Source organism: Theobroma cacao, chromosome 2 (genome assembly GCF_053813885.1).
Source record: "Theobroma cacao isolate CCN51 chromosome 2, ASM5381388v1, whole genome shotgun sequence".
Classification (NCBI taxonomy): Eukaryota; Viridiplantae; Streptophyta; class Magnoliopsida; order Malvales; family Malvaceae; genus Theobroma; species Theobroma cacao.
In genome coordinates this window covers 34,819,883-34,891,971 of record NC_142640.1, presented here as the reverse complement: position 1 = coordinate 34,891,971, position 72,089 = coordinate 34,819,883, and the positions used below count along the sequence as shown (strand labels likewise).

The 72,089-nt window shown below is 32.9% G+C and overlaps 2 protein-coding genes and 2 non-coding genes across 5 annotated transcripts; 2 read left to right on the top strand and 2 right to left on the bottom strand.

The window, feature by feature from the left end:
- Positions 1–22,205: 22,205 nt before the first annotated feature.
- On the bottom strand, positions 22,206–22,312 carry LOC148764199 (small nucleolar RNA R71). The gene has a single exon (XR_016024925.1). It is a non-coding gene; the product is annotated as a small nucleolar RNA R71 (small nucleolar RNA).
- An 8,065-nt stretch (positions 22,313–30,377) lies between these two features.
- Positions 30,378–30,470, top strand: LOC148764198 (small nucleolar RNA snoR8a). Its single transcript, XR_016024962.1, has one exon. It is a non-coding gene; the product is annotated as a small nucleolar RNA snoR8a (small nucleolar RNA).
- Positions 30,471–34,377: 3,907 nt separating this feature from the next.
- ENDO2 (endonuclease 2) lies at positions 34,378–37,027 on the top strand. Its single transcript, XM_007044234.3, has 9 exons — positions 34,378–34,566; positions 34,668–34,839; positions 35,516–35,623; positions 35,760–35,815; positions 35,908–35,991; positions 36,066–36,158; positions 36,264–36,331; positions 36,562–36,635; positions 36,725–37,027. Exons 1-9 carry the CDS (start codon positions 34,453–34,455, stop codon positions 36,817–36,819), a joined length of 864 nt encoding a protein of 287 aa, XP_007044296.3. The 5' UTR covers positions 34,378–34,452; the 3' UTR covers positions 36,820–37,027.
- A 14,386-nt stretch (positions 37,028–51,413) lies between these two features.
- Positions 51,414–56,760, bottom strand: LOC18609211 (universal stress protein A-like protein). Of its 2 annotated transcripts, none has more exons than XM_088803870.1 (4): positions 55,881–56,760; positions 55,284–55,375; positions 55,070–55,188; positions 51,414–51,859 (listed from the first exon to the last, which is right to left on the bottom strand). In XM_088803870.1, exons 1-4 carry the CDS (start codon positions 56,098–56,100, stop codon positions 51,838–51,840), a joined length of 453 nt encoding a protein of 150 aa, XP_088659996.1. In that variant the 5' UTR covers positions 56,101–56,760; the 3' UTR covers positions 51,414–51,837. The 2 variants fall into 2 exon arrangements, with proteins under 2 accessions (XP_088659996.1, XP_007044294.1); XM_007044232.3 differs by lacking the exon at positions 51,414–51,859 and adding an exon at positions 54,698–54,896 and having other exon boundaries at positions 55,881–56,754.
- Positions 56,761–72,089: the final 15,329 nt, after the last annotated feature.

Here is a 72,089-nt window from a genome sequence, read left to right as displayed (position 1 = left end):
AATGAAGGAAAAATCTAGAGAGTGTCGACCAAAGAAAGAAAAAGAAAAGAAAGAAGAAGAAGAGAGAAGAAAAAAAAAGAAAAAAAAAAGAAAAAAGAGAAAAAAAGGAGGGTGACGAGTGGTGAGAGAGAGAGAAGAGAAAGAAGTTGGCTATGAGGGAGAGAGAGAGCTGAAAAATTCAACCAAAGGTCGACGAGAGGAGGGAAAGAAGAAAAGAAAGGAAAGGAGAGAGAAGGAAGGTCGACGGGAGGAGAAGGGAAAGAAGAAAAGAAAGGAAAGGAAAGGAGAGAGAAGGAAGGCCGGTGGGAGGAGAAAAAGAAGAAAGAAAAGGAAAGGAAAGAAGGAAGGCCAGTGGGAGGAGAAGGGAGAGAAAGAAGGTCGGCGGGAGGAGAAGAGGAAGAAGAAATAAAAGAAAAGAAAAAAAAAAGAGTGGGCGTGGCCCAATAAGAAAAGAATGGGCATGGCCCAATAGGAAAAAATTGGGGAGTGCCCATAAAAAGGGCCCAATAGCCATAAAGGAAGAAAAGCCCAAGAGAGAATGAAGGTGAAAAAATTAGACTTGGACTAACCTAGTCCAAATAGGTAAAGAAAAATTTTCTTTGCTTTTATTTGGCCTATTATGAAGTTGGATTATTCTAAGCTAGACACTTATTTAATTAAATTTTGGTTATTAGTGATACGAATTAAATTTAAATTACTTTGATACAATATTTAAAAATTATATTAGGAGGTGTCATAGGACTAAAGTAAAAAAGAAAATATGAAATTTACGAATAATGCTCAAATGAAGTTAAGAAATTTTAAATGATTCGTCGTGAAGAATTATTGTTGTCGGAGGAATTTTTATGCATAATTTGGTTGAGAGTGTTAAGTTGAATGGTAAAATATTTGGAAGAAATGAGAAGAAATAATGTGGATTTATGATAGAATGAGAGAGAGAAGTGGAATTGATGCACTAAGTGTATTGGGTTTAAATTGTTGCTAGGAAAGTTTGTTGTGGAAGCGTGCCGAACAAAGTATGTGACTAGCAAATAGAAATAATTATACACACGTACGAATCAATAGCGACGTAGTAATCCCACTATTATGAGGTGAGTAGGGGGTGCCAATTTTAAAATTTTCATATTATATATATATATCTATAAGTATGATTTATTTTAAATGCGAAAATTTGTGGATATCATGTGCTGGTGGACATTTGAGAGAATTGTGAATGCAAATGATTTCAAAAATTGTTTTGAATATATCTATGTATAAATTATATGTAAAGTGTTTTAAAAATCGGGAAACAAGCCCTTCACACTGTTTTATATTAAAATTCGTGCCTTGTATTTGTGCAATGTGCATTCACAGTTATATTGCTTATTCACCATACAAATTAATGTTTTGAAATCCATGCATAAAAATATTTTGAGAAAATGATAGATTTTATCATACCCTGTGTTGAATGCTTTAGAAATAATTTTGAGACGAGCTTTTAAAGACATAAACGATTGCAAAATGGTTTTACAAACTGAGAGCATCGAGAGTAGGCCAGATGTCACATCGGTTAAATGTAACCCTCGTGCACGAGAGAACTCTAGCTAGAGAACCATTGGGTCACCGACGGGTGGTTAGGCGTGGTTGGGGCCACGACCTGTGATATATGTATGTGTGGCTAGGCCACCAGTGATACGCGGTTGTGACCGCTTGATTCTTCGATGTCGGCCAACATCGTGAGACTGCCATGGCACATGGGAATCTGGTGGAAGCGATGCTCTCGAATGTTATTAAGTGGTAGCGGGACCACGGGTTTATTTTCATTCCCTACTCGAGAATGACATCTCTAGGTTTACAAACTCATATTTCTTTGCATGGTGAAAACGAAATTTAACGATTTTTCTGCAGCTCTCCTTATTTTTACGGTGAAATGAGTTTTAACTCTTCGAGTGCGAGGTGATTTGTGATTTACGTATGAGTTTGATTAACATTCGATTTCATGGGAGCTTGTCGAATATATTGATTTGATTTGAGTAAAATGTCAATTGATATTGACGGCGGAATTTTCTTTATGTAAAATTGTTTTAGTTCAATATTTAAAATGATTGTCTTGAATAAGGTTATTGATCTATTTTGTAGCAAAAATTTTTATTTGCCTTGGTTGATTTACCAATTAAAGTGTTTACAATGCGTAAGAAATCCTTGAGTTTTTTCATATAAGGCACAAACTTCTGTTTGAAATAAATTATTTTTATAATCCTGCATTTTAATATTCAACTGATCTACTATTTGCTTATTTCCCATCTACGCCCCACTCATGGAGTCGATGATCACTAAGTCTGTGAGACTCACACCCCTCTTTTTCCCTTTTTTACAGACAAGGATCGGTTTAGCGTGTAATCGTCAGCACGTACGGTCCATTGTAAATAGGTAAAGGCATCTCATAGCATTTTATCCTGAGTCGCTCCGCTGTTAGAGGTTGAGTTGTAGTACTTGGTTTTACTATATAAACAAATACTAGTTTTGATCTAAACGAAAATTTGGGATTTTTGAACTCAATGTATTTAATTGTGATATCATGACTTAAAGTCAAATTTTAATGGCTATGCTTGTGGTTGAATTCACATTATGAACATATATGGTTCAAACATTAATATGGTTTAGTAAAAGTGTAAAATGAGTTATTGAGAAATTTCATTAAGGCTTGTTCGGGACTTGACGGGATATTCTGGAGGTCTCGGACGTCGGTAGCGACCGAGGAAGGGTCGTTACACTTTCAATACTTTGTTTCTCAATCCTCCATCCACAATATTCCTTTTTTATTTCTTTCAAACAACATGCCATACAATCTTAACAATTTTCAACTAGCTTAGGCAAATAAATCCTTTCAACAACCATAATTCCTCACAATATTCAACTAACCGTAGGCTTTAAAACATAGTGTTAAGCTTACCGTTTTCCTTTTCCACTTTGAGTCCTTCATGTACCCATGGGTTTATTGGCTTATATGTTACTAATTTTTCTCCAATCAAGCCAATCTTTGTTGCCACAAGACATTTCTCTAAGTCACTAACTCATTTCCAAAGACTACTCAAGCCAAAAACAAAAATTCTTACCGTTCCTTGCTTGAATCACCAAAACCAAGCTTTTTCTTCCTTTCTCTCTTTTTCTTTCTTCTCCTCCTAGGGTTTATATGTGCTAAAAATTGGGTTTAAAAGCTGTAAATTTAGTGCCCAAGAAGTTTGGAGAAGAAAGGAAAAGAAAACATGGAAAGGAAAGTAAAGAAAACTTGATTTCATGGTGGATAAAGAGAAAATAGCATGGAAGCTTCAAGAATGGCGTGGAGAATGGATGAGGAAGAAGAAAAATCTGCTGGGGGAAAGGATAAGGTCGATCTTGGCCTAAAAAAATCAGAGTCAAAGCTTCCTTTGGAAGCTTTGACCAAACTTCACATAAAATTATCGTTTTACCCTTTTTGTTTCCTTCCATTTTAATTTAGTCCTCCTAACACTCATTTAACTCCAATTTCCTTCTATTACCTTCTCCTACACATGCACAAACAAAGTATGAAGTTTTTACTCCAACGAAGTGTCCCCATAATATTTAAAATATTTATTTACCCGCGTTATCTTTACTTAATAAAGACATGCGGCCCCATTAACGTCATTTTTCTCCAAAAATCCTCTCATTCTTCTTCTTCCCCACTTAGATTGACCATATACTCCTTCTTCATGAAAAATTTTGACACTGAATAAAATATTAATATTTTAATATTATTTTATTAATAAAATATTATTTTATTCCATAAATTTCCTCTTGTCTCCTCTTGTCACCTTGGTACCCAAAATACCTTATTATGCCTCAATTGACTTCTGAATCACTTTTTATCTTGCAAATTCTTCTCTGATAAAAATATCATTATTTTATTATTATTTTCTCGTGTGCGAAATATTTTATCCCAAACTATTCTTTTCATCTTTCATCATTTCTAAACATTATAATTAACCTCAATTGGCATCCAATAAGCTTTATTAGTCACCATATCAAAGTACGGGGTATTATAGTATTCATGCTCACACGTCCTAATCTCCTATGCCATAGCCAACTATCATTTTCAACATTTGCAGCAAGACATACTTCACTATTTGCTTCCAGATCTTCAAGAAAAATTACATACATATTCTTCAATCCATTTCCTATAAATGAGATTTTATTTGTACTCATATCTATCATTTCACACTTAGTTGAATCAAAGCACACTCTAAATCCTTTATCACATAATTGACTAATACTTAGTAAGTTATGCTTTAAGCCTTTAACCAACAACACATGACTAATTTGAGTTTGAGAATTCTTACCAACCGTACCTATACCATGAATTCTTCCTTTTGAATCATCTCCAAAGGATACGGTTCCTCTCTTTCTCTTATCCAGTTAAGCAAACAGCATTTCATGTCCTGTCATGTGGCATGAACAACCACTGTCCAAGTACCAAGGCTGTTTCTTATTGAGTTGAGCTCTTGAACATGTCTCCTTTAAGTCCAGCTCAACCTACAAAATAGAATTTTAGTTTTTCTTTATATGTACCCATACTTTGATGGGCCCTTGAGTGTTAGTTGCAACAAAGAATCCCTTAGGAACCCACATTTTCTTAACTTTCTGCACTTTTCTTTTGTTAAAACAGTCATATGATAAATGACCATGTTTACCACAATTATAACATTTAAGTAATGCTTTAGCTGAATTTTTATTATGGTATGCATCTCTTTTTGATGATTCATTTTTTAAACATTTAAGAGCTGTATTTTCATCAAGAGTTATTTGCAAAGCTTCAGACTTGTTTTCCAGCTCTAGTTTTAAAACCTCAAAGTCTGTTTTTGAGTGTTCTAACTCAATTTGCAAAATATTTCTTTGCTCAAAAACAGAAGTAAATTCTTGTTTGATTTGTTCCAAATCATTTTCAAGAAATGCAGCCTTTTTCTTCAATGATTTGTATTTTGAAAAAAGCTTTTCAAATTTATCATAAAGGCAGTCATACTCATCCTATAAATCATCATAAGAATTAATGTAGGGGGATGAGGGTACCTCTGTTTCATCCTCTTGTGCCATTAAACAGATGTTTACTCTTTCCTCAGATTTTTCATCATCAGTTTCAGAGCTTAATGTGTCACTGTCCGGCCATGCAGCAGCTACCATTGCTTTCTTGGATTTCTTATTTTTCTTGGGAGTTTCATTTTTCAGCAATGGACACTTGGACTTGAAGTGACCAAGTTTCTTGCATTCGTAGCAGATCATCTCCTCCTTTTTGTTGGAGTCATTTTTGTTCCTTATTTTCCATGAAGTACCTTGGTCTTTCCTGAAACCTCTTCTAGTTAGCCTTCAATTTTTTCTACTCATTAGCTTTCTAAATTTTCTTTCAACTAGAGCTAATTCTTCATCATCATCACAGAAAAGCTTTTCTAACTCTTATTCAAGGATGTTGGCTTTAAGTGCAATGCTCTCTTTCTTTTCTTTTGCTTCCCTTCGGTCTTCTTCTTCTTCTTCCTTAAGCTCTAGCTCATGAGTAAGAAGAGAACCACAAATCTCATCGAGAGTGATGATGTTCAAATCTTTAGCCTCTCTAATGGTAGTCACTTTTGGCTTCCAAGATTCTGGTAGGCATCTAAGCAGTCTCTTAACTAATTCATGTTCAGGGATAGGCTTGCCTAGCTGACTTAATTTATTTGTGATATTTGTAAACCTATCAAACATGCTGGTGATGTCTTCACCAGGCTCTATTTTGAACATTTCATAACCATGTGTTAAGAGAGCAATTTTTGACTCTTTTACTTGAGAAGTCCCTTCATGGATTATTCTAAGTTTTTTCCACACTTGTTTAGCTGTTGTACAGCTTGATACTTTGTTAAATTCAGTGGGGGTTAATGCACAATGCAATGTGTTGATAGCCTTAAAGTTTATTTGAACTTTCTTAGTTTCAGCCTCAGTCCATTCAGACCTTAGCTTGGGCATCAACTCATTTGTCACTACATTCACGGTTCAGGGCATAAAGGGTCCATCAGTTATGACGTCCCACATTTCATAATCCATAGCCCTAATATAAATTGACATTCTAGTGCTCCAATAAGGGTAATTAGAGCCATCAAACAGAGGTGGTCTGTTTGTTAATTGTCCCTCAGCAACTATGATTTTTTGTTGAGCCATTTGGATCTTCCCAAAGGATGTTAAGCCTTAAAACTAGGGAACTAGCTCTGATACCAATTGTTGGTCCCTATAATATTTGCTAGGGGAGGGGTGAATAGCACATTTTGGCTCTTAACAATATTGGAAACTAATTTCCAAAACTTAAGAAAACAAAAATAGAGTATAAAATGCACAGCAATTTAGAGTGGTTCGGTCCAAGACCTACATCCACTACCTTGATTATCCAACCAAGGATTTTCCCACAAATCCACTATGGACCAATGAAATTCACAAGCTTTCACCAAGCTTTACAATGGCTTTTGCCAGGCTCAGCCACAACCTTTTACACTAGTTTTTCACAGGCTCAACTAAAACCCAATGTGGTTTTCCAAGGCTCAACCACAACCTACAACAATCAAGCTATCCCAAGCTTGAACAACCCCTTAGAGTGACTCCCTCACTCTAAAAATACAAGAAAAGTAGTAAAATAAGGTACCTATGATCACTGGTTAATCTGAGTGGTACAAGATTGAGTGCTAAATACAATTGCAAAGAGTAGGCGTTTAAGTGCAGATAAGTGCAGTGAAGCTTTTCTGGTTTTTCAACTCTCTATAGCTCAAATCTCATTCAAGGCTTCAAAAAACTTGTTTCTCATTGTTGGAAGACCCTTTTATACTTGGAAATGCAATTCTGATGGCAGTTTGGCAGTTTATATCCATTGGAAACAGTTGAGGATGAGTTATAGCCGTTAATCTTCCTTGTAGTGCTCTGGTTCAAATTGTAGACAAAGAGCTCTTAGTCGACTGTCTTGGTCGACTAAGTTGATTCTGTTTTTGGTTTGTAGATCTTGGCAAAGAGCAGTTAGTCGACTGTCTTGGTTGACTAAATTAATTCTATTTCTCAAACTCTTCAGCCCGCTATTTCTCTAATTTATAACTTGGTCAACCAATGTTCTTCCTTGTTTCACCAATAAGCTTCCTCCTTGTTATTTAGTTACATCTTGTTGATTTCATCCCTCTTTTTCTTTCAAAAATACTCTTTGCAAAGTCAATAAATTAATTTCATATATTACTTTCCTGCACACTCAAGTAAAGGTATTAGACACACATAAATGGGAATGTTTCATTATCATCAAAAGCTAATGGAGCCAACAGATTTTAGTGTATGTAAGATAGATAGAAATAGTACTTTGAACACTTGTCTATTTCTAAGAAGAATGATAATCTAATGGTTCTCTAAGAAACTAAAAGTGCATCTCTGTTCATAACTAAAGCTGAATATATAACCACTAGTAATTGTTATGCATAAATTTTATGGATAAAGCAATAATTAGAAAACTATGGAATAACATTTAAAAAGGTTCCCATAAAATGTGATAACACTAGTGCAATAAATCTCACAATGAACCCAATGCATCACTCTATGACTATTCACATAGAGATTAAACAACATTTTATTAGAGATCATGTTAAAAAAGTAGACATAATTCTTGAATATGTGAACACACAAGAACAATTAGTTTATATATTCACTAAGCCATTATGTCAAGCCCGACCTTATAAAGTACTTGCCATGTCCTTCATGTGATTGACAATACGCTTGCATACTTGAAAAGCCCCGAAAAATCGTTAAAAGTTGATATTGTACCAAATGGTACTATTAAGTTGAATTAAGCCTCGAACTAGTCTAAATAGAGATCTTAAGATGAAATAGAAAATTTTAAGACCCTAGAATAACTTAAAATGATGATTTGGAGTTCGAGGGCTGAATTGGAGTTAATTTGGAATTTTCATGTTTTAGGGGTAAAATGGTAATTTTGTCATCCGAGGATAAAATGGAAATTTTTAGAAAAGATTTTGATCACATTTGACTTATTGGAGTATGATTTGAATTTGAGAGGTGAAAAATTTAAATTCTGACATTTTTGGAGTCCTAGGGGTAAAACAGTAATTTTACGAGTTTACGAGGGTAAAGTTTGAATTTTGAAATTTTACACCACCTAACACTTGTCATGCCCATGGATTTCAGCCATTAACATTTTACATTGTGGATAATTCAAACATTTTATGTGGTGGAGAGAGATTGCTTAATGGATAAGTATTACACATGGACCAATGGAAACATGCCATGTGTCAAGCTTGGATTATTCTAGAATTTCCTTGTAAAATCTATTTAAGACTCTCTTAGTCTCACCCATATGGCCGACCAAAGCATGAAGTGAAGAGGAAAGGAAAGAACACAAACCCTAGGTGGGAAAATTGAAGAAAAAGTGTGGAATTTCAAGGGATTAAGCTAATAAAGGTAAAATTTTATGATTTTATCTTGTGATTTACACTACCCATGCTTTCTTTTTCATTTTCCATGCTTAGAACTCAAGTTTGCATGATGAACCCATGCTAGCCGAATTTGAGAGGAGAGGTTTTGAGCATTGATTTTGCTAGATTTCAAGCTAATTAAGTGTTTTTGGTTGTTTGGTAATGGAAAGTATGAAAATCTAGTAAGGAATCAATTTGTTCTTCACAAACCCACAAGAGGCCGAATTTTCTAGGGAGGATATTAAGGCTGAAATTAATGATATTTCATGATATTTTGGTGGTATTTAATGATTGGTGAGGCTAGAAATTTAATGAGAAATTTTGGCATGAAAATCTGAATTTTTACCTAATGTATAGAGGTGTGCGATTTATGGTTCGGACTGATAAATTGAATCATATTCACAGTCATTGAGGTATTTTAAGTATAATTGGAGTGTAAAAAGTGAAAGAAATCGATTTGGAGTTAAATTAGAGGTTTTAGCCAATTACATCGAGAATAGTGCGAATTAGATCGAATACTTATTTAAACGGCTATTCGGACATTTTGCATCACATTTCGTGCATTCATATAGATGTATAGAGCCTGAAATAGTTTATGATAAATTGACACAATTTATTGAAATTCGTGTCACGTATGATGTATAAGTGGTGAGCCTTCTAACAAGAGTAAAGAGATTGTGCCCGAAGACCGAGAATAGGAGTATGTTGAACTCCTAGTACTATGAGTAACCTTACTATCGTCTTAATTATCTAAAGTGGTTTTTATCTGATTTTGTGAATTTCATGAAAAATGAATTAAATGATTAATTTTTCGGTTTTATAAACCAAATGTGATTTAATGAAATGATTTCATAAAATTGTTTTAAAATTGAATAATGGCTTTGAAAATAGAGTAATTGGAGACCATTTGATGTATTGTGAATTTATGGTTCTAATTGGTTGGCTTATGACAATATTGGCATGAATGGCTGAATTAGTATTTGTGTTGAAATGTATAAACTATTGTTTGCCTTGATAGGCTGGAAAATGATAAAATTGCCATATCATGCTGTTGAATTTTTATTATATGGTGGGTTTAGCTTGTTGCAGTGGGCTGGTTCTGTGGACTAGCCTATTAGAGGGGCACGGAACCTGGTCATATATTTGTACCTCGATTGGAGAGGCGCGTAGGGTAACTCCCAAGGTCAAACTTTAGAGTTCACTTCACGTCAAACCACCACGTGAGGGGGAACTCGGCCAACGCCAAGGAACGGCTATGTTTTCAAAATAAAAACATGATTTATGCGTACATAACTTTTTAACAGCCTTGGCGGACTCAGATTGGGAAAGCCCTCGGCCAAGGTATCCCTGATGACCAAAGTTTTAAGAAATTCATAAGCCATGTTAATTACTCGATTTATATGAATTGATTTTATTGGGTTGAAACAAGTTGAAAGGTGATGAATTTCAGTATGTTAAACTGTTTTATGTGTCTCCATTTACTCGACTTTAGATGGTTAAGATGGTATCTGTTTACTCGCTGGGATTTTATAATCTCACCACCCTCATTTTCAACCATTTCAGGCACGAGGTAACTTGTGGATAGCAGATATCGTCCAGGATTATAGTCGGCTTTACTACTCCAAAAACTATAGGTTTACTTCCTTTGTGCACTTTTGTTCCTTGTGGGCCCACGAGTCACTGTAAACTAAATTTCATATCCCGGTTATTTGTATTTATAATACGTATGAATTTATTTAGCTTTTACATTACAAAAATTATTTACCGATGACTCTATAAATATTGTTTTACAAGAAATTAGAATATTTTATTGAATATTTTTATTTTATTCAAATAGTTGCAATATCATTTTTAATAAATGTTTTAGAGACCCAAATTTATTTTAAATCATGAAATATGTGTTTTCCACTCATCTATTGCATTTTTAGTCGGGTTCGAAAAATTTCGAGAAAAAATGATGAAAACACCCTTGTGAGATGAAAATTATTTTTCCACGGTTTTGAAAAGGAAAAAGCTTAAAATTCTTCAAAAACGAGGTTTAGCGATGATTACTTACAGGGGAGATGAAAAAAAATGGTACTAAAGCCTTGCGGGGTTCCGGTTGGCACTCCGAGTAACGAATGTCTACCGGGACATCACGGTGGTTGTCACGGACTCAAGGGGAGTACCGGGTCGTGACAATTCAAGTGGTATCAGAGCATTTGGTTTTAAAGGTCATAACATTTGGTTTTAAAGTTGTTTTAAAAAAAACTACAGTGTCAATGTGACCCCAAGTTAAGTTAAGTTAGATTAGATTTTGTTGGATAGATACATCTGCATGTACAAACCTACCTATCCTTGTGGGATATAAATGATCAAGAAATTACCATTTGGTTACGTATAGGTTGTGGTGCGCGGATTGCACTTACTATGCCTAAGAGAGACAGTGATTTTGATACCTCACATTGTACTAGTGAGGGATCAATAGATTCCACCGCTGAAAGCCGATGTCATTCTGAACCCAATAATCTAGAAAGATATCCATTTAAAGTTCCTATTAATTGGACTCCATCGGATTTGGGAGCGAAGGTTCAAATAAAGGAAAGCACTAGTACTAGTGCGAGTGATGAAAGTGTTGATAGTAACGACGTTAATGAAGGCATAAGAAATTTCATCTTGAAAGAAATTGAGGAATGTAGGAAAATCCAACAGGCTCGGATTGAAGAACCTAAAAAAAGCTCCAAGAGAATCCGAAAGAGGATCAGGGTGATGATGACCCTAAAGATACTTAGTGTTTTGTTGAAGTTGTACTACTATAACTCTAGATAGATGTAGTATAAAGGAAATGGTAACTACCTGTATAAAGGAATTAAGAGTTGACTTTTATTTTATAATGTGAATGAAGTAGTTGTTTAAATGACTGGATATATGTATATGGGAACCTTTTTGGTAGGACAGAAGTGGATTAGTGGTATAATCATTGAGGAAGGGTATTCACCTTAGCGGTGTGATTAGTTGCCTTATATAATTACTGAAAATTGACGTAGAAATTCATCAATGGTACGGGCAACTACAATACCTGATAAGTGACTTCAAAATTTCTTATGGAAAATGTGAAATTTGAAATTTCAGTTGCAGCTACAAATTTGAAAGGATATAAGTGACGCTTATAATGGATTTTTGATTCTATGAGGATTGTGAATATAAGTGTAAAGAAAGATGAAGGTATGGGATATCGATGAGGAATATCAATGTTAAGTGATGAAGTATGAATAACGAATTACAAGTGCGGTATGGTAAATGAGTTAATGTAAAGTGTTGCTATGAGAATTTATAATTCTTGTCTCGACTCAGTTGAATAAAAAGGGGCTAGTAACAACACAAGGTCGATTATGTGGATATAAAGAGAAATTAGTCTGAAGGTATTTGAAAACAGAGACCCGTATACATAATGAGGAATATGGACATTTGAATGTGCGTGTATACATATATGTGGAGATTAATGTTCCGATCGCAAACTTGCGATAAAAAGATAGTTTTGAAAATTGTGGTTTCCATGATCATGAAATATATGGAGATTATCAATATGTAGGCATACACTTGGAGTTACACATCTTGTGATCCCCATGCATCATATGGAAGGAGATATTCCATAGGGGAGCTTACCCTAATTTATGGTTACATGACAATAGGTTTGACATGAAATTGATAGTGCCTTGGCATAAATGTAGAATGTAGTGTGAAAGGTTAAAAAGCCACATATACTTTAACAAAGCCAATAACACGAAGGAGGGGGAGATATGGATGTTGATAGGCTGAGCATAAGGACTTAAGGATAATTAATGCAATTATATTAAGTTAGATGGTATGATCCGAATTAAGAACATGGACGCCTTGGGAGATTTTGAAATAATGTCCAGTGGGGTTAGTGAGCTAAAGTGTTATCGGGCATGCAATGAATGACTAAATTTATGAGTGACTTTGAAGATAAGCCTTGGATTGTTTAAGTTCTCAATGGAACTTTATTAAAGGAAGCGTATGGAAAAGCATAAGAGAATATATTAGTTTGACTTACTATAAGAGATCAAAAGTTGGATGGCCATGAGTGGCTTGTAAGTAACCCAGGAATGTATAGGTAAGTGTGCAAAGGAGCTATGATCGATCGATAAGGATAGAACTTTAATGATGAGACAGTGTTCACTGTGTTAGACCTTGAACTATAAAATATGGATATGCATCCACCTTATGAATACTCTGATCTGATAAATTCGAAAGATTTTTCGCAATGAGAAAACATTAAAGCTTAAGGAGCAAATGGCTATACAGTCAAGTTAGACTCATGACTGACATGTCACATAAGTATGAGGATGGGATACAAGCATAAGTATACTTGGAAATACTGGTTTAAGGCAATGATTATCCTACTATTTTATGGACCCGATGAGGTTCTGGTCTCGACATAATTGTAGACACAAAACATAAATTGTGAAATGTACTTCCCCACAAGTTTCAATTTATTTTTAAGTAATTATCAGGGCAAAGTACTTGATAATGGTAGGCAAAGGTTGAATTGTGTTTCGAATGTTTAGAAAATGAGGGTGATACGGTTTGATTAAATGACACTATTATGTATAAGGGAATAAAAATACGCTACAGGGACTGTAAAGATCTACTTAGAAAAGAAACGATGATTCGAAAATTCAAGTACTCATGTACAAGTAAGGGTTTGGGGATGAGATATGACATAGGGTTGAATTACTCCAATATGAACTTTGACTATAAAAATTTGATTTATATAATACGTGTTGTTTGGGGATGATGCCAACTAGTGGTTAACTCTCATATGAGAATGGAATATGTGCAATCGAATTCATGTAATTGAAAGTGTGAAAATATTCCTTGATTGGCATAAGCCCATGACTCAAAATGGATGATTATGGATTTAATCTTCTAAGGTAAAAAGGGCTGAAGAAAGTTGATACCAGAAATATTTTGATAAATGATACTTTGATTTTAAAGTGTACTTGAGGGGAGATAAATGTTTATTTTCATTTTCAAATTGATAAACTAATAAGGCCATGAGATCTAGTGTTTGGAGTAAAATTTGAGGAATCACAAGTTAGATATGTTTGTATGTGACGTATAACTAACAAGTTGGTTATGACCTAGGAATTATAAGGATTGATTAAGTCCATAAGGATACATCCAAAAGTAGGTTTATTTATTTAAATATATCGTGGTAATAGATGAGATCTACTTAATAAGTACTTGATCATGAAAGTACTGGAGTTTTCTTTTTGAGACTATGGTTACTAATGGTTATCAAATTTGAATTATCTGTGATGTTAAATATATATATATGGATAAATAAAGAGTGTTTGATCCTTATGTATTATGAAATGCTTGAATAGGAATTGTAGTGCACACCCCTTTAGGAGAAAAATTGATTTGGAAGTAGTTGTAATATGGAAAGAGTATTCTGAAGTGGGAATTATTGATTGTTGACAAGTGATAAAGGTAGCGTAACAATAAGAAATCCCATTAGAGGCTGAGTTGCATGGACATAAGAGACTTTGGAAGATAGTAAACATAAATATGAGGATACGTATAGGAATGAATAAGAGCATCCCAATGGTTAAAGTATTGTAGATGAATGCTCGAATGGAATAGATGACATGGGAAGTTGAACATCAGATGAGAAGATAATACCCCACCTTTTCTCTAAGTTCAACAAATGAAATTTTGAGGTCACAATTTTATTTTAAGGGGGGTAGTGCTATCAAGCCTGACCTTATAAAGTACTTGCCATGTCCTTCATGTGATTGACAATATGCTTGCATACTTGGAAAGCCTCGAAAAATCGTCAAAAGTCTATATTGTACCAAATGGTACTATTAAGTTGAATTAAGCCTCGAACTAGTCTAAATAGATATCTTAAGATGAAATTGAGAATTTTAAAACCCAGAATGACTTAAAATGATGATTTGGAGTTCGAGGACTAAATTGGAGTCAATTTGGAATTTTCATGTTTTAGGGGTAAAATGGTAATTTTGTCACCTAAGGATAAAATGGGAACTTTTTGAATAGATTTTGATCACATTTGACTCATTGGAGTATGATTTGAGTTTGAGAGGTGAAAAATTTAAATTCTGACATTTTTGGAGTCCTAGGGGCAAAACGATAATTTTACGAGTTTACGGGGGCAAAGTTAGAATTTTGGAATTTTACACCACCTAACACTTGTCATGCCCATGGATTTCAGCCATTAACATTTTACAATGTGGTTAAATTGAAACATTTTATGTGGTGGAGAGAGATTGCTTAATGGATAAGTATTACACATGGACCAATGGAAACATGCCATGTGTCAAGCTTGGATTATTCTAGAATTTCCTTTTAAAATCTATTTAAAACTCTCTTGGTCTCACCCATATGGCCGGCCAAAGCATGAAGTGACGAGGAAAGGAAAGAACACAAACCCTAGGTGGGAAAATTGAAGAAAAAGTATGGGATTTCAAGGGATTAAGCTAATAAAGGTAAAATTTTGTGATTTTATCTTGTGATTTACACTACCCATGCTTTCTTTTTCATTTTCCATGCTTAGAACTCAAGTTTGCATGATGAACCCATGCTGGTCGAATTTGAAAGGAGAGGTTTTGAGCATTGATTTTGCTAGATTTCAAGCTAATTAAGTGTTTTTGGTTGTTTGGTAATGGAAAGTATGAAAATCTAGCAAGGAATCAATTTGTTCTTCACAAACCCACAAGAGGCCAAATTTTCTGGAGAGGATATTGAGGCTGAAATTGATGATATTTCATGATATTTTGGTGGTATTTAATGATTGGTGAGGCTAAAAATTTAATGGGAAATTTTGGCATGAAAATTTGAATTTTTACCTAATGTATAGACATGTGCGATTTATGGTTCGAACTGATAAATTGAATCATATTGACAGTCATTGAGGTATTTTAAGTATAATTGGAGTGTAAAAAGTGAAAAAAATCGATTTGGAGTTAAATTAGAGGTTTTAGCCAATTACACCGACAATAGTACGAATTAGGTCGAATATAGTATTTACACGGCTATTCGGACATTTTGCATCACATTTCGTACATTCATATAGATTTATAGAGCCTGAAATAGTTTATGATAAATTGATACAATTTATTGAAATTCGTGTCACCTATGATGTATAGGTGGTGAGCCTTCTAACAAGGGTAAAGAGATTGTGCTCGAAGACCAAGAATAGAAGTATATCGAACTCCTAGTACTATGAGTAACCTTACTATCGTCTTAATTATCTAAAGTGTTTTTTATCCGATTTCGTGAATTTCATGAAAAATGAATTAAATGATTAATTTTTCGGTTTTATAAACCAAATGTGATTTAATGAAATAATTTCATAAAATTGTTTTAAAATTGAATAATGGCTTTGAAAATAGAGTAATTGGAGACCATTTGATGTATTGTGAATTTATGGTTCTAATTGATTGGCTTATGACAATATTGGCATGAATGGCTGAATTGGTATTTGTGTTGAAATGTATAAACTGTTGTTTACCTTGATAGGCTGGAAAATTATAAAATTGTCATATCATGCTGTTGAATTTTTATTGTATGGTGGGTTTAGCTTGCTGTAGTGGGCTGGTTCTGTGGACTAACCTATTAGAGGGGCATGGAACCTGGTCATATATATGTACCTCAATTGGAGAGGCATGTAGGGTAACTCCCGAGGTCAAACTTTAGAGTTCACTTCACGTCAAACCACCACATGAGAGGGAACTTGGCCAACGCCAAGGAACGGCTATGTTTTCAAAATAAAAACATGATTTATGCGTACATAACTTTTTAATAGCCTTGGCTGACTCGGTTTGGGATAGCCCTCAGCCAAGGTATCCCTGATGACCAAAGTTTTAAGAAATTCATAAGCCATGTTAATTACTCGATTTATATAAATTGATTTTCTTTAGTTGAAACAAGTTGAAAGGTGATGAATTTTAGTATGTTAAACTGTTTTATCTATCTCCATTTACTCGACTTTAGATGGTTTAGATGGTATCTGTTTACTCACTGAGATTTCATAATCTCACCACCCTCCTTTTCAACCATTTCAGGCCCGAGATAGCCTGTGGATAGCAAATATTGTCAAGGATTATAGTCGACTTTACTACTCCAAAAACTGTAGGTTTACTGCCTTTGTGCACTTTTGTTCCTTGTGGGCCCATGAGTCCCTGTAAAGTAAATTTCATATCTCGGTTATCTGTATTATAGGACGTATGAATTTTTTTAGCTTTTACATTACAAAAATTTTTTACCGATGACTCTATAAATATTATTTTACAAGAAATTAGAATATTTTATTGAATATTTTTATTTTATTCAAATAATTGCAATATCAATTTTAATAAATGTTTTAGACACCCAAATTTATTTTAAATCATGAAATATGTGTTTTACACTCATCTACTACATTTTTAGTTGAGTTCGGAAAATTTTGAGAAAAAATGACGAAAACACCCCTGTGAGGCTAAAATTATTTTTCCACGGTTTTGAAAGGGAAAAAGCTTAAAATTCTTTAAAAACAAGGTTTGACGATGATTACTCACAAGGGAGATGAAAAAAAAATGATACTAAAGCCTTACGGGGTTCCGTTTGGCACTCCAGGTAACGAATGTCTACCGGGACGTCGCGACGGTTGTCACAGGCTCAAGATGAGTACCGGGTCGTGACACATTAAGTAGAGAGCAATATTGTAAGATTAGAGCTGAATTAGGATTGATGAATGTGCCTGAGATATATCTTTCTGCTAGATATTTTGACATATTGATTGTTGTGATGAACGTGAATGCTTAATTGTTGCATTTGCATATCATTTCATTCATAAGCATCACCCAAGCCAAAAAGAGCTATGTCATTGAACTTATTTTTTCTCTCAAAAGGCATTTTGCACTTGTTTTAAAATAAAAACTTTGAATTTTCAAGGCTGTTTAAGTGCAAGAATTGACACCTCAATACAATAGAGTCGATAGAGTTGATCCTTATATAGCAGAAAAGCCAATTTTAACTCCCTTAGCACTCAAGAATTGACCTTTGTAACCAAAGGATCAATTCTCAAACTTTGAGAAGACTCAAAACACAAGTCTGAATCTATAAATCAACCCCAACTTATGCAAAAATTAATCTTACGAGAAACAAAATGTTTTTAATGTTTTCAAAAAAATTAGAATTGACCCTTTTTTTACTTAAGGGTCGATCCAAAGAAACATAGAATGTTTTTAAAGTATTTTTGAAAGCTCAGGAATCGATCCCTTCTCACTTCAGGGTTGATCCAAAAAAATCCAGAATGTTTCCCAGGTTATTCATAAGTTAAAGAATTGAAACTTTATACTTTAAGGGTCGATCCTTAAAGAACCGTAGGGATTTTAAAAAGAGGATTAAGGCACGAGAATCGATCCCTTGATACACCAAAAGTTGATCGCAAACGTTTTAGAAGCAAAAAATGCTCAAATTTTAGACTTAAAATCATGATTCTTCAAATTATAACTCATACTTGTTAGTTAATTCTTCAAAAATTTGCTATTCAAACACTTCAATCTTTGAAAACAACCATTCGACATTGAAGTGTTTGAATCTTTTCAACAAATTCCTTAATTTTCACTTCCATAAATAGGGTTTTTCAGCCGCATTTTCAAAGCTTAAAATATGCAAACCCATTGAGAGAGAATCAGTTAAACACACAAGAAGCTCGATTCCCTACTTTTCAAACCCTCAATCCTTTAGTTCAAAAGCCCTTCCGAGTCAATTCTACCTACTCAAAAATCTATCCATGGCTTCAAAACGATCAAGAGAGGAGAAGGGAAAGGCACCAACTGATAATTCTTATTCTTAAAAGTTAGCTAAGTTCTTAAGTTTAGGTTAGAATTTCATTATTTTTAGTTATTTTTCTAATTAGTTTATTTTTTATTAAGTTATTTAATTTTATGTTTATTTATTTTATTTTAGTTATTATTTATTAGTTTTTATGTTTTTGTAGGATTCTAGAAGAATAAGGCTTAATTAGGTGAAGATAAGTGTTTAAGGAGTTTAGGCCTTGTTCATACATGTCATGGTATTTTGAGCATAACTTTCACTCTAAGACTCCAAATGATGCAATTCTTAGACCATTGGAAAGCTAAGAGATATAGATACAACTTTCATGTGTATCACTTTACCTAGTTCATCTTCAATGATCGAGAAAAGCACATTGGAAGTTGATAGAGTACAGTAGTCTACATGAAGAAGACATGATGAAAAGGGAGCGTCGCAGCTTAGATGGGGTGTGCTGCAAGGTTGAAGAGAAAATTTTGAAAAAATGGTTGCGAGAAAGAAAGTTATGTGAGCCAACTGAAGTCTATTGGGTTCTACACTTATTCTAAACCCATATTAAGAGTTTTTAGGCCAAAGTAGTTTAGTTTAGGGGAAATTAGGTTAAGTTTCAATTATAAATAGTTAGCTTAAGGGGAAGTTAGCAACACACATTAAAGAAAAATCCTGAAAGAGATTGAAAAATCTAGATGTTGAGGTTGAATAATGAAAATCAAGGTTGTCAAAAAATTGTTTATTTTCTTCCTTAGCTTTTGTTATTCTTATCACTCTTGATGACTAAACTTCATATATTTGGATTTATTTTTGCAATTATGAGTAGCTAAATTTATTTTTCTGGGATTGTAATGGAACTCACATGTAGTTTAAATTTTTAATATTTTTCTTGATTATTTTTAAAGGGATTAAATTGTTCATTCCAATTTGTTCTTAATGTTTTTAATTAACTGGCCACCAATTAAGTTGATTTAGAAACCTAAACAAACTTGGGAAAGGGAGTTTAGTATAGACTAAATTTGGAATAGCATATGATCATATTTATGTGCTTAGATGAATAAATTGATTTCTATATAAGATAGGAATATACCCATATACCATATGTAGCCAATATTAAAGTTTGAACTTAATAAGTTTATTTTAATTTCAATTCATATAGGAATACAGTATATTGGTTACAATAGATATTTTTATGAGACTCGGGAGAGCATTATAAATAATTGAGGACTCTAGGTTAGCAATTCAACCCATTGGATTAAGTTAAGAGAGAGGTAAGATTTAGATTAAGTGTGAGGGATACTGTAATCCTAGGCCTTTCCAAATTGATTTTTATTCCATTATATTTTTGCTTTGATTTTTAGTTAACATTAATTAGTTTAGTTTTTGTTGATTAATTTTTAGTTAATTTAATTATCTAAATTTTGATTGTTTGAATAAAACTAAATTGTTTTAATTTTAGTTCATAGTGAATTTTTAAGAACAATTCACCGAAAGATCGATACTCTGCTTATTACTATACTATCTGTTCGATACGTATACTTGTGTAAGTAAAATTTAATTAATAAGTTTTTGACGTCGTTGTCGAGGAGTTGTTTTTTAGAATTTTTACTAATACTAATACCAAGAAAATTTAGACTTAACTCAAACCTTATTTTATTTATTTTTCTTATTTTCAGGCATCTTTGGTCATTATATGCAAAGGAAAAACTTAAAACTTATTCCTTTTGATCCAGAAACGAAAAGAACTTTTAGAAGACTTTGGAAGGAAAATTTGCAAGTTTAAACTGTAAATCAAACAATGGTTGAGGAAAATAATAATCATGGTAACCATGCTGTCAATCAAATTCTCGAAGAAAACAAAGCTCTGTGGGATTATGCTGTCCCTTTTTTTCAAGGCTTGCACCAAAGCATTAGAAGACCTCCTACCAATGCAAACAATTTTGAGATCAAACCTATTTACATTCAGATGATTGATAACTATATTAGAAAGAGTTATTTTGATACATTTTGAAGGCTTAAGTAGATAGATCTTTGAGTTTTTACGTTCAAATTTTGGCTTTTTAGGTGTTTTTCTAGTTTAAGTTAGATTACATGTTGAATAGCTAAATTAAGTTATTTTAATTCAATTTTACTGTATTTTGCTTTAATTTACTTTAAGAAGAGTTAGTGTCAATTTTTCTTATGGTTTTGTGCAGAATATGTGACAAGCAAGGTGCATTTGAGTCAAAATAACACAAGTATGGTGAAAGTTCCATTTGTACATGTTGCAATAATTCAACGATAACTAGAGATACAGAAGTCCAATTGATGTGATTCTTGATATATTGGAAAGATAAGAGAATGGGCTACAACTTTGTCCAGTTCAAACTAGATTGAGGTGAAAATAATGTCAAAAGATGATAAATGGTTGCAGTTCTACACATGGCAACTTGGCGACTAGAAGTCGCGGCTCTAAGTTACTCAAGGCCGCTGCACTGAAGGAGCTACCACCACAGCGCTAGTAGGATTATGGTCGCAATGCTAAGTTGGTGGGGTGAATCATACACATTCCTCATAGTAGACTATCACAGCGCTGGAGAAGTAATGCTGTGGCACCACCCATGTTTGCCATGGCACCGCTGTGCCAAGAAAACATGGCCACGACGCCACCCCAGTTTCCAAAAAGAAAATTTTGATGGAAAATTGGAAAGTAAGGCATCATGCACATATTTAAGGGAATTTTTTCAAGCATTCAGAAATGAGGATGACAGTTGCTTTTATGGAGAATTGGAGATAAAAATCAAGAAATCAAGAGCAATTGAGAGAGATTCAAGATTAACTCGGCTCCAACATTAGTTTATTTCTCTATTTTGTGTTATACTTATTTTCTTGTTTTGAATTCATAGCTAAATTTCTTTGGATATTGTTTTATTTAGATATCATGAACTAATTTGTTTTTCTAAGATTGTGGTGGATTTCAACATGTAGTCTGAATATTTGTTTCTCTTTTATTTATCATGAATGGGTATCGTTTTACTTATTCAAATATGTCCTTAATGCCTTTAATTGACAGATCAATAATTAATTGATTTGTGAATCTAATTGAAACTTGACAAAGAGATTTTAGGTTGGACTAAGATTTCAATAAAGTGTATTCACATCACTTAGGTGATCTAGTTTGCGATTCAGGTAGACATACACCAATTGCCATACATAACCAAATTAGTATACTTGCTTAATGAACTTAATTTAATTGCTTCCTAAGACATATAGTGAACTAATTAAGTTAGGTATTTGTGCAAGCATCTCGAAGGAGACTTGTCCATAGCTTTGGATTCTAGGTTTGTAAAACCACCCAGGAAAGATAAATAATAGAAGCTAGTATCAGATGAAGTGTTGAATGAACCCATAACCCTAGGACTTTAATCTATTGCTTTTCTCAACATATTTAATTTTTTTTGGTTAATTTAGTGTTTATTTTAATTTCATTTTTTATGAGCTTTTCAATTTTTGGATTGCTTAAATAAGATTAATTTGTTATATAATTTTAGTACTTAGTGAAACTTTAGAAACAAATCCCTGTGGCAACGATAATCTGGACTTACTGTCTATATTATTTGCTCAATATTTGTACCTGCGTGTGCAAAATTGACACTAGTACTTTAGTCTTCCATTTAGTTTGGTGGGTCACCTAGTGATGTTCCTAATTCCCATATGGTTAATTTCTTGAAAATCTGTGACCTTTCAAATATAATGGAGTGACTGGTGATGCTATTAGACCTAGACTTTTTCCTTCTTCACTAAGGGATAAGGCAAATAGTTGGCTAAATTCATTGCCAAACTGGATCTATTACTACATGGGAGGACTTGGCTCAAAAATTCTTGGGAAAATTCTTTCCACCTGTAAAAATTGCAAAGTTAAGGAATGATATAATTTCATTCACACAATTTGATGATGAATCATTATATGAGGCTTAGGAATGATTTAAAGATTTACTTATAAGATGTTTACACCATGAGCTTCCTTAATGACTTCAAGTTCAAACATTTTATATTGGGTTGGTCAGTTCAATCAGATCTACAATTGGTGCAACTATTGGTCAGGCATTGATGGGTAAAAATCCTGATAAAGCTTATAATTTGTTAAAATAGATGACATCCAATAATTACCAATGGCCTTCCGAAAGATTTGGTTTTAGAAAAAATGCTAATATTTATGAGATTGATGCATTGAATGCTTTAACAACACAAGTAGCTACATTGACAAAAAAATTTGACACAGCAAGAGTTAATGTTATCTAAAACTCCTTAATAACTTGTGATTTGTATTGAGATAGCCATTCCAATTATCAACGTCCATCTAATTCTAAATCAATTCAATTTGTTGGGAACTTCAACAGGCAGCAAAATAACCCATATTCCAATACCTGTAATTCTAGTTAGAGGAACCAACCAAACTTCTCATGGAATAATAAGCCAAGACCTTCAAATCTAAGACTTCCTATCCCAAAAAAGAAGCCTACTATGGAGAAGATGTTCATGCAATTCATGACAAAGATTGATGCCTACATGACAAAGAAGACGCCATCATTCAAAGTCAAGTAGCATCAATTCATAAACTTGAGAATCAAATGGGACAACTCATTAGCTTCATCAAATAATACACCAAAAGTCTATCCCAGACGTTTTAGAAGCTAAAAATGCTTAAATTTTGGACTTAAAATCATGATTCTTCAAATCATAATTTATACCTGTTAGTTAATTCTTAAAAAAATTGCTCTTCAAACGTTTCAATCTTTCAAAACAACCATTTGACATTGAAGTGGTTGAATCTTTTCAACAAATTCCTCTATTTTCACTTCAATAAATAGGGTTTTTCAGCCATATTTTCAAAGCACAAAATCTACAAACCCATGGAGAGAGAATTAGTTCAACACACAAGAAGATTTATTCCCTACTTTACAAACCCTCAATCTTTTAGTTCAAAAACCCTTTCAAGTCAATTTTACCTACTCAAAAATTGATCCATGGCTCCAAAACAATCAAGAGAGGAGAATGGAAAGGCACCAGCTGATAATTCTTATTCTTAAAAGTTAGCTAAGTTCGTGAGTTTAAGTTAGAATTTTGTTATTATTAGTTATTTTTATAATTACTTTATTTTTATTAAGTTATTTTAATTTTATGTTGATTTATCTTTTTTTAGTTATTATTTATTAGTTTTTATATTTTTGTAGGATTCTAGAAGAATGAGGCTTAGTTGTGAGAAGAAAGGTGTTTAAAGGAGTTCAGGTCTTATTCGTACATATTGCGATATTTTGAGCATACCTTTCACTCTAGAACCCCAAATGATGCGATTCATAGGCCATTGGAAAGCTAAGGAATAGAGCTACAACTTTTAAAACACTTTACCTAGTTCTGCCTCGATGATGGAGAAAATCGCGTAGGAAGTTGACGTAATGCAACAGCCAACATGAAGAAGACCTGAAGAAAATGGAGTGTCGCGACGTCTAAGAGGAAATTTTGAAAAACTAAGTAGGAGAAAAAAAGTTATGTGGGCTAACTTAAGTCTATTTGGCTTTACACTTATTCTAAGCCCATATTAAGATTTTTTAGGCCAAAGTAGTTTAGTTTAGGGAAAATTAGGTTAAGCTTCAGTTATAAATAGTTAGCTTGAGTAGAAGTTAGCCACGCACATTGAGGAGAAATCCTGAAAGAGATTTAAGAAGCTAGAAGTTGAGGCTAAAGATTGAAGATCAAGGTTGTCAAAAATGTGTTTATTTTCTTCCTTAGCTTTTATTATTCTTGTTACTCTTGATGGCTAAACCTCATATGTTTTTATTTATTTTTGCAATTATGAGAATGTAAATTTATTTTTCTAAGATTGCAATTGACTCACAGGTAGTTTAAATTTTTAATCTCTTTCTTACTTATTTTCAATGGGATTGAATTGTTTATTCCAAATTAATTTTAATGCTTTTAATTGACTAGCTACCAATTAAATTGAACTAGAAACCTAAATAAACTTGGGAAAAAGAGTTTAATGTAGACTAAAATTGGAATAGCATATGATCATATTTATTTGCTTAGATGAATAAATTTATTTGTATATAGGATAAGAATATACCTATATGCCATATGTTGCCAATATTAGAGCTTGAACTTAATTATAGTTTAATTTCAATTCACATCGAAATATAGTGTTTTGGTTCAAGTAGATATTTTTATTAAAGACTTAGGGAAAGCATTATAAGTAATTGAATACTCTAGGTTAGCAATTCAACCCATTGAATTAAGTTAAGAGAGAAAGGTAAGATTTAAATGAAGTGTGAGGGATATTGTAATCTTAGGCTTTTCTAAACTGATTTTATTCCATTATGATTTTGCTTTGATTTTTAATTATCACTAACTAGTTTAGTTGTTGTTGATTATTTTTTAGTTAATTTAATTATCCAAATTTTGATTGTTTGATTAAAACTAAATTATTTTAATTTTAGTACTTAATGAATTTTTTAGAACAATTCTCTAAGAGATCGATACTTTGGTTACTAATATACTATTTATTCAATATGTATACTTGCTTAGGTAGAATTTAACTAAAACCAGCAATAGCCACCAAGACTTAAAAAACTCATAAAATTGATCCTTTCAATGTTAACTTCACAACTAAGGTAGAGAAGTGAAAGTATGATGATTTAAATTGATTTGAGAAAGGTAGTTTATGATAGAATGATTTATTTAAATTGGTTTGAAATTGAATTTAACTTTCCATACATTGAGAATATTATGGAGTTAGGATAATATGTTTACTTAAGTATGAAGAGACTAGTATATGAGAATTTGGTTAGAGTCTTTTACTCGAATGGACCCCTTGTTTATCAAGGAGATGATGATGAAGATGTTAGAGATCATGATAATTCATTCTACACTCATGTTTTTGGAAAAGAGTTCATCATCACACCTATATTGCTATAGAAGGTGTTGAAGTTGAAACCTGTTAGTAGAAATGCCATCACTTTCATTAGAGAAGAGAATGCAATATTTGAGGAAAATCTTGATGCTAAGTTCTTGGTTGGTCCTATCACCACACCAAAATTCTCAAACAGTGTTTCGAGACTTAACTTGAATAATAGGATTCTGCATCTTCTAGTGAGCTATATCATCAGACCATTTGGCTCAAAGCATTCCACAGTGACAGTAGAGGATATGTGGTTTATGTACCACATCAAGAGAATGACACTTATTGACCTGGCACACTTCATCTTCAAAGATATGGACTCATTGACCAAACGTGTAAGAAACAATCGAGTACATGGGATGGCAATCTCACAAATGCTAGGTCAGTGGAAGGTTGACATCTCAATTGACAAGCCAATAATGTCCAACGAGGTGAAGTTTTTAGACAAGGGCAACCTTGGAAGAATAGGGTTTAAGTATGATGCTACCAAGAATGGATGGGTGAAGGAAGAAAGAGCTCAAGAGGAAGCACAAGTTAATCAGTCAATGCTTAATGCTCTACCTCCATAGGCTGCAACTCCATGTACATGGGAGAAAGTGCATATCAGTTCTATGTGCTAGAATAGACAATATGGAAAGGTAGTTTGAAGAAAGGTTTAATGTTGTTGAGAAAAAGATTGAAGAAGTAATTGCTTAGTTTGTTCCTCAATATCAGAACATGTTTGATCATTGCTGCTACTCTATCAACAAAATGAATGCAGTAATTGACAAGCTTCAAGAAGGAATGCTGAAGCTTGTAGAAAATCAAAACTAGCTAGTTGAGAACTGCATCTTGAATGATAAACTAGCCAAACAGCTTTCTACATCAACCATCCACACTGATACCGAGAGCTCTAACTCAGACTTAGATTAACCAATCTCATTTTCAACCACCACAAGCATAGCATTTGCATACATTCTCATAATATCTTGTATTACTACTTATGTTGTTATGACTTTTGTATATATCTTACTTTTAATGATCATTGAAATTTCTCTTATAAGTCTTGTATTTTCTTCTCTTCTACTTGTGCTATTAATCTTCTTTTGTCTCTTTGAGCTTTAAAATTGTCTTTATACTCTGATTTTTATCTCTTTTTGATGCAACAAAAATGGGGAGAATATTTAGAGTAAATTTGCATAGCTTTCTACTTTCCTTGATTTTCATGGCTAAATTTGTACTAAAAATGCTTTAATTTTTCTCATATGATTTGAAAGGTCAGCACAAATTTAAAGGGAGTTCTTCATTAAGAAATTTAGCTCTTACTTTTATCATATAAAAAAAGGGGAGATTGTTAGCTTTAAAATTGACCTTGGTTTTGAAATAACAAAATTGAATGATCTAAATATGCTTTAAAACTAAATGAAAATATTTTGAACTTGAAGAACAATCCTAAAACAGTTTTGAAGTTGGTTGTGCAAAGAACAAGCTTTTAAACAACTTAAAATCTGAAGTTCCAACTATAAGGATTGACCTTCTGAAAGTGAAAGATCGATTCCAAGTAAAACAAAAAGTGTTTGGTATTAATATTAGCAAAAGACTAGAAAAATGACTCCTCAGCAATGGCTCCAAAAGGCAAAATTTTCTTTATAAAATAGAAAGAATCGATCCCTTAAAAAGAAAAGGTCGCATCTTGAAGATACACAACCATACTAGAAGAAAGAGAATCAACACCTAAAGATGCAAAGGTTGATTCCCAAGCAAACAAAAGCAATTGGAAAGCCACTCGAAGAATGAGAATCAATACCAAGTGAGGCAAGTGTTGATCCCAAAAAGACAAAAAACAAACAAAAGTATACTCTAAATGAGCAAATCGACCTCTCAAAGAAGCAAGCTTGATTCTAATCAAATGAAAAACTAAAGAAGACAAGTCTAAAGATTTGGATCAACCCCTTAAGCATCAAATGTCAATCCCTAAAGCTGTAAAGAGAAAAATCAAAACCTTGGAGAAAAACAAAGCAATAGGGCAAATGGATAAGGTTGGAGCATCCAAAAGAAAGTTTAAAAGTCAATTTTGGCACCTGATATGGAGTAGGATCGACACTTAAAGGAGTAAGTGTTGATCCTTAGGAAAACAAAAAGCTACTGACTTTGAAGTGGGACAAGGAGAATCGACACCTTAGGAAGCAAAAGTCGATTCACAAGAAAACAGAAAGTTTTTGGATGAAAACCAGAAAAAAAAAAATCAACCCTCCACACATCTACAAATCGATCCCCATAAGCTCCTGATTGAAGCAAGTGTCAACTCACAACTATAAAGGATTGATCCTAGGAGAATGAATGACACAATCTAGTTGGCCCTAACATTCAAAATTTTGATTCCAACTTACCTAAACGGCCAAAACCACAATGGCCTATAAATACCTTATGAAGACGTCATTTGTGAAGAAAAAAGAGCTGAAAAATCATTCCAAAGCCAAACAAAAAGTCAAGAAAATCAAAGGTCATTCCTTCTCTTTTTTCAATAAATCCTCGAAAAGAGTATTCTTTTGCAACCTTCAGTCTCTAAAAAATCTTCATTCCTTTGTATTGAACTTAGCTTATCGACCTTTTGAAGTCTTAAGCTCAGTATTCTAAAGTGAATCCATTATTGTTAAAGGTTATACCTCCATACACGGCAAACCCATGTTCATGAGAGTGGTGTCACATGACACCACTCAATTAAAAAAATTATTTATTATATTATTTTAAAAAAATTTATATATTTAATAATTCTATGAACCCACTAATTTTTCTGCAATTTTGCAGAAAGTGGAGTCAAAAGGTAGATTTTATTAAAAAATTTATATATTAATAATATTTAAATATTTTTAAAAAAATAATATTTAAATTCTACATGGAAAGATAAAAAAATATCGTTCTATAATTTAATATTTTATTAAAAAAAGTCAAAACCTAAACTACTCTTCCTCTTCAAAAATTCAAGTCTTCCTCTTAAAACCTATAGTGATCTTGCTCTTCTCAGTCCTTGCTTGTGTTTTTCACTCTCTCAAAACAACTCAACTAGGCTTCAATTGTAAGTAATTTTCAATCTAAATTAAGTTTTTAAATATTTCATGTCTAAATATTTTTTGATTAACTTGATAGTTTGGATTCATAATTATAAAGTGTAAGTTACGCAATCGAATGACTGACGAGTCGATGAATGATGGCTTGGTGACATATATTGAAAAAGACGTACTTGATAGTGTTTCTACTGATACTATCATACAACGTTTTCAAAATATAAAAAATCATCGTAGACAATTATAATTTTTTTAGATATTTTTACTTTAAAGTATTAAATGAATGTATTGAATTTACATTTTCTTTAATTTAATGTTTAAAACTTCTACTTTATAAATTTTAACATATTTATTTTTTTAATTATTATTTTAATTATGACACCACTCAAAAAAATTTTGCGTCCACCTTTGCCTCCATAGAAAAGGTAGTTCTTGTTGGTTATACCTCCATTGGAAAAGGTAGTGCGGTTAAACCTTAACCCTTAAAAGGTTTGCTATCAAAGGTTATGCCTTAACCTAATTTAAACAGCATTGACTAGTGGATTCAAACTCCTTGGGAATCAAGGGAAAGGATGTAGGCTTTGAGGGTCAAACCTCTATAAAATTTTGCTATGTTGCTTCTTTACTTTTCATCATATTTTTAAGCATTTCATGAATCTCATACTTTGTTATTGTTAGTAATGCCTTTTTGAAAAATTTTTTAACCACCAATTTAGCCCCCTTTTAGTTGCTTTTAATTTAAATTTTTTTAAGAACCAATTTAGCCCCTTCTTGAAGCATTGGTTCCACAATGACAAAACACTACATTACCTTCATAATTGAATTGGTTTTCAAAATTCAATGAATTTTACATTCTTCTTTTCGATAATTAATCAATTTGGGATTTGGCTAAACGAATTTCGAATTTGGCTTTGATAATTTGGAGGTTTAGGGGAATCGTGTTTGTGGGTAACATTTAGGGGAATTAAAGAAGTGGATTTGGGAGAATTGTAGAAGGCAATTTGGGAGAATTGAAGTAGGGGAGTTAGTTTAAGGGTGGGAGATAGGTGGGTTAGCTGTCCACGTGGCATAGAACAACCATCAGGGCAATTGTTTTTACCCAATTGTTTTTTATATTTCACATGTCAGTGCTACATTAGCACTATTTTACATGTAAAGGCCATGTCGATGTCTCTAATGGCCTATTTAGATTGATTTACTCAAAAAGACCAAATTGCACCCAATGTTAAAGACAAGTGATTAAATTAAAAAAAATGGGTTAAAAGGACTAAATTGGTCAAAATACCCACCAAGTCCTTGTACCCATGAATATTGTTCAATTTAGTCCCTGTACTCAAAATCGAAGTAATTTATCCCTTGATTTTAAGAATTGCTTCAATTTTGTCCTTCCCTCTAACGGCATCCAATTTTGTCATTAAAAGGATGATGTCAGTGTTAACATGGTGCATTTTGATGATGTGGCATCCACATAATGACGTGGCATCGACGTGATGACATGGTAGTGCCACTTGGCACTAATATGATGACATGGCAATGTTGATATGGCACTGACATGCGGACATGTCAATGCACGTGGCAGATAAAAAATTTTTGTGTCATGTCATAGGGACTAAATTTAACAAAAATATATAGTACAAGGACTAAATTGAACAAAATTGAGATGTTAAGGGACTAAATTGAAAAAAATATTTGAAAAATACAAATATTTAAGTAGATGATTAAGAAGCCAAATATTTAAGTGTAAAAGATTTATGGTGTTAAAAAAACATATAAATATTTTCTTACTTGATTTTTTGATTCTAAAATATGTATATTAATTTATCTTTTTTACAAAAATTAAGATTGAATTCTCCTTTTATAAAAAAATGTCGAAAAAAATTTTATACCTCAAGTCAAATTTAGAAGAATAACTTGCACTATGTTGAAACAAAATAGAATAAAAAGACTAAATAAAATTTTTTTTCTTTTATTTATAATAGTACAAAAATTTGAAATTTATTTGATTTAGTTTTTAACTTGAGCTGAAGTTAAATTACCAAAATAGGTTGATTTAGTTTTTCTTTTAAAATAATGAAGAAGGGAGATATGAAGTTAGTGATGATTATAAAAATAATTTTTCATTATGACTTGCTTAATTTGGGTATGACTAACCTCTTATTACAACTATAGAATCTGAGCTACTCCACCCCTTCAATTTTTTATTTATTTTTTATATTTTTATTTTGTTTAATATTTTAGGTTATGTTTTTTAGGTTGAAATTTCCTAGATTAAAGACTGCATTTATGGTTGATAGAGTTAAATATAATTGTAAATATTTGTATAATTGTATTTTGTATTTACAAATCTTTTGTAGATCCAAATTAATAATTTAAATTTAAATTTAGTAGAATTTGATTGTGGTATTTGAACTTAAATAAAATCGTTTTATAAGAAATTTTAAGTAAATTTAAATAAAAGAAAAATTGAGTAAGGGTTGAAGAATTCCAAAAGAATAGGCATTTGTAAATTGTGAAAATTGTAACTAAATCAACCTATTTTTTTAATTTGAGTTTAACCCAAGACAAAGATTAAGTCAAATAAATTTTAAATTTTTATACTATTATAAATAAAAGAAAAAGGAATTTATTTAGTCCTTTTATATTATGTTATTCCAACATAATGTAAGTTATTCATCTAAATTTGACTTTAGGTATGAAATTTTTTTCGAAATTGTTTTACAGAAGGAGAATTTAAACTTAATTTTTGCAAAAAGATAAATTAATGTATATATTCTAAAATCAAATAATCAAGTAAGAAAATATTTACATATATTTTTTAACACCATAAATCTTTTACACTTAAATATTTGCCATATTAATAAATATATCTATCATCTATTTAAAGATTTGTATTTTTTACATTTTTTTTCAATTTAGTCTCTCAACATCTCAATTTTGTTCAATTTAATCCCTGTATTATATATTTTCATTCAATTTAGTCCCTATGATGTGGCACAAAAAAATTTTTGGAAAATTTTTGACCTGCCACGTGCACTAACATGTCAGCATGTCATTACCACATCATCATATTAGAGCCACGTGGCATGCCACATCATCATGTGGGTACCATGTTATTAAAATGTACCACATCAACATTGATGTCAGCACTGACGTCATCCTTTTAACGACAAAATTAGATGTTGTTAGAGGGATAGACTAAATTAAAGCAATTCTCAAAACCAATGGACTAAATTGCTTTAATTTTGAGTATAGGAACTTGGTGGGTATTTGGACTAGACTAAACTACACAAAATGCTATAGTATAGGGACTTCCTATGTACTTTAACCATTCTTGTAACTTGTTGAAAAACTCTTCGAATGAAATGTGAGTTTTTCTTTCTCTAATGCATATATTGCATCAGATTCTTGTCTTTAAAAGTCTTCATATTCCTATAACTTTTCAAGAAGCTCCTCAAATGAAATGTGAAATTTTCTTACTCTAACAGCAGCTGTAATTTCTTTGTACTTATTACCAATTCAAGTGTTTTGGTAGTTGAGGTGTGATGAATGCTAGAGGGCAAGGCTTTGATCCATTTATTTATAATTGAAAATACCTAGTGATAGATTTGTTACTTGTAGGTTGGCTTAACTTTTCTCTTAGATTCATCATGTGGGACCTTGATTTGTTTGCAAAAAGATGATTCATTTTTTGCCATGCTTCAAAGGATGTGTTGTAAGAGGCAAACAATGACACGATGGATTCAGTGGTAGAGGCAATAATGGCATGAAGCAAAAATTGATCTTTTTGAGTATAGTCTTGATAGTCTACATTGGAAGCTAGTTCAAGTGGATTGGCAGCTGAGGTTTGATGAATGTTGGAGGGCAAGGCTCTAATCCATCTATTTATCATATAGTTTGTATCATATAAATAAGGAGTTGAATTATGAATGCCAAGAGGGAAAACTTCAACATGTGAGTGTGATAGGAATTAAGCTGCAGCATGGGTTGTTACTAATGGAGTTGTTGATTTGTTAGTGAAGAACTAGAGAACTAAAGGCACCAAGGCCGATAACAAGGGAGGTTAAGAAAGTTTGAGAGGAAGAGGTTGAAGTCATAGAGATTGAAGGTAATTAGAAGAGGAAGGGATCATCATTGAACTCTTTAGAGTTGAGGTACTTTGATGACATAAGGAATTGAAGATCACAGACTTGATTAAAGAGGAAATCATGCATTTTATTATCATTGATGTGAGTGTTTATAATACAAATGTGTCCCTCTTGGGTAAGAGACAAAATATGTACATTTGAGTAAAGATTAAACTTATACATAGATTACATTAATTCAAAGTAAAGGTAGCATTATCAATCTATCTATCTTTGTGTGTTTGTTGCTCATCTTTATCGCTTGGTTTGCTTTGAATTTTAGATCACTTTGAATTCCAGTAACAATTATAAGTCCTATTTCCTGAAAAACATTCCAGAGGTTAGAGTTTAAAACTCTATCTTAAAAGTTTTAGGCTCTAATCCTAAGATGGGGTAGATGGGTTTCATGAGATAAAAGAAGGTTAACTCCTAGTATGTAACACAATATCACACACACACACACACACACACATATATATATATATATATATATATATAAATGGACGATTCCATGTTCATGAAAGTGGTGTCACATGACACCACTCAATTAAAAAAAAATTATTATATTATTTTTAAAAATTTTATATATTTAATAATACTATGAACCCACTAATTTTTTTTCAATTTTGGAGGAAGTGGGGTCAAAAGGTAGATTTTATTAAAAATTTTATATATTAATAATATTTAAATATTCTTTAAAAAATAATATTTATATATTAATAATATTTAAATATTCTTTTAAAAATAATATTTAAATATTATAAAAAAGTAGATTTATCAAAAATTAATTTATATATTAACATTTAAATTCTACATGGAAAGATAAACAAATTTTCTTCTATAATTTAATATTTTATTAAAAAGAGTCAAAACCTAAACTACTCTCCCTCCTAAAAAATTCAAGTCTTGCTCTTAAGGCCTATAGTGACTTTCCTCTTCTCGGTCCTTGCCTGTGTTTTTCACACTTTCAAAACAACCCAACTAGGCTTCAAGTGTAAGTAATTTTCAATTTAAATTAAGTTTTTAAATATTTCATGTCTGAATGTTTTTTGATTAATTTGATAGTTTGGATTCATAATTATAAAGTACAAGCTATACAATCGAATGACTGACGAGTTGATGAATGATGGCTTGGTGACATATACTGAAAAAGACGTACTTGATAATAATTCTACTGATACCATCATACAAAGTTTTCAAAATACGAAAAGTCATCCTTGACAATTATAATTTTTTTAGATATTTTTACTTTGAAGTATTAAATAAAAGTATTGAATTTACATTTTTTTTAATTTAATGTTAAAATTACTACTTTATGAATTTTAACATATTTATTTTTTAATTATTATTTTAATTATGACACTACTCAAAAAAATTTCTATGTCCGCCCTTGTATATATATAAGTTTTATTATTATTGAATGAGAAAACATATTTCATGGATTTTTGTTACTTTTTATTAATTCTTTTAATCTTAAAATTTTTGTGACTTTTTTTTTTGTATTTTACTTACATATATATGAAGATTAGTTATAAAAAATAAAATAAAATATGGATTTGGTTTGGTGCCAAAAGTTATTGTCTAGATTGATAAGTTTTAGAAATCTGCCACCGATATTCAGTAGCTGGACATTATTAACCTTACATAATTGAACTCAGAATCTTTTCATACCATATAAAATGGATTGTTCCTTTTCAAGCAAAAACAATAAACGTATATATTCTTCATTCAAACTGTAACCACCGGATCAGCACTTCATATTTTGTTTCCTTTTAAGTTCCTTTCCCTTACAACCACGTTCCCCAAGCATATTAAACTGTAAGGGTTATATTTATAACCCGAGGTGAAATTAGTCAACAATGAATATGAACAGGTGTGAACCTCTATTCAATAGAGCCACAGCTTTAGTCCAAACCTGACAACTGATTTGTGCCACCAGATTCATACAGCTATTGTTATGTTCCTTTCTTTTTCAGGCCACCTATTGCTAGTTATAAATCAAAGCAGCCAAGCCTCAATACAGTGTTGAGTAAGAGAAGAAAATGGAGGGCCGTAGAATGCAGATATTAGCTTTATTCTCTTTTATGCTTATTACGCTTCCAGCAATACATGGTTGGGGTACTGATGGCCATTCCATAGTTTGTAGAATTGCTCAGGTTTTAACCCATCTGTCTTACAACCCTTTATGTGATAGTGATACCGTTGTGTGTTTTTTTTTTTCTTATTGGACACTAAGAAATCATTTGTTTACTGATAGTCTCGCTTGAGTGAAGCAGCAGCAGATGCTGTGAAGCAACTTTTGCCAAAATTTGCAGAAGATGACCTTGGAAGTGTGTGTTCATGGGCAGATCAAGTTAAGTTCCGTTACCGCTGGTCATCTGCTCTTCATTTCCTTAACACCCCTGATACTTGCACTTACCAGTACCAAAGTAAGTTTCTACGCCCGCTTCCTTTTTCTTTTCATGCTATGGAGTTGTCTATAAAGAAAATTTTATCTCCCATCAACCGTTAGCTAAAAGCCATGAAAACCTGCCGGAAACGCATATAACAGATTCTCTAATTTGTCAAAAAGTAGAAATGCGGTTACTTAAATTTATTCATGAAAACGAGCCCCATAAGGTCAGCCAAGTTGGAGATTACTTGATAATTTTGAATTCTTGGACTCACCAAATACTTGTGTTAAGAATCTGCACACGGTTTCCTCTATTTTGTCTTCTTCTTTTAAAATGAAAAAAAAAAAGAAAGTTAAGGGGATTCTCATTACACAGGCGACACAAGATACTGAATCTAATAGAGCAATGGTCTAATAATTATAAAGTTGGTAAAAACATATATGATATTCCGTTTTTGATTAGTTTTTGTAATCAGACTTTAATCCCCAATGTTAGCTTTAGATTGTTTTTGTTAAAAGATGCTTAGGATCTTTATTTTTCCATTGCAGGGCACTACTATAAAATTACCTTTAGAAATGTGGAATCAAAAAGTTTAGAGAAATTATCTATGTATAGAACACAGTAGCATATTCGTAAAGATAAAGAGATATGATTATAGGCCCAGTGATAAAGATATTGAATGATTGTACTAAATTGCTACTTTTATCTTCAGGGGACTGCAAAGATGAAGAAGGAGAAAAGGGAAGGTGTGTTGCTGGGGCTATTAACAACTACACCTCCCAGCTTCTTAGCTACAACTCTTCTGCAAGTAAAGCTGAATGTATATTCTCCACAGTATCTGTTTTTCTATCCTGTCCTCTTGTTTTTGTTCTTGAATTTCTTCATACTTTTCCCAGTAACTTGCCCGTTTTGCTGACAAAATTCCTTTTTTATGCGATTAAATCAACAACTATAAGATAACCTTACGGAGGCACTTCTCTTCCTTTCTCATTTTATGGGAGACATCCATCAGGTATGGTCCCAATCCAGTTAAAGGGTCCAATTTGAAAACTTGTTAACACCAACGTGAAATTGCAATGTAAACAATATCGATGACCATCGCAGCCTTTACATGTTGGTTTCGCATCAGACAAGGGAGGCAACACAATTGATGTCCACTGGTATACAAGAAAAGAAGTTCTTCACCATGTAAGCCTAATTTTAACTTGTTCATTTGCTTTTTGGTAGTGTAATCTGTTGCGCATTAATGTCAAAGAATACAGGTATGGGATAGCAATATAATTGAGACAGCGGAGGAAAGGTTCTATGATTCAAATGTAGACGCCATGATTGATGCGATTCAACAAAATATTACGGTATCTTTCTAAGGCAGCTTTTCACCAACTCATTCTATTATTAATTCATCAATTCTAATTTATGTTGGATTTCGGTTTTTCTTTTCCTTGATGACTGAAAAACAGACTGAATGGGTAGATCAAGTGAAAAGATGGGAGACCTGCAGTCTCAATAAGACAGCATGCCCTGACATGTATGTTCTGTTAACAATGGTTCAGTAGGATATTAGAAATATGAACAGTTGAAGTCCCATTTCTTTCCACACTTTTAAGACTTATCACCAGACTCATTTGCAAGGCAATAGAATTTGATTTGTGTTTTGATACTAATGCTCCATTGCTCCGTTAGATTAGTAATTGATGGCTGAAAACTTGAAGAAATACAAACGCATTGAAATTTACTTCTTATGTATGTTATTGGTAGATATGCATCTGAAGGTATCAAAGCGGCCTGTGATTGGGCATATAAAGGTGCCACAGAAGGGTCAGTACTTGAAGGTAAACTTGAAATTTTCTTTTGAGATCAGCCACATTGGATGTTTATCCATTTCGAATTAGAGGAGAGATAATATATAAACTGCTCGCAGATGACTATTTTCTCTCCCGATTACCAATTGTTAACTGGAGGTTAGCTCAGGGGGGAGTGCGATTGGCAGCCACTCTCAACCGTATCTTTGGGTGAAAAAGTACCTCATCCTATTTTCATTTAGAGGAATTCATCAGATATGCTTGAAGCTTTAAATATGGAGGAATTACTCTGATGTATTACAGATATGGCTTATTCCGGGCATTGCTTGCAAATGTAGAAATCTATGTTCTATGTATCTTTTTCTCTCTTTTTTTGGAGAAACGGTTTTTATTAATCCCAGAAATCACTCCTGCCATTTCAATTCTTGAGCCTAATTTTGCTAGAGACTTTTCATGACAATGACAAAAGACTTGGCTGGAAAGTTTCTGTACGATTACATCCAAAACGTGCAGCCACCCAAAAGGATATTGGCAGCCGTTCACAACAAAACTAAGTCACTTAACTTCGATAATAATAGCCTATATCAAGAACCAATGTGGCCATACCGAAAAGAGAAAGAAGCTATTATTTCCGTTGCTAATCAGCATCTCAACAACTGTACATCACCCTTGCTTAACACAGCCTACCTTGTCACTTTATCCTAGTGGTCTTAAGCTCTGAAACTTATATCCAATCTTAAAGGCATGGACTTCCTCCCTTATCGACATTTAGTTATGACTGGCTTCAAAAGGAAATGTGTTCCAATTATGCTTACTGCTTTGAGCCTTGTTACCTTTCATCTATTCCTTTCACTGCTGTCACCTCTGTTTCTCAATTCCAAGTTGAGCTAAAAAACAAAAAGAATTAGCTCTCTACCCTCTGCCCCAAAGGAACCCAGAGTTCAACAAAAAGGAAACTCAGATTATGCATCAACTTGTATCCCTCCCCTGCAAAAAACGAGACCTGCTTACATCAAAATTAATGTCGGTCTCTTAGCCTACAATCCCTTACATCAAACTTACAACTGATTACCATGGTAATTCAATCCTAGTCTGCACCAACTTTAGAAAACAAACTTAACAAATTGGAGGTGATTTCACCCAGCCATTTGTCCCCAGAAAACACACGTCATACAAAACAAGCCACAAACACGAAACCTTCCCCTCTCATTCGCACAGACTCAAGTCTACATCAGAACACATTACACAGTATCGACGTGAGTTTCAACAATGACCCTCGCCCAGAGAGATGATTTTGCTCTGAGATAACCCCCTCTACATTGTCAATCACCAACCCAGTAGCCTCTGACCTTCCCTCAATTGCTTTACTGCGATCACAACAACATGTTCATTGAAGTCCTTCCAGAGCCCATGCTATGATGTCACACCAGCAACCACCTCTCAACATCGTCCTTTCGTTCTTCAAACATTCCAAAGCCCCCTTTTAGCTTGAAAACTTGTCCCAAAAACCTTCCCAAAGCTCTGGGTCCAAACCAGCAAGTTCACAAAACATCAAACCGGGAACTTTATGTTAGGAATAAAGCTTGCATCAAATCACCACGTGGACGTGTTTATGTAGAAATTTCTCTAGTAAAAGAGAAATATAAACTACAATGAAAGTGAATCTCAAAAAAGGGAAAATACAGGGGAGCAAAAATAATGAGGAAAACCAGAAATTAGGGAGAGAAGTAAACACCCATTTTTCATATTTCATATATAAAGATAGTAAAAAACAAAACCGACCACACAATTCGGTATTGGAGAATGAAATGCTGAGGAATAACAGCTAAGCACAGGATTCCAGACTTGGAATTCTGTGCCTTGCAATGGACACTACAACGGTTATGAAAAATAGCAAAAATACCAGACAAACAAAAAAAAAAGAAAACGTGGCTTTTTAGCCTTACAAAGACCAAGTAAAATGACACAGCAAAATGGCGTTTAGCCAAATTAAAAGAAACAGTACCTAGAGAATAAAACAACAAGCCTATATACATTTCATTAACTCATTAAACCAATAGCTAAAACGCCACCGTATCTTTCCTCTTCCTTCCTTTAACAAGTTGTTGACTTGGCGCCCAATCTCATCTTCTTCTTCTTTACCAGATGGAATTATAGAAATTTTAACACACCTTCTTAATTCTGGATGAGTAAACACCTAGTTTGTCTCTTAAGTATTCAAATTGTTTTGTATTCAACCCTTTAGTAAAGATGTCTGCTAGTTGCTTCTTAGTAGGACAATATTCCAGCTCAATTTCACCTTCTTTTACTGCTTCCCTTAAGGCATGAAACTTCACTCTGATATGTTTAGTACGACCATGTTGCACTAGATTCTTGGCTATGGCAATAGCAGATTGATTATCTACTTGTAGTAACATTCCCCTGTTCTGTGAGAAACCCAATTCAGCCAAAATCTTTCTTAACCATAGTGCCTCATTTGTAGCTAAGGTAGTGGCTATATATTTTGCTTCTGCAGATGATTGAGCTACTACCTCCTACTTTTTTGAACTCCAAGAAAAAACTCCACTTCCAAATGAAAAGCAGTAGCCACTTGTACTTTTAGAATCATCTAATAAGCTTGCCCAATCACTATAAAAAAATCCCTGAAGTTCCCCATTTTCAGCTTTCATGAATTTAATACCATAATCAACAGTGCCTTTGACAAGCCTCAGAATTCTTTTAATTGCAGTGAAATGTAAAGTAGTTGGAGCTTGCATATACTTGGATAGAAGATTGGTAGCATACATCAGATCAGGTCTAGTTGCAGCAAGGTACAATAAAGATCCAATAATGTTCCTGTATAGTTTCTCATTTGCTCCAGTTGAGCCATCTTCCTTACCAAATTTGTTGCCCGTAGCTAATGGAGTTCTAACAACCTTATAGTGTTCGATATGAAACTTTTTCAACAAGTCTCGAGCATACTTTGATTGATGAATGATTATCGATATTGAAGATTGAATGAATTCCATCCCAAAAAAAATAGGACATCAAACCTAAATCAATCATTGCAAAGTCTTTTTGCATTTGTGTTTTAAACTCAGCTAGACAATATGTCTCAAGACCAGTGACTAGGAAATCATCAACATACAATGCCACTATCAAATGTATAGTAACATTTCCCTTCTTTATGTAGAGAGTTTCTTCAGTAGAACTCTTATGAAGCCTTGGTTCAGTAAGTGAGCATTCATTTTCTCATACCAAGCCTTGGAGCTTGTTTGAGACCATAAAGGGCTTTGACCAATTTACAAACCTTAGCTTTAGAACTCTTATCAAGGAAGCCATCAAGTTGTTCTATATATATATATATATATATATATATATATTCCTTCAAGTAACCATTCAGAAAAGCTAATTTGATATCAAAGCGATAGATTAACCAACCTTCTCTTGCAGACAAAGATGCCAGCAGTCTAATTGTCTCATGTCTGGCCACAAGGGCATATGTCTCCACGTAGTCTACCCCATAGACCTAAGCAAATCCCTTAACTACTAATCTGGTTTTGTACTTATTGACTGATCCATCCAGATTCAATTTAGTTCTGAAAATCCATTTGACACCTATGACATTGTGATCTTTTAATTTATCCACTAGCACCCAAGTCTTGTTCTTCCATATCATCTTCATTTCAACTTCCATTGCCTGTTTCCAATGCTCATCAAAAGCAACTTCAGCATATGAGCTAGGTTTTGAGATTGCTAAATGACATCTAGCATAAACATTTGATAGACTTTTTGTTCCTCTCATTGGTATTTCATCCACATCATCTGAATTCAGCTCAAAATCCTTCTCTAGCAACTGATTTGCTTTAGAAATATAGTTATCTGACCTTTCAACCAACTTAGATTCCCAATTCCACAACTTGTCTTCATCAAACACCACATCTCTGCTAATGAATAACTTCATGTTTTTAATATTCAACTGTGCTGTATCCTTTTGAAACTTCACTGTATCCAAGATGGATAGCTAACAGTGCCTTACTATCCAACTTGGTCCTTTTTGCATCACGAATCTTTGCAAAGCATACATAACCAAAAACCTTCAGATGTTTTACTGATGGCTTAAAGTCATACTGGGCTTCGAAAGGAGTTTTACCTATCAGCACTCTAGTGGTTAACAAATTTAGTAGGTAATTAGTAGTGTTAACTACTTCAGCCTGTAAAGACTTAGGTAGTTCCTTCTTAAATAGCAAGCACCTAGCTATCTCCATCAAGGTTCGATTCTTCCTTTCTACCACCCCATTTTATTGTGAGCTATAAGAAACTGTTAATTGATGTGTAATACCAAACTTACTCAGGTAGTCTTCAAACTCCTTAGTTATATACTCCGTTCCATTGTCACTTTTAAGCTTCTTCACAGTCAAATTTACTTGGTTCTCAACTAATACTTTACACTTAGTAAAACCACTTAAAGCATCAGATTTCATCTTTAAGAAATATATCCAGCAAAATCTTGAACAATCATTAATAAAAAGTATATAGTACTCACTACCATTTAGTGATGAAGTTTTTATAAGACTTCTAAGGTCAATATGTATCAACTATAGTCTTTCTGTTGCCCTCTAGGTACTGGTTTTTGGAAAGGGCATTCTTCTCTGCTTCCCATATTGACACATATTACAGATCTTCTTGACATTTACCATTAAAGGTAACCTTTCTACTAGGTTGTCATAAGCCATCTATTTGAGTGAATCGTAGTTCACATGACCAAATCTCTTATGCCACATCTTAGGATCAAAGAAAGTGCAGTTGTAAACAATATGTTTTATATCCATCCAATTCAATGGAAAACATTTGTTCCTCATTCCCACAGTGAAAAGTTTTGCACCAGCTGAGTCCTTTACTGTGCAAGCTTTGTCTTTAAAGGTTAACTCAAAGCCCTCATCCACTAGTTGACCTACACTAAGTAAGTTTTGACTTACATCAGGAGCAAAATAAACATTTTTCACTGATTTAGTCCTACTAGGTGTCTACACCCTCACTGTACCAGTTCCGAAGATCAAATAACATATCACCATTTCCAATCTCCATTTGAGTTATGAAACTCTCATTTAAACTAATGAAATTTTCTTTGCAACTAGTAATGTGGTTCGAACAGCCACTATCCAGCAAACAAGTGTCTTTCCTCTCCTCAATATCAACCTTCTTGATCATAAACTAGATCTCAAACTGCCTAGATAGATTCAAAGCCTAAATTTTCTAGTTCTATCACTGCCATGGAATTCCTCTCTTCAATGATTCCATACTTCTTTTGGGTTATCTAGATGCATTATTCTAGAGAATATCTCATCAGAATTGTAGATTGTAAGCAAGAAAGAGCCTTATAGCTTCTTGCCTTGTCTTCTTCAAACTGTCTATTTTGAGCCAAGGTGGGATTAGCATGTCATTGCGCTGGTTTTGTCCCAATCTCCACCACTTCCCAAATATTGAAAGCCTTGAGATAGGACTACATCTTCACTAACCAAAATACATAATTTTCCCCAGTAAAGACTAGAGGAGCTGAGGTGCTAAACCCAGCTATAGTATTATCATAAAACAAAGTAAAGAACAGGAAATCGTAAGCAACAGTGAGAACCAACAGCAAATCAGAAAGTAGACCCTTAAGATCACTTCACAACTCTGATACCATATAGAAATTTCTCTAGTAAAAGAGAAATATAAACTACAACGAAAGTGAATCTCAGAAAAAGGAAAAGATAGGGGAGCAAAATGATGAGGAAAACCAAAAATTAGGGAGAAAAGCAAACACCCATTTTTCATATTTCATATCTAAAGATAGTAACAAACAAGATCGACCACACAATTTGGTATTGGAGAATGAAATGCTGAGGAATAACAACTAAGTACAGGATTCCAGACTTGGAATTCTGTGCCTTGCAACAAACACTACAACGACTATGAAAAATAGCAAAAATACTAGACAAATAAAAAAAAGAAAACGTGGCTTTTTAGCCTTACAAGGACCAAGTAAAACAACCTAGCAAAATGGCATTTAGCCAAAGTAAAAGAAATAATACTTAAAGAATAAAACGACAAGCCTATATGCGTTTCATTAATTCATTAAACCAATAACTGAAACGTCACCGTATCTTTCTTCTTCCTTCCTTCAACAAGTTGTTGATTTGGTGCCCAATCTCATCTTCTTTTTCTTTACCAGATGGAATTACAAAACTTTTATCAGTTTATGTCCTTCTTGTTTCATTGTATTGGTTATTATAAGGGTAATGTACCTATTTATGATTTGTTGCAATGCATGTAACTAGCATTAACACTTGTCTTAATGTATAACATGTGTTAATCATGCATTACTTGTATAAATACAACTTGCTTATGAAGTAATGAATGTAGAACTTCGATTATATCAATTTGCTCCTTATGCTCTATTCCTAGTTACTCTTTTCAAGAATACTTTGCTATGTATTACTTCTTGAAATTGAGTTTATGACTTGGTATCATAGCCCTACACTGATCCTTGACCACCATTAAACCTGAAAATCCAACCTTAGACATCTTTTTTAACCTTTTTTTTACACCCTCAAGTTTCCCCAATTTTTAATGGCACTAATTATCCAATATAGGCCATCAAAATGAAAGCCTTCTTGAAAGGTTATAATCTCTAGAATGTGGTTGAAACTAAGATTGAACTTGCACCTTTGAGAGACAATGCTTCACAAGCACAAATTAAGTAGCATGAAGAAAACATAGCCAAACGGTATATAACTCTATCCTTTCTTCACTTTATTGTGTCAGAGTCAGTTTTTCGTGAAATCATGGGAAATGATATGGCAAATCAAGTGTGGGACAAGCTTGAAAATGAGTTTTTAGGGTCTGCTAGGATAAAACAAATTTGACTGCAACACCTAAAAATAGAGTTTGAGTTACTGAGAATGGAAACCAGTTAGTAATGGAATGCATTGACATGGTAATGAAGTTGGTTAACCAAATTCGATTTACGGGAGAAAATTTGAGAGATGCTAAGGTGGTAGAGAAGGTGTTAATTAGCTTACCAGAAGGATTTGATGCCATAGTCTCATCCTTAGAACAATCCAAAGATGTTTCACAACTCATATTTACTGAGCTGGTGAGTGTTTTATAGGCTGATAAGCAAAGGAAAGCTACAACAAGAATGAGAAAACTGACCTTGTAATGACTACACGAGTAAAAAAAAAGGGACATTCAAATACTTTAAACAAAAAGAATTTGATTAAAGCAAAACACAAGGAAAAAGGAAGCTCAAGTATTGGAAACACTCAAGGTAAAAGAGGTAAATTTCCAATATGCTCCCACCACAAGAAAAGGAACCATGCTGAATCATATTGCTAGTACGAACTTAGGGCGAAGTGTAATGCTTGCACACAGTTAGGTTATGCAGAAAAGTGTGCAAATATGAATCCGATGCAAAAGAAAATGTCTCTAATGCTACTGAAAATGTTGAGTTTCTAGAGGAATAGCTATTCATGGCAACTAGATACAATTCAATAGATGATACACAGTAGCTTCTTCACAATGGTAACTTTAATCATGTGACACCCAATCATTCATTGTTTACTAAATGGGACACTCATTATAGATCCCAAGTAAGAATTAGGAATGGTGTTTACTTGAATGCCATGGGAAGAGGCACAATTGGAATCCATACATCATTAGGCCAAAGGTATGTTCATGGAGTACTTTTAGTACCTGATATAGCACAAAATCTACTTAATGTAGGTTAGATGATGGAAAATAATTATGTACTTATACTTAAAGATGATGCAGCACCATATATGATCTATTTAGTGAGTTATTAATGAATGTGCCAATGAAAAATAGATGTTTTCATGTCAACTTAACTAAAGTATGTTTACAAGCAAGTAGTAGTAACCTTGAAGTGTCATCACTATGGCACAAGAAATTTAGGCATTGCAGTTTTAATTATCTGAATCAGTTGTACACAAAGAGTATAGTTGAGAAACTACCTAAACCAAGTCAATCAACATTAGTGTGTCATGTTTGCAAATATGGTAAGTAGACAAGCAAACCATATCCTGTTGCAAGCTCATCTAGATCCAAGAGTAAGCTCAATTTGGTTCACACTGATGTGGTAAGGCCTATGAGCTAGGAATCTTTAAGTGGCAGTAAATACTTCATAATGTTTATTGATGACTTCAATAAAATGACTTGGATTTATTTTCTTAAATTCAAGTATGAAGTTTTTGACACATTTGTCAGATTTAAGGTAAAAGTTGAAACTGAGTTTGGTTTAAAGCTAAAAAGTGTGAGATCAAACATTGGTAGGGAATTTACTTCATCAAAATTCAAGAATTATTTTAAGGATGAAGGGATTCATCATTAGCTTGCAGTTCCTTAGTCACCTCAACAAAATAGAGTAAGTGAAAGGAAAAACAAGTCAATACTTGACATAAGAAGATGCCTTCTATTTGAAAAGGAGCTTTTAAAAAAGTTTTGGGTAGAAGCTTTCAATATTGCTGTATACTTGTTGAATAGGGTACCAACAAGAGCTCTAACAGGGAAAACTCCATATGAATCTTGTCATGGTAACAAGTTCGTTGTTGATCATCTCAGAGTGTCTAGATGTCTGTATTATCATCAAATCCCTGAACATTGTAAGGACAAACTACAACACAGAATAGAAGTGAAAGTGTTCATTAGCTATAGTAATCAGTCAAAAAGATGTAGGGTTTACCTGGTCTAATAAGGTAGTGGTCAAAAGAAATGTTGTATTTGATGTGGACTCTAAATGGGACTAATATGCAAATAAACCAAAAAGGTTAGCATCATTATTCAGTATTGAGACTCATCAACAAATTGATATTGAATCACATATTGCAGACCAAAATGCAGATGATGATGAAGACTATTTAGTTAGAGGCACTTGAGTCTTGAAGATATTTATCACAGATGTTTAGTTGCTACAACTGAACTTGACACATACCAAGCATTAACAGAATGTAAAGAATGAAGAGTTGCAATGCAAGAGGAAATTAACACAATAAATAAAATAACACATGGTCACTTGTTAATAGACCTACAACACACCATGTAATAGGAGTTAAATGGATCTTCAGGAAGAAGTTTAACTTAGCTGGTACTTTGAACAAGTGCAAAGCAAAACTTGTTGCCAAAGGGTACTCACAGTTTCCAAGTGTTGGTTTTTTGCAAACCTTTGCTCTTGTAAATTGTTTTGAAACTATTTGACTGTTATTTGCACTATCAGTTGCATTTGGATGGAAGGTGTATTACTTAAATGAGAAATCTGCCTTTTTAAATGGGACACTACAAGAAAAGATCTATGTTGAGCAATTAAAGGGATTTAAAGCTGAATCTCAATCATATAAGGTTTACAGATTACATAAAGCATTAAGTTCGAATAAAGGTGGAGAATTCTATAATCCAAATTCTTTTGACTCCACCCAAATAGTCCATTTAACTTCAGCACCTTACACACCATAATATAATGGTGTGGCAAAAAGGAAAAATATAGTCTTGACTAAAATGGTAAATATTATGTTATCATATTCTGGTCTTGGATAAAGTTTTTGGGGTAAAGCTATTAACAACTTGTCACATATTAAATAGGGTTTTTAAAAAGGAAACTAAGAGAACCACATATAAGCAATGGAAGAAAAAGAAATCAAACTTATTATTTAAAGGTTTGGGGATGTGGAATTGTAGTTAAAGTTACGAAGCTTAAAAGAAAGAAATTAGGTGACAAAAGAATAAAATGCATTTTCATATAGGATATGCACAACATAGTCATACATATAGGTTAATGGTAGTTGAACCAAATAATTTAATTTCGGTCAATACTGTTTATGAATCAAGAGATGCAATTTTTTATGAAAATAGATTCAAATCTAGTTCAAACAACTACAACCACTACAATCAGTTCAATCAAACGATATTCCATTGCGACAAATTGAAAATAATGATGAATCTTGTCTAGAAATAAGGAAAAGTAAAAAAGTTAGAAAGGAAAAAGACTTCGAACCAGATTTCTATATGTTTCTTGTGGAAGGGACATGAGAAAATATATATAATAAAATTTTTTATTGTTTTAATTTGGAATCGAACTCTATTACATATGACCAAGCAATGAAGTTTCAAGCTTTACAATTTGGAAGGATGTAAACAATGAGGAAATGGACTCAATGATAGGAAACAGCACTTAAAATTTGGTTGATTTTCCATCAAGTTCTAAATGAATAGGTTGTGAATGGATTTTCAAAAAGGCAAATGAAGATTTGATGGAACCATAGACAAGTTTAAAGCAAGGTTAGTATATAAAAGTAAGGAATTGACTACTTTGACACTTATGCCCTAGTAACTAGAATTGTTGCAATTAGAGTTCTAATTTCACTTGCATCAACTTATAAGTTGGTAATTCACCAAATGGATCTCAAAATAATATTTTTAAATAGTGAATTAGAAAAGGATGTCTACATAGAACAACTAGAAGGGATAACTGTTTTGAGACAAAAGTATAAGATTTGTAAATTTGTTAAATCATTGTTTGGGCTTAAACAAGCACTAAAACACTGGGATAAAAAATTTGATGAAGTTGTTTTAACCAATGGCTATGTTGTTGATTTCTCACGCAAGTGTATGTGTCGTTAACAAGTAATATAATGATGAAGAAGAGTGTCGATCCCACAGAAAATTGTTTAATTCTTACTGTTAACTACTAAAATTATAACACCTTAATTTTATCCAGACAATTAAAATAAAAAAGAAAAATTAAAACTGCTAAACTAAAACTAAAATTAAAGAGTAAATAAAACTTACTTAACTACCAGATCTAAGATTATAATATCCCTCAATATTTCATCTGATTATTGTCTCTCTCTCTTAACTCAGTTTGATGGATTAAATTGCTAACCTAGAGTCCAAAGATATTTATAAGTCTATGTCGAGTTTCTCATAAAAATACCTTTCTCAATTAATTTATTATATGTCTATGCAAATTAAATTGAAGAAAGATTCATTACGTTTATGCTCTAATCTTGGCTATGTATGGCTTATAAGTGTATGTCTACCCTATATGCAAATCAAACCACCTAATCAACTAAGTGCATTTGATCATACGTTAATCTATTCAAGGTCTACCTAAATCTCTTTCGTCAAGGTTTAACATAGGTTTCCAATTCAATCTAATTGGTAATCAGGTAATTAGAAGCATTAAGAACAGAATAAAATAAACAATCTAAAGTTATCAAAAATAAGTAAAAGAGAGATAAATTCTTCAGACTACATAATGAGTTCAATCATAATTGTCACGACCCGGAACTCCCCATTGAGCCCGTGACAACCGTCGCGAGGCCTCGACAGACATTCTTCACCCTGAATGCCGATCGAAACCCCGCAAGGCTCTCGTATCAACTTTCGCACTTCCCCGGTGAGCAATAGTTATCAAATATCAAAATTCAAGGGATTACAAATCATTTTCAAATTAGAACATAACATTTTGTTTTCTAGCTCATAGGGGCATTTTCGTCATTTCATTTTTTTTTTTTTGAAAATTTCAAAACTTGCTAAAAATGTAGTAGGTAAGCAGAAAATATATATTTAATGATTTAAATACAAATTAAGTATCTAAAACGTTTATTTGAAGTGAAAATTTGACCAATTGAATATAATAAAAATATTCAATAAAATAAACTATTTTCTTGTAAAATAATTTTCATAAAACTATCGGTACATAATTCTTATAGCGTAAAAGTTAATTATATTCATATATACTATAAAGCAAATAACCAAAGCATAAAATTTCTTTTACAGTGACACGTGGGCCCACCTCAAACCAAAATGCATCGGAAGCTGGAAACCTACAACTTTTACCGATTCGAATCCAAATGAAAGTCCTTGTCAAAGTCAGCTAACTATGGAATTCCCCAAGCCTGAAATGTGAGGAAATGAGGGTGGTGAGATTATAAAATCTCAATGAGTAAATAGATACCATCTAAACTATCTAAAGTCGAGTAAATGGAGACCATTAAAATAAATCATCATACTGTAATTTCATTACCTTTCAACTCATTTCAACCAAATAAAATCAATCCATAAAAATCGAGTAATCAACTTGGCTTATGAATTCCTTAAAACTTTGGCTCGTGCCAAAACTCATACTCGGTGATGCCTTGCGCAGGCATCTAACCGAGTCCGCCAAGGCTGTTAAAATTTTTGTATACACTTAAAATATATTTTTAGTTTGAGAAAAATACAGTCATTCCTTGGCGTTGGCTGAGTTCCCCTTTATGTGGTGATTTGGCGTGAAGTGAACCCTAAACTTTACCCCAGGAGATACCCTACGCGCCTCTCTGTTCGAGGTAAGAATATAATGGAGTTTACGGTGCCCCTCTAATAGGCTGGTCCACGGAACCCCCTCTATTGTGAACAATTAATATATATTCCACCAATCAATAAAATTCATTCTAGCATGACATGGCAATTTATCGCAACCTAGCCTTTCAAGGCTAAATACACAGTACAAATAATTCTAACACCAAAATCAGTTTAGCCATTCATGCCCATTTATTGTCATAAGCCATTCAATTTAAAACCATAAATTTACAACACAAGCAGGAAGTCTCGAATTACTCTATTTTCAAAACCAGTATTCGATTTTTCAGAAATTTTATAAAATCATTTTATAAAATCACAATTTCTCTTAAAACATAGCAATTTACCATTTTAAACCCATTTCCCATAAAATCACACAATTGAATAAACTACTCTAGATAATTAAGACGATAATAAGTTTACTCACAGTTCTAGAAGTCGATATACTCCTAATCCCAGTCTCCAAGCACAATCTCTGTACTTTTACCAGTGTACTTTGCTCACTACCTATCCACAATGTACAATACATAATTCACCACATCAATGCTTGACCATTATAAAATCAATTCAGGCTCGGTATATATGCATGATATGATATACAACTTATCCGACTACCGCTTAAATGCGGTGCTGACCTAATTCGACCTATTATCTCCAATTTAACTCCAAATCAATTCTTCTCACTTTCTACACTCCAATTATACTTAAATTACCTTAATAACTGTGAATGAGATTCAATTTATCAGTCTCGATAGCAAATTACGAAAATACCCCTAGTGGGTAAAAATTCGTATTTTTACTCCGAAAATTCCCATTATTTTTCTAGGCTCATAATTCATCATTATTCATCATAATTCCTCCAATAAACATCAAGATCATCAGCCAATATTCCCCTAGAAAATTCGGCCAATAATGGTAATGGAGGAAAATAAATTCTTTTCTTGTTGTTTTGTTCCTAAATTTGTTAAACTAACTAAAAACACTAACATAACTTAAAATCAAATTAATCTAACAACTTTCTCTCTCCTAACCCATTTGATCAGCCATCAATTCATCATAAAGACATGTAATTTAATCATGGAAATTAAGGAGAAATGCTTGGGAATAAGAAAACTCAAGCTTAATAGAAAAAATCTCACCTTTTTCACTTAATTTCCTTGAAAATTCACACTTTTTCTTTGGTTTTCTCTCTCTAGGGTTTTGTTTTTATTTTCTCTCTCTTCTTGCTAGTTTGGCCGGCCATGGGGTGGAAGATGGGCTGATTTTTGTGCCTTTTAAAAAGAAAAATAATAAATTAATAAAGGCATGACACGTGGCATCATGTCATTGGCCCGTTTTTAAAAGTTTAAAAATTTTAATCCTTTTTATCTCCACCACACAATTAGTCAATGGTCAAAATGAGGATAAGAGATGACCATGTGCTGGAAAAATGTCCTGATGGTGAAAAATTACAATTTTACCTCTAGGGTGGCGAAATTACCATTTTACCTTTTTACTCCAAATTATATCGAAATTAAAATTTTTCACTTCTAAACCTCAAATCCTACTCCAATAAGTCAAATTATACTCCAATAAGTCAAATGGGGCCAAAAATCTTTTCTAAAAATTTCCATTTTGTCCTCAGGTGGCAAATGACCATTTTGCCCCTAGATAGCGAAAATTTCGATTTGACTCCAAATTAATCCTCGAGCTCCGAATCACCATATTAAACCATTCTGAGACTTTAAAATTCTTAATTTCATCATAAATTCTCTATTTGATCTAGTTCGAGGCTTAAATCAACTTTATTGTACCTCTAGGTACAATACCGACTTTTGTAAATTTTTCGAGACTTTCCTAACATGCAAACATGTTATTCATCATATGTATGTCATGAAAAATATTTTTATAAAGTCAGGCTTGTCATCTTCTCCCCCACTTGGATCAACCATATGATCCTTCTTCATGACTAATTTCGATATCTAGCTAAATATTAATATTTTAATATTATTTCATTAATAAAATATTATTTTATTCTAAAAATTTTATCTTGTCTCTTTGGTACCCAAAATACCTTATTATGCCTCACTTGACTTCTGAATCGCCTTTTATCTCACAAATTCTCCTCTGATAAAATTATTATTATTTTATTATTATTTTCTCACTTACGGAATATTTTATCCTAAACTACTCCTTTCGTCTTTTATCACTTTTAAACATTTTAATTGATCTCAATTTGCATTCGATCAACTTTATTTATCACCATATCAAAGTATGGGGTATTTCAATAATCTTAGATTAAAAACTTAGTTCCCCATCAAGTCACACATCATCATTGAATAAAGTTTAAACAATAAAAACAAAATTAAGAAATTGAGAGAATAAAAGAAAATATAGAAAAACTCAAGAATTGTATTCTTGATCTCTAAATCTCCTTGAATCCTGCAAATTCTTCTTAGCTTCAATGACTTTGTGGCTTGACTCTCAAATGTTAATCTGATGTTTCCTCATTCTTCCTTGAAGTCCTCCAAAAAGTTGTTTTTATAAGCTTTAAAGTTAGGCCAAGTTGGGTGAAGAAAGAAGTCAATTTCAGCTGAGATTTAATCATCAGACTATGTGAGTCACAGTTTTGCCTAATTAATTAATAGAAATCGTAATTGCTTTAGGACTACTGCAGTGCATCAACTTCGAACAAGATTTTTGACCATCTTCCAAGACGAACTGGGCAAAGTGGTAAACATGAAATCGTAGGTTTTTCGCTTATATTTCCAATGGTTCAAGAATTGCTTTATTTGGAGCTTTGTAGATAGAGTTATGACCAAAATACCGAAACATGTGCATTGAAAGTCTACACCCTAAAATTGCTCTCCTTCTTCCATTAAAATTCTTCTTTCAAACACCTACAAAAGCACAAATAAATCAATAACAACTTATCTTAACCACATTAACACCAAATTAATTATAAAATTAACCATGATTAGATTGACTCACCTAAAATAACTAATTAAAAATAATTAAATAAAATCTACTAATTTCTATGCATTACTACAAGAATTAAGCTAAATTATTATCAAAATGAAACTCAAATAATTCTATATCATAGAGTTATCAGGCTACAATATAAATGAGTCTAATAAGTGCGTATATAGCAAATGTCAAAATGATAAAGGAGTTATAATTTACTTATATGTGGATGAGATGCTAAAGTACTGATTTGGAAAAAGTGAAGGAGACAAAAATTTTTGTCAAATAATTTTGCAATGAAAAATATGCTTACAAAAAATGAAATCTTTGGAATTAAAATATTCCTGGTTGAAAAATGGCATAATTTTGTCACAATCGCATTATCTTGATAAAGTGTTCAAAAGGTTTGATAGTAACGATTGTATACTAGCATCTACTCGTAGATCTTCAAATTAAATTAGTATTTAATCTCGGCATGACGATTGATCAATTGCAATATGCATGAGCAATTGGTTGTCTAATGCATAACGTGTATAAGGCCGGATATAACATTTGTTGTTGGAAAATTAAGTATATATACAAAAAACTATGTAACTTGCATTGACAATCAATTATGTACTTTAATTTGCTATAATGGATATCCATATGTGCTAGAAGCATATTCAGATGCTAATTGGCTTAAAAGTTTCGAATATCATGCTTCAACAAGTGAATGGATATTCATGCTTGGTGAGAGTGCTACTTTCTTTGGTATCCAAGAAACAAACATGCATAATAGATTCCATCATGGTAACTAAATTTATTGCATTGGTTGCTGCCAACAAAAAAGTTGAATGGCTAAAAAACTTACCCTATGGTGTATTTTATAGCCTAAACCAATTTCTCAAGTTCTATTGGTTGTGATAGTGCAGCAACTCTAGTAAGATCATATAGTCAAGTGTATAATGGAAACTTTAGACGTATTAGCTGAATGACTAAGAAACTTTCTCGGATGCTATTAAAAAGCATTTGGCCATCTAATTAATGGTAAAATACCCCTTAACAAATGCTAATCTTTTTTTCTATTGACATAAATTATTTATTAAAAAGTTGTTAGCCAAATAATAAAATAATAAAAAACAATTTAAATGATAGTAAACAAATCATAAAATAATAAAAAATTTCATATAAAATAAATGTAAAAGTATAGAAATTTAGCTATAACAAATTTGAAGGCTAAACTACAGAATTACATAAGTTTAACACCAAAGTAATCACTAAAGAAACAAAAAGTTCTCTTGTGCATTGTAGTTTGGTGTTCTTTGCCTGTCCGCTATCTTTTAATAGATATAGTGAAAGGCCTAATTGATTTTATCAAGGGATGATTTTTTTTAGTCTTCAAAGCTAAGGTATTTTCAAAAATAACACTCTTTAATTTTAACTATTTTAAGCCAAAAAAAAAATATTTTTGGACAAAATTATCTTTAATGAAACCTCCTCATATTCAAGCACACGTATTGAAAAAAATGTTGTTACACCCTATGTTGAAAAAAATTATTACACGCCAAGTTAAAAAAAATTATTACACGTCATGTTTAAAGTGTTTAACTCTAAGAGTTTATGTTCTAATAAAATACAAAGATAAGACCAAGTTACATGCCATGTTTAAAAGATAATATTGTTACATGCCATATTCAAAAAAATATTGTTACATTCTATGTTGAAAAAAAATTTGTTACATGCCGTGTTTAAAATGTTTAACTCCAAGAGTTGATATTCTAGTGAAATACAAAAATAAAAACCAAGTTACACGCCATGTCGAAAGAAAAAAGTTATTACATGCCATATTAAAAAAAAAATTATTATACGCGATGTTGAAGGTATTTAACTCCAAGAGTTTTTGTTTTAATGAAATACAAAGATAAAGGCCAAGTTACACACCATATTTAAAAAGTATTGTTGTTACATGTCATATTAAAAAAAGATTGTTACACGCCATTTTAAAGAAAAAAAAGTCGTTACACGTCATACTAAAAGTGTTTAACTCTAAAAGTTTATGTCTTAGTAAAATACAAAGATAGAGACCAAGTTATATGCCATTTTGTTACACGTCATTTTTAAGGTATTTAACTCCAATAGTTTTATGTTCTAGTGAAACACAAAGATAGAAATTTAATTACATGTTATGTTTAAACCATGCTATATTCAATATATTTGTTACATGCTAATTGCATTAGAGTTGTTACATGCAGACATGACGTGTAACAACTCTAGACAATATTTTAATTTATAGATTTTACTTGTATAACTATAACCCTTCAACTTTAGGATTCTGTGAATGTAAACCAATAAACCCAAGAATATACATTGATATCATCTTTGCTCTTTGGTCTAAAGATCGAAGATGATACAGCGAGAAATAGACACAGAGATATGACGATGGTGATAAAATTAGAGAGAGCTGAATGATGGAAGAGAGAAATTGAAAACACAATAGACAAATGCAAGAGCAAAAGCAATAAAATTAGAAAGAGTAGGATGACGAGAGAGAGAAATTGAAAGTACAACAGATGGATGTTGGAGAGAGAAATTAAGAGGAAAAATTATTATAAATGGTTTAATTTGTCTGAAGTGACTTCGAGGGCATTTGTCAGGTCATGACAAAAATTAGATAAAAACAATTTAACTTTATATTAGGAATTATTTTTAAATGATCTTATGATGTTGACCATTTCTCCCACTTTCGTCTTTCATAAATTCAATGCATATCTATAAAAAAAGTAATAGACAAACGCTTAGCCGGTCTTGAATACACTACATTTTATAATCTATAAAAAAGAAAGTTTAGCTACTGCGTTTAATTTACGATATCATACAGCATAATAACAAACATGTTGATGTAAATCTTATTTTGGTATAACAGTTTCATTTACGACAAGAACAGGGCACTTGGCATTCTTCAAACAATAGCTGCTTAAGCTCTCTTGAAAAACCCTGTATCATGATGAAGTTCATTTTAGTGCGCCACTAATCTTTGTACATATTCACCTTGAATTTCTCAAAATATAATGAAGGTAAGAATTCCTGTAGTCAATCAGTCCTTGGAAGAATTAAGTATTACTGAATAGATTAATTGAACTTTGATTCAGATCAGAAGGGAAACTAACCTTTGGAGAATTCCATTAGCTTGGTCGCCTACCACAAGTAAACTGATTTTGTATGTCTCAACTGCATTGCATATCGTCTCTTTAGGATCCCCAACCTCTGTAACTGTCTCTACTTTTACCTGCCAAAGACAAAAATAACCGCAGTTTATTCCCTCTGCATGAGTCATGAATGCCCCAACCGTCCACAGCCAAAGTGTAAAGCTAATGGCCATACCCCTTGCCTTGTACAGATGCCTTTAGCTTTCTCCAAGAGACCGAGCGCCACTTTCTTATTTTTCTCTTTCACAGAGTCAATCAAATCTGAGGCTGTAACAAGAGATTAAAGGTTGTGAATATTGGTTGATGATGTCCTTCACAAAGAAATGAGTCAATAAATGTGAAGCAAAAGCCCATCGGCATAATTCTATACTGATTAATTCTTCAAACAATGGCACTTCCTTATACCTCAATAGAACTAGTTAAAAAAATATCTCAAAGACCTGCAATTAGAAATCCTTCACGCCATCTTCCTTGCGCAGATCAAAAATGCAAATTAGTCTAATCTCTCTTTTGTTGATTTCGCATGAACATAACAGAGTGAAGGTTTTTATTTTATCTAAGTTCAGCTAATTGTGAAAAAAAAAAAGAAAAAGATTTCCATTAATTGTTGGACCTTGATAAAAGGCTGCATATAAGACTTGAATCGTCAAATAAGATTTCCAGTTCACATCCATTGCTTATTTCGGAGATTACGTAAAATTACATGAGTGGAAGAATATGTAAAAGTAATAAAGAAATGAGAACACGAGAAGGAAGAGAGGGAAAACTTAACTGGTTGACTCCGGACAGTACATGCGAGCGAAGCCAAGCTGTGCCGCAAATGTGAAGTACCTAGACTCGGGAAGTGGCTGTGCAGCAAAGATGACAAGCGGTGACTTGGTGATTGATTCTTTTAGATTTTTGAGCACCCACATGAGTGCATGATAGCTGCATCCCCTTTCATCTATGGCCACCATCACCTTCTTGTGACACCGCTTCTTTTCTTCCTCCATTTTTTTTTATAAAGAAGCTGATACAAAATATATTTTTCAGTCTGCCCCAGAAGTCCTGCTAGGCTCAACAGAAGCTTGAAATGAACTAGTACTGGATGATTCTTCACAAACTGAGTGCCCTAGCTAGAATCTGCATCAACCTTTGCTTTATTGCTTTTTTCTATTTAAAAGAACGAGGCCCACAATCTAATGAGGATCGGTTTGAGAGTCAATTTCTACAATACAACCACAAGGCTTGCTAGCTCTCCCTGGTCTGCCAGATTTAATACATTTAGTTCAGTAGTAAAAGCATAGTTTTGCTGTAGGGCCTTCTACTGACATAAAAAATCTTGAAGGGGATTGTTGAAGCAAAATATACAGTAAGCAGAGTTTGTAAAGTCAAAGCTAGTACTAATAATAAGGTTTGTGTATCCTTAGGCTTTTTCTTGGGACATGCGACGATGGGTGTCTTTCTTAACTGTAAAAGTCATAACTTGAGGTGGTAGAGGGACGAAGGGTTGGTAAGCTGGTAGAATGTGATATCTCAAGATATTTCTGCTAAGAATACTCATTTCTCACCCAGCCTTGGATGCCTTGACATAGAAGAGTCATCCAACCTTGCAAGTTGTAGCATACCCTATTCATTGCCACTTTAAAAAAGGCAAGTCTAACTTGTCACCAACTGATCAATTCTAAAGACACAAGGAAGAATGATGAAAGAAAACAAAGAGAGGGATTAGACATTGTGGTGGTGTTCTTTATTGTAGGGAAACAATTTTCGTAAGACGTAATCAAACGGTGAACAATCTCTATCAGGGAGTCAATTCAAGGTTTGTTTTGCCTCCAAGGTTTATCAAAAATTAGAGAAGCTTTCAAGGATTGAGTGAACAACATTAACAAGAAACTGAACCAAGGTTAAGGAAAACCCTCACACTTGTTTCACCTTGACATTTTGAGGGAGTCTCTGTTGTTAGGAAATAATGCTTTTCTTTCTCTTTAATAAATGTATATGGTTGAATTATCACGCATACAGTTCAAATGCGGTGGTTGTCAGTCCTCTCATTTGACATTGATCAGTAATTTCTGTCTGAAGGAGAGTTTTTTTTTTAATTAAGAGAAAAATTTTAAATTTTATTTTTTAAATAAAAAAATTATAAATTAATTAACAAATCAAATATTCAAATATTTATTTAAAAAAAAATTCATTCTGAGTAATATCAAATATTTCTCAAGTCAGTATTATCAATAGTCATCTGTTACCAGAAATCTATCCACGAAGATAAGTATCTCAATTCTTTTCGGATAGTTTCCTTTGCCAATTTCTCAACTCCCTTGAGCAGGATGCTCACTGTCCGAAACAATTACGAGAATGTAAGCTGAAGTTGAAGGTCTGGAAAGAAGGAGAGATTAAAAGCCGTTGGGTTTTTCTTTAAGCCCTTTGTTATTCAACGTCAAAAAAATAGATTATCAAATTTAGACTAATAAATTCTACAGAATATTGATTGATGTGTAAAGTTTTTACTAATTTATTTTTTCTTTTTAATAATACTGGCTTATCGCACACGCTATGCAGTTGACAAGACCTGAAAGAATCCAATGCTAGATGCCTTGCCAGGCTACAGGCGTTACAATTATTTGTGACCAAAGCATTATTTTATTTGCGCAGGGTCTGCCTGCCTCTCCTTTCAAACAATTACATGAAATTATTGTGATTTTCCAATTCATTCATTTGGCACAGACGTCTACATGGAAATAACGAAGCTAAGCGCTGACAACTTAAAATGCAATAAAATTCAAAAATTTGTTGTTGAATTTTCACAGATAAATATATATATATATCGAATAAGTAATATAAATAATAAGATCAAATTATTATTTTTACAAAGATTTATTTTTAAAATTTTATTAAGTACTAAAATTATAAAACAAATTAATCTTATTTAAGTAATTAAAAAAATTTAAAAATTAATTCAAAATAATTCAAAATTAATACTAAATAAACTAACAAACTAAATAAGTTGAGAAAAATAATATATTAAAAACATAAGATTATAAGTTCATTCATCATTTCATCTTATATCAGCTTTTCTTGTTATTTATCTTTCTTGAGTGATTTTACTAACCTAAAATCCAAAGCCATTGACAAATCTCCGTTGAGTTGCTTGTACAAATACTTAACTTAATTAGTTTGCTATCTGTCTATAAGAATCAATTAAATTAAGTTCATTAAGCAAGTGTCCTAATGTGTGGCTATGTATGATAATTGGCATATATCTACCTGAATCATGAATCAGATCACTTAAATGATGTGAATATATACTATTCAAATCTTAGTCCAATATAAAATCTTTCTGTCAAGATTCAATTAGATTCACAAATAAGTTAATTGTTGCTAAACAATCAAAAGCATTAAGAATAAATTTAAATAAGCAAAACTACACCTATTCATGATAAACAAAAGAGAAACTAATATTTAACTATATGTTGAAATCCACCACAATCCAAGAAAAATAGTTTAACTCATAATATCTAATAAAGACAATATCCAAATAAATTTAGTCATGAATTCATGTCAAAGAAAATAAGAAAAATACAAAAGTAGAGAAAGAAACTAATTATTGAAACTTTACAATCTCAATTCTCTCTCAAATTCTCTTATTTTCTTACTTTGTTCTTAGTTCCAAATCTCCATAATAGTTGTTTGTTGCCTCCCCTTTTAAACCTCTGAAAAAGATCCCTTAAATAGACTCCAAGTAACCTAATTTCTAAAATTTCGTCAAATTTTTATTTTTGGAAACTCGGGTGGCATCGCAGCACTATTTCTTCAATGCTGCAAGGCCATGCTCTTGGGTTTTTGTATAATGTGCCCATCTAGCCCAGCGCCGCGGCCACAAATTTCCAGCACTATAGTAGTCGTTCCTTCAGCATTGTGGCCATGAGTTGCTCAAAGCCGCGACCTCAATTGCCTTGTTGCTTTGTGTAGAACTGCATCTATCGAGCATCATCCAACACAATGTTTGCCTCAATATGATCCGAAATGGGCAAAGTGATAAACACGAAAGTTTTGCCCTTTCTCTTAAATTTCTAATGGCTTAAGAATCAGATCAATTAGACTTATGGAGTGAAAGATATGCTCCAAATACCCTATCATGTTTAGTCCACGCATACTACTATAGTGCTACAACTTAGACAAATATTTTGACCATGATCTTATCAGAACTAGGTAAAATGGTAAACATACAATCTCAAAAGTCTAACTACTTAAGCCCTCAAAATGTGTCAAAATAATTTTATATAATAGAGTTATAAACAACGCATTGGACGCATTATGTCACGACCCAATTTTTCGGGCAATGACCGGCGCATGAGCTCAATGAGCATAGCTCACTAAGCCCAAGCAAGCCTATCCATTTACCTTTGCTTAACAAATTTATCATATCATGCATACACACACACCTTTTCTCGGGTGTGAACATAGCCAAAACACAATGGCATTATCGATAATAATATACATGCATTATACCAGTCATGTATTTAGCAATTTACATTGCATACACATATTCATATTGTTAGATTGTTTTCACAATACAAAAAGACCCATGACTTCCAACGGAGACATTTACAATAAAAAGGATTACTATTGAATGCCAGACACATACCCAGGATATGCACTACGGGGACTCCTCGATCTAGGGTCCAACAGTCACCTGATCTGAAAACATGAATTTTTATAAAACGTTAGTACAATACTCAATGAGTGAACAAGGAAGGGAACAAACATACCATAAGGAATGTTTATTGAAATCATGATGCATTCGTTTTCTCAAAATCACGCAATTGTTTTAGCTCTTTAAACCCCTCATGTAAATCCCACATGAGTAAATCACTTTACAAAAATTTATGCTCAACTATGGTACCAAAGAAATGGAAAATATGGCAAAAACCCACAAGTTAGCAAAATGGACAGAAAGTTTCTCGCTGTAGCGAACTTCATTCTCGTTGCAACGAGAACCAGAACATCAAGGAAAAAAAAAGTCTCATTTTTCCCTTAAAACAAGTCATCCTACTAAAATAACAATAGCAACATGTAACACATGTAAACTTCCAAATTTCCACAAAACAAATACTTACATATTTGCATTTACAACCATATACCCATCATCAACATGCATACCATCCCATCATCATCATCATGCACATCATCCCATTATCATCATCTCATATGCAACGGCTTATGCTATTGTCACTAGGGGGTGGGAGATCACGAAACATCCCCCCCTTCACTCGGTAAGAGGTGCACTTCACTCCGGATCACGAAGCAACGGAGCAGTCCCTTCCCTTCTCCTCCAAGCTCTTGGGTGGAGAGTCATACTTCGCCACAGATCATACCTATCAAAGCACTCATAGGGTGAAAGATCACGAAGCATCCAGCCCTATAAGCTATGGGGGCAACAACGGCTTATGTGCACTCCCATTCACACATAGCCGGGTCAGCAACGACTTATATGCACTCCTACTCGCACATAGTCGGGTCAGCAACGGCTTATGTGCACTCCTACTCGCACATAGCCGGGTCAGCAACGGCTTATGTGCACTCCTACTCGCACATAGCCGGGTTCAAATCAACAGGTAAAGAAGCATCCAATGCATATTATCATATTATGATAACACATAAACCATTGTATAGCACATTTTCACAATATAAAATCATTTTACTAAAAGCTTGTTCCCAAGGTACATTTTCTAAGACAAGTTGGATAGAATCTTTCATATTTTCCAAAACAAGTTTGAAATGCAAGTCCACTCACCGGTATCGAAAATCCAGATTCCGGGTGCACTCGGACTAATAGCCCTCAGGCACAATTCCTTTGCCTTTTTCGGACGTCTCACCACCTTGACAAATAACAAAGTCAAGGAATTTACTATATTATCCCTAAATTGATATAAATTAATTTAAATTACTAATGCTTGATATGTAAATGCAAAAATATGTTTGATTACCGCTTAATCATGGTATCGATTAAATTCGACCGATCACCCGATTAATCGACGATTGTGTCCAAATCACCTCCAAATTAATTCATTTCTCCTCTAATACCTTAATTTACCACATACATTTAAATAAAGCCAAATTCAGCATTAGAACCCTCACAGTTCCTTATAGAAAAATTTGGTCATTTGGTGCACTAGCATCGAATTTTTTCTCTACATAACCGTTTCACCTTAATTCATCATTTTTCATGCCATTTTCCTTGAAATAAAAACAATCCCCCATTGATATTCAGCCCTCATGGTTCGGCCAACAAGGAACCCTAAAGAAATTGAATATTTCTTTTGTGTTTTTGTTCATAACCATGCTTAACTATCCCTAAACACTAACATAGTCTAAAATCAAATTATTCCAACAACAATTCCTCTTCCATACCCATTTTTCAGAATTGAATTCATCATGATAACTCAATATTCAACCATGGAAAACAAGAACAAAAGCATGGGTAAACTAGGTATCAAGGAGAATTAAAGAAATTTTAACTTACCTAGCTTGTTTCCTTGATTTCTTCACTTTTTCTTTGAATTTCCACCTAGGTTTTCTTGTTTTTCCTTTTGTTCTTCCTTTTTTCTTGTTTCTGGATGCCTAGGCCGAATATGGTGAGGGAATTGGGGATTTAATGGGCTGATTTCTATAAAAAATAATAAAATAATCAAGCATGCCATGTGTCACATGCTTATTGGCCCAATTTTTAACTTTTTGACTTTTTCTTCTTAATTTTCCACCACAAATATTCTGCTATTTATCCAATCCTACCACAATTAAAATCCCTTGGTCTTGACAAGTGCTGGGGTGAAACATTTACCGATTTGCCCCTGGGGCGAAAAATTACTATTTTGCCTTTTTACTCCGAAATGTACTGGAATCTCATTATTTCTACTTTTCAACCTAAAAAAACACTAATATTGATCAATATTAACCAAATGGGGCAAAAATTGTTTAAAAAAATTTTCGTTTAGTCCTTTAGTGGCAAAATTATCATTTTCCCCTTGTGCTCCATAAATACTGAGAATCATAATTTTTCACTGCTAAACATCATTTTATACTCCAATAATCATAATTATATTTCATATAATTATTCTTGGTCAAATGTGATCAAATCTTGGCTAAAAATCTCAATTTTATCATCAAATGGTAAAATGACCGTTTTGTCCCTAATTGGTCAATTTTCTGATGGACTCCAAACTGGACCTTAAACTCCAAATCACTATTTTAAGCCAATCTGTTGGTTTTAAAATTTTTAAATTCCTCTTAGAATTTCTATTTGAACTAGTTCAAGGCTCGATTTAACTTAGTTGTACCACTCGGTACAATACCGTCTTTTAATCGAGCTTGACAAGGTCTCACACATTACATCCTGATTTGATCATTAGATGAATTATGCTCTGTTTAGGCTATTTTGCTTCACCTCTTGCAGAATGCACAATTGGAAGCTTGCTAGGTATTTATAGTGTTGTTGATTTCTCATGCAAGTGTACGTATCATTAACAAGTAACACAGTAATAAAGTAGAGTATCGTTCCCATAGATAATTGTTTAATTCCTACTGTTAACTACTAAAATTATAACATTTTAATTTTATCCAAACAATTAAAATAAAAAAATTAAGACTAACAAACTGAAACTAAAATTAAATAGTAAATAATACTCACTTAATTACTAGACCTAAGATTATGATGTCCCTCAACATTTCATCTAATTATTGTCTCTCTCTCTCTTTCTTTTAACTTAGTTTAATGGATTAAGTTGCTAATCTGGAGTCCTAAATTATTTACAAGTCTTTGTCGAGTTTCTCATAAAATTACCTTTCCCAATTAATTTACGATATGTCTATGCAAATTAAATTGAAGAAAGATTCATTAAGTTTGTACTCTAATTTTGGCTAGTATGGCTTATAGGTGTATGTCTACCCTATATGCAAATTAAACCACCTAATCAACTAAGTGTATTCGATTATACACTATTTTATTCAAGGTCTACCTAAATCTCCTTCGTCAAGGTTTAACTTAAGTTTCCAATTCAGTCTAATTGGTGATCAGGCAATTAGAAGCATTAAGAACAGAATAAAATAAATGACTTAAATCTGTAAAACATAAGTACAAGAGAGATAAATAAATCATATTACATATTAAGTTCAATCATAATCTTAGATAAACAATTTAATTCCTCATCAAGTCACTCATTATCATCAAAATAAGTTTAAACATTGAAACTTAAATAAAAAAAAATAAAGAATAAAGAAACTCCAAGAGTGAAACTCTTGATCTCTAAATCTTTTTGAATCCTTCAATTTCTTTTCAACTCCAATGAGACTTTTTTTTAAACAATTTTGTGGTTTGGATCTTAGCTGTCAATTTGGTGTTTGGTTCTCTTTCTTTTCTTCTATTCCTCAAAGTCCTCCGAAAGGTTGTTTTTATAAGTTTTGAAGTTAGGCCAAGTTGTGTGAAGAAAAAAGTCAATTTCAGCTAGGATTCCCTCTTTAGACTATGTAGGTAGCAACCTTCCCCAATTAATTAACAGAAATCGTAATTGCTTTAGGACTGTTGCAATATATTAATTTCAACAAGATTTTTAGCCACCTTCCATGCTGAACTAGGTAAAAAGGTAAACATAGAATTTATATATTTTTCACTTATCTTTCCAATGGTTTAAGAATCGATTCATTTGGAGCTTTGTAAAGGAAGTTATAGCCAAAATACCAAAATATATGCAGTGAAAGTTTGCACCTTGAAATTGCTCTTCTTTTTCTACTAATATTCTTCTTTCATCAAATACCTACAAAAGCACAAATAAATCAGTAACAACCTATCTTAATCACATTAGCACTAAATTAAGCATAAAAATTAACTATGATTATATTTTTTTTTCTATAATTGGGGGATGGGGGATTCGAACCTTGCTCTTAAGGTAGGGGGATTGTGTACCAACCATTGAGCCAAATGTTCGGGTGCAACTATGATTAGATTGACTTACCTAAATTAACTAATATAAAATAATTAAATAAAATATACTAATTTCTATGCATTACTACAAGAACTAAGCTAAATTACTATCAAAATTAAGCCTAAATAACTATATATTATAAAGTTATCATATAGCCTTATTTCAAACAATTGGAACTTAAGTAGGTTCACAATTCTATTCAATCGCATGAAATTTAAATTAATTCTTTGAGATAGGATACTATTGTTCCAACTATATTAACTTTTTTAAGTTATTTTTTCTGTCCAACTTATTTTTATAACAGTACAAAGGCCAAAATTGTTAAAATTTTAAACAAATGTTCTAACAACTCCACCTGCACATTAGAATATAATCACAAAGTGCCAAGTTAGCTAACCACCGAATAAAGAGTGTGAACACTCCAAAACAATTAATTTTGTGTAAATAGATCCTATAAAATGAAACTAATTTAAGGGATCACACTTTAGACATATGCCTTTAAAAGCCAAATTTAATATTTATTTATTAAATAAAAAATTATTATATAAATTATTATTTGACATATATTGTTGTTCAATTTTCTACCAATGCAAGTATACGTATCGCAAAGATAATATAGTGATGAGTAGAGTGTCAATCCCACAAGGAATTGAATTATTCTTACTGTTAACTACTAAAATTATGCATCCTAATTTTATTCAAACACTAAAATTTGAATTAAAAAAAAAATAATTTAAAAACTAAAACTATTCTAAATTTACTCAGCAAAGTTACTTTTCTAAACTCGATTGACTTTTAAATCTAAGATTATGACATCCCTCAATACTTCATCTGAATATTATCTCTCTCTTTTAACTTAGTTTAATGGATTAAGTTGCTAACTTAGAGTCCTAAATTATTTATAAGTCTCTATCGAGTTTCTCGTAAAAATATCTCTCCTAATTAATTTACTATATGTCTATACAAATTAACTTAAAGATAGATTCATTAAGTTTGTACTCTAATTTTGGCTACGTATGGCTTATAAGTGTATGTCTACCCTATATGCAAATCAAACCACCTAATCAACTAAATGCATTCGATCATATGCTATTCTACTCAAGGTCTACCTAAATCTCCTTCGTCAAGGTTTAACCTAGGTTTCTAATTCAATTTAATTAGTGATCAAGCAATTAGAAGCATTAAGAACAGAATAAAATAAAGAACTTAAATCTACCAAACATAAGTAAAAAAGAGATAAATAAATCAGACTACGTATTGAGTTCAATCATAATCTTAGATTAATGAATTAGTTGCCCATCAAGTCACACATCATCATTTAATAAAGTTTAAGCATTAAATACAAAACCAAGAAAATAAGAGAATAAAAAAGATAGAAAAACTCAAGAATTGTATTCTTGATCTCCAAATCTCCTTGCATTCTTCAAATTCTTCTCAACTTCAATAACTTTATAGCTTGACTCTTAGTTGTCAATCTAGTGTTTCGTTCTTCTCCCTAAAAGTCCTCCGAAAGGTTATTTTTATAGGGCTTTGAAGTTAGGCCAAGTTAGGTGAAGAAAGAAGTCAATTTCAATAAAGGTTTCCTTATCAGACTTTGTGGGCCATGGCCTACCTCCTCCAAACCCGTGGCCTTGACCATTTAAATAGTAGAAATCGTAATTGTTCTAGGACTACTGTAGTTCTCCAACTTTGAAAAGATTTTTGACTACCTTTCAGGCCAAATTAGGAGAAGTGGTGAACATGAAAGTTGTAACTTTTTCTCTTATCTTTCCAATGGTATAAGAACCATCTTATTTTAAGTTGTGTAAAGAGAGTTATGGTCGAAATACCAAAACATGTGCAGTGGAGGTCTACACCTTGAAATTGCTCTTCTTCTTCCATTAAAAGTCTTCTTTCATCAAACACCTATGAAAGCAAAAATAAATCAATAACAACTTATATTAACCCAGCTAGCATAAAATTAACTAAGAATAGATTGACTCACTTAAATTAACTAATTTAAATACAATTAAATAAAACTTACTAATTTTTATGCATTACTACAATAATTAAGCTAAATTATCATCAAAATTAAGCCCAAATAATTCTATATCATAGAGTTATCATATATTATATTTAATGCATATTTTTTCATTTATGGTAGATATGATTTAATCATAAATTATTTATCGCAAATGTAATATACTAATAGTTGATGAACCATCAAGTAGAGAGTTCTAATTCTTCAATTCCTTGTTTACCAAAATTGTTAGACTATTGTAGAAAAAGAAAAGTATATCTAATTACAAGATGTCACATGTCTTTCAAAATTAATAAATTGAAGAATTTTCCAGATAAGGGGTTATCGCCTAACAAATTTAAGAGTCATTGCATATGGTTGATAGATTATTTTATCTACTTAATGTAACACCCTTGATTTTGATATGGCCTATACATGATGTTGGCTAGGTAATTTGACGAATAAATTTGAAGTATGATGTATAGGATTATGTGTATGAGTACATTTGAGGATTTTGAAGATGTGTCCATTATGTTAAGAGTAGAGGGATATGCATCCTTATTCTTAGACAAAATTTTCATGAATCTATTTGGGTGAATATTAAAGTTTGATGCTCAGATTGGAGATTTGATCCCATATTTAAGAATATGTGTAAGGATTGTTAGTTATATGAATGATTTGAAGTGTGTTAACTGATGGAAATGAATTAAGTGTCCAAATGAATGAGATTTGAGACTTGAACAAGTGGACAAGTATAAACTATGCGTGATCTATCGATAAATGTTCTACATCTATTAATAGAAATAAAATAGAAGGCTTGGGAAAACAAGTTGCATGAATATCTATCGATAGATCTTCTTAACTATGGATAGATGACCACCAAAAAACCTTGCAAGATAAATGCACGAAACTAACAATTGATTTACGAAATCTATCGATAGATGGCCACACAAAATGAAAAGTAAACAAGCCGAGAAGCATCTATTGATAGATCTACGAAATATCTCGATAGATGGCTAAATGGGGAAAAGTAAAAAGAGGGCTAGGGCACAATCTATCGATAGATGAGTGGAATCTATCGATAGATGAAGGTCAACGCTTAAAATTTTTAGGAGGATTTATCGATAGATGCCTCCCATCTATCAATAGATCACCTTGAAAAATGCAAAAAAAAAAAAGAGATAATTTTAACCCAAAACCAAAAGAAAAACCTTCTCTGTCTCTCAAACCCTTCAAAAACCCTAACCTCTAAATTGATTTTTAGCGCTATTTGGACTGGATTTGAGCTTGGGAAACCACTTTAGATTAAGATTACATGTTTGTACTGATTGATTTTTGATTTAATCAGTTAACAATTATGATATTCAGTTTCTCCAGCTTTGGTGATTTTCTCTTTGACTTGGGTTGGAGATTTGGAGCTTAGATTGTGTAACTCAACTTCTAAGGTAAAGGTTTGAGCTTGTGTAAATGGATTGCTAAGAATTTAGCTATCTTTGGAAAAGTTGGAGAATTTTTGAAAGCCATGAATAATTAGTTTTATGATGTTTTGATGTGTTTTAAAGGGAAGTTGGAGCTATTTGATCAAGCTAGTGAACTAGAGAACTGTTAGAGGCTAGAAGTGGACCTTGGCGGTGGAACACACCTTCAACTATACTATGAGTAGGTTTAAATTAAAATGCATGTAATGCATGACACCTGTTAGAGAAGCTGCCATGGTACTAGAATAGATTATATATGTGATGTATATGTTTGTTTAAGGGAATGTGCCTAGGCTAGAGAACAAAAATCTATGTGACTTTGTACTGTGATTGTGCGTTTTAGAGCAAGCCATATAGTGGCTTATGTTGTGTATGTTTAGACTAGGAAGTCTAGAGGATATGATGAACGTTTAGGAGAAGATTACCCAAGACAATTGACCCTTTGATGGATTATGAGCATTTAATGCCTTAGAGATTTAATGGCGCTTAGAACTATAGAGAGCTTATAGATGATTTGAAGCTCGCACAATGTGATTCATGATTTGATGTGGACATATGGAAAGTCAAAGGAAGTATGGCCTTATTTGTGGATATGTGTTTCGTCCGATGGATGAATTCTAGACGTTGATTTGATTTGACGTTGAGTGGAGTCCCTTTCCCTCTGTGACTTTGTTCTGTGCTTGCAAGGACAGTGGTATTAGTCTTGCTTGTGACTCTCTCTTACAGTGCTTTGATGCCACCCGTTTGAGATTACTCTAGGAGATGTTGTTCGTTGGGAGATTACTCTGGATGATGATTTTGATTCACCGCTTGTTGCCTCAGCACGTGTGTGATTTGACTTTATTGATTGGCCATCGTGTGTGATTTGATTATGTCTAAGAGAGAACCGCTCTATGATCGTGATTTAATTTGTGCACGACATGAGATAGCCTCGTATAGGCCAAGATAAATTTGATTTGGATTTGATATGATATTCCGACAACTAGAGTGTGTCTTGAAGGGTAACATTTTGAATGGCTATGAGGACAACCCTAGTGATACGTATGATATCTATGGAGACTCCATATGGATGATGATTTCTCCTAATCTTGGAGATGTTTGCTAGAATGTTTGGTTGCACTTGTAGTGCATTAAATAATTATTTGTATATATATGATTTTGATTTTAATTTATCTGTACCCTTCACTGAGTATTAGATGACTCACCCATGGTCGTACCATGTTCAAGTAAATAGTCCACATGACTGCATGGCAAAGGTTATCTAGTAACGAACTAATTTTGCATCTAGTCGGTCCCCATTCGACATGTCCACTCTGTTATGTCTGTTGTGAGCTTCTGCTCTACATTTGGTTTCATTATGTATGTAGGCACACTGTGCCATTGAACTTGTATTAAGGATTGTTAAGTATAAACTTGCCTTGATGGCCAATGTATGGCATTATGGATATTATGTATGAATTATGTGCCAAAGGGTAAACCAAGTGTATTTGAATTTAATTATTATACAAGTGTATGAGAATTTAGAAAACCTTTGGTTATGTATGTTTGATTTTGAACTCTAAGGCTTACTATGGTCTCGCAGGTTTTTCCTGCCAAGCTCATGCACTAGTCATGGACTCTTGGGTTGGGTCATGACATAGTTGGTATCAGAACTTAGGCTTAGAGTGTCCTAGGTCATCTTATGTCTGTCAGCAAAGTGTTAGGATTAGTGTAGAGTCTTGCTCATGGTTTGTGACTACAACACGAATTATAAGCAAGAGGCTACATGAACTCCCAAATTTTAGTAAACCTATTCTCGAAATTTTTAAAATTTTGATCATGGTATTACTTCATCTTGAAACAAGATGCTACCTAAGACAAAAGCTACTTTAAAGGCAATGGGAGAGGAAAATGCCCCAAATGAGCCTATAAAACCACCACGAATGTCCACGTTAAAGAGTCATGGCAAAAGTACAGCAATGAAACGTGCTCAAAATACGAAACCCAATTACAAGTACAACAGTGAAAAGAATATGGGAGTTGGGGATGACTACCCTACAAGAGAAGGTGTCAATCTAGAGGATCTGGTAACAGCGCTGTAAAATTTGGCTCATAAGTTTGCTAAGTTCTACAATAGAAGTAAGGCATAGTCTGAGGAATGGGTTGATTCTGGCTCGCAAGATTTGAACTACATGCCTTAATGTGAGCAGCAAAGAGGAAGGATTGAGGTTACTTTGGCTGATTTTATAAAGCTAAAGCCCTCATCATTTACCAGTTCAAAAGCAGAGGAAGATCCGCAATAATTTCTGGAAGACATGGAATGTATTTGTTATACTCTAGGATGCTCTACCTATAGGTTAATGGAATTGGCGAGATTTAGACCAAAAGATGTGGCTAGAATATTGTTTATGTCCCTCAAAAAGAGTAGACCATCAAGGTCAGGCTCGATGACATGGGAAGAGTTTGCCCAAGCTTTCCTGGATTGCTTCTTGCGCTTGAGAGACGTAAAGGCATAGGAATTTAAGACATTGATATAGACCCTAAATATGATGGCGATGGAGTATGATGTCCGTTTCAACCAATTATCGAGATATGCTCCTAACTTGGTCTTAACTGAGCAAAAGAGGACTAAGAGATTCATTAGAGGATTAATTGAGCCACTGTTTAAAGTTCTTGCCACCCAAAGGTTTGCCTCTTATGCGACAGTGGTGGATGTGGCTAGAATTATTGAAATTAGAAGAATGGAACCCAAATTGGAAAGAGGTAAGGGTTGAAGAGCTCGGATATTGAGCCAGTAAGGCCGTAGAGGCTTTAGCGACACTAGAAGTCCCATATTTATACGCCATCAGAGTCGTGAGGGAACCACTCCTATACGTAAGCCTCACAATAATAGTGATTCATTTAGCCCACATTTTAAACTATAGTAGTCTAGGAGAGCATCTAACTTGGGCCTTAGACAGAGGAGAGTTTTATGTAATTACTATGGAAAGGCACATGGTGGACTGTTCCACAGAACAGCTAGGTTGTGTTTTGGATATGGCCAATCTAGGCATTCTGTCACAACCCAATTTCTAGGCCATGACCGATACAAGGGCCCAATGGGTTCAGCCCACTAAGCCCAAGCAAGCCTACTTAATTGATCTTATACATTAATCCCTATTCCTATAGAATCCAAAGCTTGAAATGGTCAAATACCATTTCTTTGAAAACGATTCATAAAACCCAATCATACATTCATAATGGCATCATCCACCAATATATTCATTAATAGATTAACAATGATTCTTAATGTTCACATTAAATATTCACATACACATAATTAGACCTTGACCGTTAGCGGAGTGACTCTAGGCACGATTGATAACACTTATTGTCACATTAAACCTACCGAGCAATGTACAGGGAGGAGCACCTCATCCTAGGATCCAATCACCTTTAACTCAGGAAACCTAAAACATGGATTTTAAAAACGTGAATATAAACTCAATGAGTGAACATAAAAAGGAAACAAGCATCAATACGGGAGGTTTTAGAAATCATGATGCATTTATGTTGAAGACAATGCAATTTAACTCAATTTCTTGTCACAATGGAAATCTGTCTTTGCTGTGGTGAAAATGAAGTGGAAACCGTTTATCAAGTTTTAACATTCAAAAATCAATGCAACCATAATATAATTTCCAAAACCTCTATATATATGTCATATATATACATATATATAACCACCGGCCTCGCCCCCAACTCTGTCTCAACTCATGTGCACAACCACACCACACATGGCTGGGTTAGCACAACTCATGGGCACTCCTACACCGCACATGGCTGGGTCATAATTATCATACAAAAATATCATTTAATGTATAATATACACATCAACATAATGTAGAAACTCATGAATTCATCATGTTCATATCTCATAATATCAAAACATTTCATCAAGGGCTTGTTCCCATGCAACTTTTAAAGAAAAACCAACAAAATATTTCAAATGGCTCAATCAAGCATAAAATCATTTATTCCAAAACATTTTAATGCAAGTTCACTCAGCTGGCAACAACGAGATATTAAGTTGCTAGTTGTTCGAAGGTGTCTCTAACTATTTTTACTAGCCGGTCGCACGTTATTTACTCCGGCACGTTCCCACAATACTCTAACTTTATCTTTGGGCTTCCTAGCAATAATACAACTCAATATATTTAATTACATATGTATACGAGCAGCACTTCAATCAATTAATCCTTACTCAAATTTATATTTTTCCTCCTATCATGAAACCATCTTCAATTAACTCACATCTTAATACATTTTTACTAAAATTACTTATATCCATTGCTTACGTAATTCCTTAAATTATATCACCAGCAACTTAATTATGATGTCACATGTCTACTTCAGTCTTTCTAAATAATTTCCACCCAAATCCATCGTATATTTCCACACATAATCCATATATATGGCAGCAACAATCATTCTCACTTTCACTCGATTACTTCCTAGTTTACACGCATCGTTATCTATCTAACTTTCAATACTCTGTTTCTCAATCCTCCATCCACAATATT

Bases quoted from the DNA above. Each gene is read 5' to 3' on its own strand.
- ENDO2 (XM_007044234.3), top strand. From the start codon at position 34,453: ATGGAGGGCCGTAGAATGCAGATATTAGCTTTATTCTCTTTTATGCTT. The intron at 34,840-35,515 runs GTAAGTTTCTAC...TTTTATCTTCAG, and splicing joins TTGCACTTACCAGTACCAAA to GGGACTGCAAAGATGAAGAA. The intron at 35,816-35,907 runs GTATGGTCCCAA...TGACCATCGCAG, and splicing joins TTATGGGAGACATCCATCAG to CCTTTACATGTTGGTTTCGC.
- LOC18609211 (XM_007044232.3), bottom strand. From the start codon at position 56,100: ATGGAGGAAGAAAAGAAGCGGTGTCACAAGAAGGTGATGGTGGCCATA. The intron at 55,376-55,880 runs GTTAAGTTTTCC...CTCTTGTTACAG, and splicing joins GTACTGTCCGGAGTCAACCA to CCTCAGATTTGATTGACTCT. The intron at 55,189-55,283 runs GTATGGCCATTA...TGTCTTTGGCAG, and splicing joins GCATCTGTACAAGGCAAGGG to GTAAAAGTAGAGACAGTTAC.